At 36.1% G+C, this 72,089-nt stretch overlaps 1 protein-coding gene and 2 long non-coding RNA genes across 7 annotated transcripts in view; 1 reads left to right on the forward strand and 2 right to left on the reverse strand.

Moving 5' to 3' along the window:
- The window catches only part of LOC129942452 (uncharacterized), a 2,293-nt gene extending 2,083 nt beyond the window's left edge, over positions 1–210 (reverse strand). The window contains exon 1 of the mRNA XM_056051384.1: positions 1–210. This exon is cut by the window's left edge and continues 27 nt beyond it. Coding sequence (XP_055907359.1) covers positions 1–210 — 210 coding nt within the window.
- A 47,013-nt stretch (positions 211–47,223) lies between these two features.
- On the forward strand, positions 47,224–48,661 carry LOC129940542 (uncharacterized). 5 transcript variants are annotated; one of them, XR_008780710.1, is made up of 5 exons: positions 47,224–47,599; positions 47,654–47,749; positions 47,804–47,967; positions 48,024–48,383; positions 48,453–48,661. It is a non-coding gene; the product is annotated as an uncharacterized LOC129940542 (long non-coding RNA). The 5 variants fall into 5 exon arrangements; XR_008780707.1 differs by having other exon boundaries at positions 47,224–47,595; XR_008780709.1 differs by having other exon boundaries at positions 47,224–47,365; positions 47,426–47,595; positions 47,654–47,967.
- Positions 48,662–49,689: 1,028 nt separating this feature from the next.
- Positions 49,690–51,016, reverse strand: LOC129940491 (uncharacterized). Its single transcript, XR_008780689.1, has 4 exons — positions 50,837–51,016; positions 50,212–50,774; positions 49,985–50,151; positions 49,690–49,919 (listed from the first exon to the last, which is right to left on the reverse strand). It is a non-coding gene; the product is annotated as an uncharacterized LOC129940491 (long non-coding RNA).
- Between the last annotated feature and the right edge of the window lie 21,073 nt (positions 51,017–72,089).

Genomic DNA, 72,089 nt, shown 5'->3' on the forward strand with positions numbered 1-72,089 from the left:
AATTATGCTCCACTCTCTTTTTTTGATGTCGTTAGTTGCGCCATTAGTCTCTTTGTTCAGAATTATTTTTTGACCAAATTTTACCAACAAATTACACAGCAAGTTCGTGTCCTCTTGAGTCCAGTTGTCGCCTCTGTGTTTTTTGCTGGCGGGCAAATCACCATCATTACCGCTTTCTCGTTTTCTTCCTTTCGTATTGTCCTTGTTCATATTATCTAAGAATATTATTGATAAATGCACTTAACAAATTCACCATAATATGCATAAAAATAGGCATACATACCAGAAAAGAAAATAGGCGCAACAGAAATATTTATTTGTATTTTGAATTGAAGAATATAAAAACGGAAACGTCTGTCAAAATATTCTGCCGGGTGATTCAAAAGTTTCAAAAACATTTTAAAACTAGGTTCTAAAAATAACAAGTTCTAAGCGCTTAGAACTTGATGATGATTTTAGATCAAGTTCTAGAGAAGTGAAGAAATGCCCGAGTTCCAAATATTTTAAAAACTAAGTTTTATCGTTAAACTGAGATTCACTAGATCGAGTTCTAAAGGGAATTTAGAACTTTGTGAAGAAATTGGCGTTATACCTTTATTTTCTAAGCACTGCCACCAAAGAGGCTTAGTAAACTTTCTTTTTAGTTAGTTGAATAATATCAAACACTTTCAACGTTGTCAAAATCATGAGTTTTTCCTACTTCGATATTTCCTTAGAATCCGTGTTTACTTTTCACTAAAGTTTTATAATAGAGAGCTAGATGATACAAATTTTAGGAATAAAATGCTGACTGTATCCCATTTGTGAGTAACCTACTTACCCATTCAACATAACATGTATTCACGTTTGTCGTTTTCTTCTCTGATTTTAACTGTACCTCAAAGCTTTTTCTGTGATATTAGCCGTTTTTTATTATCACCATGATCTGGTCTGGATCATGGATTTATAGGCTTTTCACACCAAACCCAAAACCCGGTTTTCTTTGAAATTTTGTTCAAAACAATTCAAACAATCAAAACAATTTGGCCGTGGTAAGTAATATTATTTATCCAATTTATCCTTACAAAATAAGAATTATTGCTTTTTGTTTTTTTTTTTTTATTTACGGAATATGGAAGAAACAAAACATAAAAACAGAAAACTTTGGGGGAGCCAGTATGAGGAGTACCTGCTGGAAGTCTGGAACGAAAAGGAGTCTGAGCTGCGGGGCAATCGGAAAAATTGCCACGTATTTAAAGAAATACGTCCACTACACTTCCGAGGAGATTAGAACAAAAATCCATAATCTCAGAACGAAATATAGGTAAGTAGACAATAGTCTACATTTATGCACTATTTATTATTTTGCCTTTTATTCTTGTTTTTTTTTTATAGGAAAGAAAAAAAAACATCGGCCCTTCCGGTTCTCCATCAGAATGGGCTCTATTCAATAAAGTCCACACAATTGTTGGTGGACATTCAATTAACAATTTCGTTGTTGAGGACAGCCGCCCCTCAGGTAAAGTATTAATAAATAAATGAACAACGCAATGAAGTTTTACTATGTACATATTTATTTTAAATTTCAGAAGAGACATCATTTGATGCATTTGCGGCTTCTGGTGACTCTAGGAGGTACTCCTCATCCCAGTACGAAGAAGATGTAGAAACTCCTTCGGTCGAGTCTACATCGTGTTCATCGCGGGCTACTCCGTCAAGGCCCCGGGCTGCAAAAAAAGGAAGTTTGATGAGGAGAACGCTTTCAATAAAATCGAAGAAAAAATAGAGCTCTTCATGAATGAGTGCAAGGAAAATGATCAAAAAGCTTTAGACATGGGAAAACCAAAAAATCGCTATATTGAAGGATTTGGTCGATGAGACAAAAAGCTGTAACGCAAATTTTTTTAAATTGTTTGAAAAATAAAAAATGTTTAAAATAAATGATTTTTTAGTATTGAAAATGTTTTATGTATGTATATGTATGTATGTACATACAAGAAGTATTTTGCTCGATGGGAGAAGACGGTGGAGTGTGAGCTATACAAAAGCACCACTTCACCATGCGTCGCGACGCACAGTGGAACGAAAACATGAAAAAGTGGTCATCGGGCTGTAACTTTTGAAATAATTGATGGATTTTGAAACGGTTTTCACTATTTTGTTCTTGACAAATTATAGTTTCATAATTTATTTCAAAAAATCTCAAAAGATAAGCAATTTCCAAAAAAATAAAATGAGGGACATATCCAAGAGTTTTCAAATTCTTTTTAAGTAAATAAAAGTAATCTTATAATAGAAAATTAATAAATATTTATTGTTCTTAATATATTACAATTTGTTTAGTATACAAACAAAAATTTAAAGTAAAAAAAATTCATTTCAGAAATTTTGCAAAAAAAAAATGTATTTTTCAACAATAAAAAAATCATGTATGTATATTCAACAATAAAAAAATAAAAATATGATGTATTTGTTAAAAAAAAAATAAATGTATTTTATATTTCCTTACAGGAATAGACATTTCGGAAACAACAAATGCTATCCTGATAGCATATGCCGACGATATTGCTGTCTTCGCTCAGTCTGAGCTTCATTTAAGAAAAACTCTGAAATCACTTGAAAAATATTTTACAGCAAAAGATATGACATTAAATACTGAAAAATCGAAGATAGTAAACTTTGCAAAAAGAAAAATATCATCATGCCCGGAAAGATTTGCATATAAAGAAGACTCAATTGAAGTTGTAGATAGCTTTGAATATCTGGGAATAACCTTGAGTCGAACTGGATCTTGGAATGAAACCATGAATGTCTTCAAAACCAAGGCAAGAGCAGCAGCAGCAGTAACCGAAAAAACTATGAGGAGCCCTTACATGGAAAACTGGGAAGGAAGAATCAAAGTATATAATTCAACAATTAAATCGACTTTACTATACTGTGCGGAAATATGGGGTCTGGAAGCTGGAGACAAAATTGAAGTTATTCAAACTTCAGTTTTAAAGAAGTTGCTTGGTCTAGCTAAAAACACACAAAGCAATGTGGTTCGCTGAGAAACTGGTACACTTCCATTAGATTACGAGATAGCGAAAAGAGCTTTGCATTTCTGGGAAAAACTGTTGAATGCCTCTGATGAGCGCCTAATTAAAAAGTGTTACAACGAAATCTTGAGAACCCATAACAACTCCCAACGACCAAACTGGGCAACAAAATTTAAGGCCGCCTTAATGAGTAATTTTATGGATATATGGGAACAGCAAAACTTATTACCTGTTCGTCAATACTTTGTAAGCAACCTTGAAGACAAGAAGAGAAGCATTATAAATTAAGATTTCAGGAAGGCATCTAACTCAACTTCTTGCTGCTATTATGCTCCTTATTTAGCCAACATACAAGAACCAGAATATAAACCGGCTCCGTACCTGAATTCATCCTGCAAACCATACGTGCATAAAGTCTTAGCGCAAATTAGGTGCGCGAACAGATATGCCCACAGAATAGTTTTACACGGTGATAGACATATATTTGACCCAATGAACATTTGCACATTGTGTAATACATATGAAGATGATACAATTGAACACTTCCTTTTAGGATGCCCAATTTTTAATGCAGTTAGAATGCAGTAGGAATCCCCTATGAACTTAACTGACATGAATATTATAATGAAAGTTGAAGATCAAAACGTTGCACTGAATATATATAAATATGTTAGAAACTCGCTTAACTTAAGAGCTTTTATCCTTAACGAATGATAAATCCAGGTTTCAGGTTAAGTAATAAAAGTAATTATTTTTTTATTTCCTTTATCATTGTTGCTTCATATCTTACCTTATTGTTCTGTTAGATGAATTAAAATTATATTGCACTTACCTTATGAAATAATGTAATATTTACATAATTGCCAATCAATTTGTAAAAGCTAAGCTTATAAACAAATAAATATATCTATCTATCTATCTATCAGTAAAAAAATCATATATATTAAATAATTTAAAAAAAAATAAAAATATAATGTATTTGTAAAAAAAAATAAAATGTATTTTTTCAACAATAAAAAAAATCATGTACATATATTCAATAATTAAAAAAAAATAAAAATATGATGTATTTGTTAAAAAAAATAAAATGTATTTTTTCAACAATAGAAAAAAAGTCATATTACTTTGCTTGTTTGCGGTACTTTAATTAATTAAAACGCTTCTTCCGGAATTTCACGTTTTTTATAATTAACCAGTGAAGGTGATAAAAATGTTAAATAGGGATCGGAAAATATTAACAAAATGGTTAACACGTCTTCATTTGTTACCAACCTGTTCATTTTCCTCGTCGAACTTTCGCGAATTTTTCTAAATTCTTTGTGCCTGGCTTCGGAAGCTTCTTCAGACAGCTTTCCTATGGGTATTAGAGCATTTCTTATAATATCAGCCCCATGAAAAAGGATCTTATGGATCGTTGGTGGCATAAAATACCAAGAACAGGTTGAAACATAAATTTGAGCAGTCTCGTATGCGTAGCTTTGAAATTCATCTGCATATATTTCTTCACCTGAAGCCATAGTTATTAATAAAATATTTGTTCTCTTGATAAGGTTTATATCTAAGCCAGTGACTTCTGAAACTATCTCAGCATTAGCGGTGTTCCCGTCATTTGTTGTACCTCTTCCTCAACATCTATAAGTAACCCAAGTTTTGACCTTAATTGTTCTTGTATGTTTTTGTTTCGTTTAGCTTTTAAAGCTTTATGTTCTTCACTTTTTGCGCTCCATTTCTTAAAATCTAAGTTATATGACACATGCAAAAGCCACCCCATGCACCTTATCCATGCATGTAAGGGCGAAATTCCAAACCTATAAAATTCTTCATTATTTGTTTTGTTACATGCAATATTCAAATCATTCATTTCAAATATAACAGCGCATAGGTGATGGATTATTGGCAATACTATTGCAAATTTTTCCATCAATCATGGTGAGTAACATAACATGCTTTATTTTAAATGTGTCAATATTAGTTGGAAGAAGATTATCAATCTAAAGTTGCATTTCATCATGCTCTTTTTTTATCAAACTGTCATTTTCTTTAGCAAATTTAAACCTTACAGGTCGATAATAGCGAGTTGAAGAGGGTTTTGGGTTTTCCCATAGTGTTATTTTGTCCGTTTCGTTATACAATTTCATGGGCACCAAACTAGTAACAAACACTGATGAGTCATCTGAGTTTTCCGAAGAAAATTTTTGTTTATAGCAACTTTGACTCGATGCTCCATTAAAGCCCCATTTGGATATTAAACAAAGATCATTGTTTTTTATATTTGAATTGTCAAGACATTTTAAGATACTTTTTGTTGTCTGGTTCAACAAAGCCTGAAGGTCTATTAAAGTACTTGTTTCGTCAATCAAAATGCTTGACTTTGGAGGCAAGTAATCTTTTTTGAAGCTGAAAATATGACGGAAATAAATCAACACCATGGTCCACCACTAATTTTTTTTCTCTCTATACTGCGCTTTGAGTAGTACCCGTGGCATGATGGTTAGTGCGTTGGACTGTCATGCAAGGGGTCTAGGGTTCAATCCCTGCCTGTGCCACCTTAATTTAAAAAAACAAAAATTAATTTTCGCGGGTACTGCCTCTTGCGAGGAATTGACAAATCCTTCAAGAGTAATTCTTGTCATGAAAAAGTGCTTTCTCAAAAACTAGCCGTTCGGATTCGGCCTAAAATTGTAGGTCCCTTCCATTCCTGACAACAGTACTCGCACACAGGAATGGTTGAGAGTTGTAAGTCACTAGGCCCTGGTTCACAACGGACTGTTGCGCCACCCCATTTGATTTGATACTGTGCTTTGCTAAGACCTAATGTTGAATGCAGTGCTAAGGCTTTTTCATTTGAAATAATAGAAACTGAATGTTTTTTTTCGTCAACACAAAATTTATATATTTCTTTTGATTTTTCAGGGTATTTTATTAAGAAATCAATAACTTTTGAAGCATCAAGCTTACCTTCACTTTTCAGCTTCATTTTTGCTGCAAAAATAAGCGTAGTACTTCCTGCACTTTGACGCATAGTTTGGGTTTTACGCCTTTTTTGTCGCTCACTTAAGTTTATAAAGAGTTCTCTCGAGTTATTCGCGGTTGATGGGGATTGTTCACTTGAGTTGTTAGCGGTTGAGGAGGATGGTTCACTTGAGTTGTTAGCGGTTGAAGGGGGTGGTTCTTTTAAAAAAGTAAGTGTGTTGAATTCCGTTTCAAGCCACGTTTTATACCGTTTTAACATTCGCACTTTATTGTAGCTGCACTCAACAAATCTATTCTTTAGTTTCACACAAAACTTTCGAAAAAATTCAAACAAGTCCAATTTTTTCCCTTGAATTTATTGTCGTTGTTTGGATAACAATACATATTTAACTAAGTACTTATAGTCACTTAAATCACGCCCGTTAGCCTTTAAAACGTTGAAAAAAATCTTCGTAGGTAAACACACCCATTTTAACTTAGAAGAAGGCTTCAAAATTATCTGTCCACTAAACCGACCGCTTAGTTAAAGTAACTAAACAAAAATGGCATCCATAAATAAAACATCACATGATTATTTTTTGTTAAATAAAGAGAGAAAATATAACCGTTAGCATGAGAGCCATACTTTTTTTTGCCATCTAGTCTAATATAAATAATGATAGCATATACAAAAAATCTCTAACCAGAGCAAATAAGATTTAATTGAAAAAAAGGAGAATAATACCCCCCCCCCCCCTCCTCCTTCTTTCATTTATGCATGTTAGTGTTTCATAATTTTTTATGTCTTTATGTTAGTTATAATTATTTTTAATGCAAAAATACCCCTATCCCCTTCTCCAATCAAAAAACTTATTTTATTTAAGAGTTCTTATATAGCTCTAAGGGAGACTTTTAAAAGCCCTCCAGAAAGCGGGGTCGGATGCGGTCGGATCCAATTTTTTGAAAATATGACTCTAAATAAGTACAAAATTCATTTAAGACTACCCAAAACCCGAGCATGTTTGAGCATTTTTTTAAAAACATCTTCAAACAAGAAATTAAGATTTTTTTTAAATAGTCACAAAAAGTGATTTTTTAATTGAAAACAATTTTTTTTCTAGAATTTTCGTTATGTTTAAGCTTAAGTAAACCAATATCATACCTACAAAATTTATTTCGAAAATAAAACATAAAAAGCGCCTGAGAAAAACAAATTACAAGTCGTTTGTTACTTTGGAAATTACTTTTGAGTCGTTGTTATTTGAAAATTAAAAAGTGTACATAAAAAAACTGTCTTATATATAAAAGAGGCGACAATTTTCTATGATTAACAAACAAAAAATATTTAAAAGAATGAAAAAAAAATTTTCACCCAATGTCCGGAATTTTGTACTAGACGTTCCACTGTGCGACGTTGCGTTCGTTGATATGTTGCGTTATGTAGATATGTAGTGTGTATATACTTAAGTATGTGCAGTATGTGTACATTTGTTGTAGGTATAGGTATTTTGTGATCTTACCTAATTGCATTTTGATGGCATTTCGCATGCTTTAATATTAATAATCAAGATGCTGTTATCGATTCGGTTATCAAGACCCTTTCCGATTCTCCTAAATCTTGCTTTAAGGTGCCCGAAACAGTTTTCAACAACTCTTCCAAAGAGCGTAGTTGACGTTCTTTTCTTCTTCGGAAGCTGTGGTATTGAAAAGAAATGGTTTCATCAAAGATTCGGAAAACCTAAAAGCGGAATCCCCAATTAGGACTACAGGAACATCCACATCGCATATTTTTTTGACATTTCTTTCAAAATTGGTTGCCGATGCTGTTGTCTCACATATGAATCTTCGTATATAATTGCAACGCCCTGGACTTCCTACGTTTATATAAAGAAATCTATAACTGTACACATAAAAGAATTAGTTAATTTTTAAAGATAAGTTTCCGATTTGAATTTCGATTATTACCGATAATCAACCACAGCTAGTAGTACAGTACAGTAGAGTACCATCCCTTATAATTATAATAATCAACAGCATCCTGAGCAGGGGGTTGGATCTCAATATGGCAACCACCTTTAGTGAAATTGAAAATATTATTTGAGACAACTTTTAAGAACATTCATTAATTATACTCATACCCATAGCTCCAAAACATTGAGGGAAACCAAGTTTTTCGAAACCATTCACATTTTCCCTAATAATTTGTTCAGGAAGTGGATATGCACACAAGTATTTTTTTTGTAGAACACTGTGTAGCATATTGTGGATATTCCTACCCCAAAGATAGCTGAAACTGTGCTGTATTCAGCGGATGATCCCAGTGTATATATTGCAATGGCTATTCTTTTTTGTAATGGTATACACTTCCTAAAGTTTATATCTTCCATTTCAAGATTCTTTAGTTCATTGCAGAGTATATCGAAAGTTCTGCGGCTCATTCTGAAATGTTGTTTGCAATACTCATCATCGTTTACTAACATTTCATGTTCCCAAAAATTGCTGGTGCGTACCTGCATAAAATATTTAGATATATACATATGTATGTACATAGCTTCCTATTAATTGAATTGTTATAACAAGCTTAGGTACTTTTGTCCACAAACTTCTTTGGCGATCACGTTTTTCAATTGCATCAATTAAAACATTTCTTTTCCTTAGAAGTTCCAGGATTTGCAAAAGAAAACGACGTTCTTTTTATGATAGATGCTTGAGGTGATGAAAAAAAGTTTAACAAAATCTTCATATTTTGTTCATCTTTCTTTTCATATATTAAAAATAATTTCAATTGGTCAGAATTCATTTTTTCACAAATAATTTGAGTGTTCTTAAATTACAAAACTTTTTACTCACACATTTTTTAAAACAAATTTAAACGTCAAATGAAAACGTGTAAATGTTCGGTGTGAACGATTTTCGTGTTTTCGCAAACTTTTTGCCTAAAAACCCGGTTTTGGATTTGGTGTGCTTTGTGATAAGATCTCAATTTGGGGTCCAAAATTTAATTCTTTAATTTACGCAAGGAAGGCTTTATCACATGTTAATGTTGGTACCATTGCAAAAAAAAATTCAATAGAACCTGCCATATAAACATTTCCATCTGACTGAAATAAAATATTTTTGAAATAGAAAGCGAGAACCTTTTAATTTATTTATTTTGTTCCTATACAATCCATGAAATAATGAGATATTTTAACAAAACTAGACATAAAGTGGTGAAATTAAAATAATTAAGTTCAAAAAATGTATATTTGACATAATTCATGGGCACTGTTTTTCCAAAAAAAAATAATCAAAAAAAAAAATAACCATTGAGCGAAATGTTTTTCAGGCAACTCTGCTTTAAATGTCAAAAAATATAATTAAAATTAAAACCGAGAAACCTGCAGCACAAATGAGAGAAAATACAAATAAATTGGAAGTAATCTCCAAATTAAATTATTTTAATGTCACATCTATCAAGTTCAATTTTATCAATAAGTCAAAACGAATCTGGGCTACGGATGAGACAAAAGCGTTCCTGGATGCTTACGCGAAGAGGCGTTTTGAGTTTGAGAGTACCAGACTCAAAAAGTTGACACTAGGAAATATCTTTAAATTTGATGTTACTTGTTAGTTAAATGTAAATATTCATTTCTAATGTTTTTCGCAGACTCAAACAACAACCAAAGAAATGCTGAAAACGAAATTAAAAAACCTCTTGAGGGCCTCCAAATCTAGCATAGACGACAACAAGAGAACTGGAGAATCTTTTATCAAAGCTCCTTTTGCAGAACAAATGGAATACATTTTTGGTTCGCAGCCTATTATAAAAAACAGAGATGCCATATATGTATGTGGCCAGGCAATCGAAGAGTTGGCAATTGAAACAAATAGTTTTCCACGACCAGGTAGCAACTTTAAACATATTGAATATAATATATTACGTGTGTAATCAAATGCTGTTTTTCTTTTATAGAATCAATTACAACAACATCAGCCGGGTTGGTTTCAGCTTCCAACTCACAAATTAAAAATCAAATTGAACAGAAAACAGATTGACTTCAAAAGAAAGGCATTATATCTGTGGTATTAAGTTAAAGGAGCTTATGTTGACATAAGTGAAAATCGCCGTTTTGTGCCCATCGTGTTAACTTTTTTGTCAGCTATTTTTTAGTCCGGGTCTCAATACTCTACGCAAAATAATAAGCCGTTAAAATTTAAAAATCATAGAAGCTTATGTTTTTTTGAACAAAAATTGCATTTGTATAACGGCTTATGTCTGTATTAAAAAAGCTATTATTTTTTTAAAGTAGCTTAAGTCGGCAATAAGCTATTGTGACAACTGACATTCAGTGAAGTACAACGCTTATATCAACATAAGCTATTTTTAACTTATGTTCAATCGAATAATCCTTGTGCTTATATTAACCTTAGCCATTTAAAAAAAAATAATATTGAACAAACTCAATTTTACAACACAGCTTAAGTAACATAAGCTGTTTTACTCAATGAATTTGCGACAAAGTTGTGTTCTAAAGTCAAAGTAAGCTATTTTTTCAAATGTAACTGTCGTTTTAAACGTGAGTTAAGTGAACACAAAATAAATATATTTGTAAAACTTGCGTTGTGTAGGTAAGTACTTCTTATGATTTATTTAACCAAATATTTTTTTAAATTAATTATTTCTTTTGTTCAGTATCAATACTTACGAAACTTGCTGTGGAAATTAAATTAAAATGAACAGATCACGAAAAATACTGGCCTTAGCCTTAAACAAAATTTCTAAAAATTTAGAAAGCGAGCGGAGCGAGTCCAACGTTAGTAGTTGTGTTATAGAAGGTAATTTTTTTAGTTACAAAGATAGTAGTTACTAAAATCATATTTATGAGTAATATTATTTATTGAAAATAATGTACCTATTGTTTTTATTTCTCACAGCAGATATTCTAAGGAAAAGAAATACATCTGAAGACACCGGTATTGTTGAGAGTCCAGTTTTGAATGAAACGGCGTCATCTTTCAACTTCGGAGTTAATTTTGATGTTGAGCATTTCGAGTAGTTTTTTGCTTTTTGACTTCGATGAAGATGATAACAACATTAAAGATCCTGACTTTTTTCCGAGTTCCGAGTTTAGCTTTAGTGGAGAAAGTGATGTCAGCGAAGATACTAGTCAAGCTGCAGTTCTTTTGGAAATTAATTATTCTGACCATCTGGAGCAAATGGTAAGTAACACTGAAATTGAAGTGATTAACCCTGAAGACTGTTCTGAAGAAACAAAACAAAACCAATCTACAAGAAAAGCATACAGAAACACCGGAAAAGCCTATAAAACACGCACCGGAAAATTGATAAAAGCCAGGAAATTCAAACCGTTGGTAGAGTGCCGAAAAAAGTGTATGACAAAGTTATCTGAAGAGGACCAGACAAATATTTTCGAAAAGTATTGGGCACTTGGAGATTATAATTTACGACAAGCTTACGTGTGTGGACTCATCATTGTTGAAGAAACAAAATCAAAAAGGACTTCAAAACATGGCACAAATCCAAGAAATAGAAATTTTTCAAATTATTATTTCTTAGAAGTCCATGGAAAAAGAATTTCCGTTTGCCAAAAATGTTTTCGATCAACTGGAGTCAAATGGAACAAAAACACAACCAGACTAACGAGGAAGAGGATTATCCAACAAGATTGAAACTGGAATGGAAAAAGAAATCCGGGATCATATCAACTGTTTTCCTTCTTATGAGTCACACTACACCCGAAGAGACACTGCCCAAAAATATTATAGCAGCCTGACACTTTCTACTATGTATGTATAAATTATACTGTGAAAAATACGAATCAGTGGCATCAATTTCTACTTACTCAAAAATATTTAAAACTGTGAATATCAAATTCAAAAAACCTAAGCTTGATACTTGCCATAAATGTGAGATTTTAAAAACTAGAATTGAAGTGGAACCAGACGAAGAAGAAAGACTTTTATTACAAGCTGAGCAGGAAGATCATCATAAGGCTGCTGACCTGGCGTACGAAAGTAAGGCCAAGGACAAGGAGCATGCTAGAAACAGTGGTTCTTTCGATCTTCAACAGTGCCTTACCACACCATTCCTTAGAACTAATGTATCTTTCTATAAGCGACAACTGTGGACTTATAACTTGACCATTCATGACTGCGTTGTTAACCAAGCTTTTTGTTATATGTGGGATGAGTCAACAGCCAACCGTGGTGGTAATGAGATTGCTTCTTCTGTTTTCCAGCATCTTCAAACGATTCCATCTAACGTAAGACACCTAATTTTTTACAGTGATTGTTGTGCGGGTCAGAATAAAAAGGGATATGTTGCCACCATGTTTGAGATTTTTTGCAATAATTCGCACATTGATGTTATCGACCATAAATTTTTAGTGCCTGGCCATACTCACATGGAGTGTGATGTTGATCATGCAGCAATTGAGAGGAAAAAGAAAGCATCAACTATTAAGATCCATCATCCAAGGGATTGGTACCAGTTGGTTAGATCTGTTGGGAAAAAACCATTCATTGTTCATGAAATGATCCGGACGGACTTTCTTGACTTTGCAAAAAATTCAAAAGAAAAGTTTGTTTGGCGTAAAATTGCTGACCATAAAAGTAAATTTCTCTGGAAAAATATTAAATGGTTGCGATTCACCAAAGAATTCGGAATTGTTCAATTCAAAACAACTCTAGATGAAAATGAGACATTCAAAGACTTGAACATAAGAAAACGAGGCAAGAATTTTTTTGATATAGTTGAAGTTCCATACTGTTACACTGGACCCAATACCATCCGCAAGGAAAAAAAGAAAGATTTATTAGAATTACTGCCAGTGATCGAAAAGTCATATCACGACTTTTATTTAAATCTTCAATCGGATGATATTATTAATTCTCATCCTGATTTGACAGATGATGAAAATGAAGAAGAAAATAAAGAATAAAAACAGTTGCAAATGAAAAATCTTAATAATATTATTTTCTTATTTTCTTGTATTCGAAGCCTTAAATTAAAATGATTTAAAAAACATGATAATTTTATATTGTTTTTGTATCGTATGATTTATATATTTTTTGTTTGTGACTAAAAAGTTAAAAAAGAGATCTGTAAAAACTTATTTTATAAACTTTGTTCTTCGTGGAGTTTTTCTAAAATAAAAGATTATTTAAAAAAACATTTTTTTTTCTTAAATCAAACAATGTTTTCGTTCTTAGCTTATGTAGCTTATGTAGGATTTTAAGGTTTATTTTTCATTTTTTAAAACAGCTTATGTCAACTTAAGTCCGAAAAATATAAAAAAGTGATTTGATATAACATTTTATGTCACTTAAGCTAATATATTTATTGGAAAAGCATTTTATTAAATAGGCTTATGTTTCTAAAATAGTGTTTTGACAACTCTGCTATAAGTTTTTTGCAAAACAAAAGAAGAGGTTACCTAGGTACTGTCAACACCTGTTTTGCGTATTAATTTCATCTACTTGGTTAAAGAACTTTTTTCTTTATAAATAAAATTGTGTTTTAGAAAAATATGAAAAACTTATTTTCTTCGTATTGAAAAATGAGAAAAATAGACTTAAGCTACTTCAACTTATTACCACAGATATAATGAAGGAAAAAAAAAACTGCCGAGAAAATTAAAGAAAATAGATGAGGCAGAAGCCAGAACGAGCAAAGTAAGATCGTATAGATAGAAAAGAAAAGTTGCTAAGGGAATTATTTAATAAACCATAAACTTTATATGCGTTTGCACTATGCCTTAGTTTATTAAATAATTCTCCTAGCCACTTTAATTTTGAAATGTATCTACATATATACAGTTGTGTTCATAATAATAGTAGTACTTAAAAGAATTCCACTTCAAGCGGTTTTTTTTTTTAGATGCGTTTGTCTCTAAAGTTTAAACCAGATTATTTTCGCTTAAAGGTACTTTATAAGTCTCTGCTCACAAGGTAAAGTGGCTTAAGTCGACTTAAGCCAAAAATGATTTTTTTTAACATTTAAATAAAATGAAAAATTATCTACATTTCTGTGTCTTCAGATTGTTTCTATTCCATCTAGAAGTCACTTTCAGGATTGTAAAAACGGCTTAATTCCAGCATATTTAAAAATTTACTTTTGGTAAAGCGTCTTTAGTACATATTCTTTTTTCATCTAATTTTGTTTTGGCTTATGTGTAACTAAGCCGTTTTAAAAAAAACTTAAAATTTGATAAGGAAGACAATTTTAAGTACAATTAAGCCACTTTTCAAAAACAAAATCTTATTTGAAGTTAAATTTTATGTATACTTAAGCCGGTTTTCCATTTTCAGTTTTTAATGTAAATGACATAATCCTTTTTACCTAAATGAAATCTATGATTTTGTTTGAACTATGAGAACATTAGCCACTTTTCCAAACGAAAGTAAAAAAAAATAAAAAACTTTTTCGTTTGGAACAACGGTTTAACGGACGTAAGTCACTTTACCCGGAACATTTTTTAAATAAAAGCTGTTTTAAATTCAAATAAGCCATTTTACTCCGATCAAAGTATGCTGGATTTAAAAAGAATTTAAAAGGGGAAACTGATTTATGTACTTATAGTTATAAGCCATTCTAATTTGAGTTTTGAAAGCGTAAATACGGTCGTTTGATAAAAGTGAAATAAGTATATATATTATTAAATCATTGTAAGAGTATTTAAGTGAAAGAATTTTGTATAACATATGTAAGAGTCTGGAAAAGAAAACATTTTAAAGAAAAAAAAAAGAAGCTTTAAACAAAAACAAAAAAAAAAACATTCGCAATAATTGTGTTCTATTTATTATCATAAACAAAAAGTTTTTTAACATCAAAATGAATAGAGCAATGCAAATGATTCTTCTTGCACGTTTGAAAAGCGTTAAGAATAAGAATCCTGAAACTAAAGGTATGTTTGTTCTCCTCTGTCTTTGTAGTTTAAGTGTCATATAACTATATGTACATTATGTGATTGGTCGTGTTTTATTTTTTAATTTTCATTTTATACAAAATACATATAAATAAACTACATACATTATATTAAGGGTATTCATGTTAACACTAAGGCCCAGTTTTTCAGTAGTGAGTTAAGCCAGGATTAGTTAACTCAAGAAAAACATTTGTCTATATTTACGTCAAGAATCAGTTTTTAAGTGAAGGATGAATGCAAAAAGGCTTACAAAACAAGGAAGATAGAATATCAAAAGAATTGTGTGTGTTAATCCAGAATTCACTCACCAAATTTGGTGAGTTAACTCGAGTTTAACTCTAAAGCCTAGTACATACTTGTGAACCATCTCGTGAACCCATACAAATTTCAGTTTTTGGTTCACCCGTGAACTTGCTCGTGAAGCTGAGTGGAGAACAAAGTGGAGAGTTTTCGTTCACGGGCAATTCACGTGCAAAATGTACGGGAACTGTTGGTGAAGCTGAAGTCAAATGTTCACAACGTGTACTCACAAATGTGTACCAGTGAGCAATGTCAAAAGTTCACTTTCTCCACTGGCGAACGTTCACTTCACGAGGAAGTATGTACTAGGCTTAACCCTGCACTGAAAAACTGGCCCTAAAATAAGGATTTAGCTTCGGAAAATTATTAATAAAATTTCTTTGATAAACTTAACCAAACGTTGTGACTATTAAATTATACATCAACAATCACTCCTTTTTTCGGAATAGTTATTAAATTTTTAAATCATTAAAACCAAGTTAAAGATAAAATTGAATTAATTTAAGTATTTTGTAAAAGCTTATACCTATTATATTTGACATTCAATGCACAGAGATTCAATTTTTATACTTGGATGAATTGAATACCCTTATTATTATTGTTATACCAGTATTAAATTCTAAGAAAACAAAGATATTTTTTAAATAATAATAAAAAGCAGATCATTCACGTTGAAAAGAAATATTATTTTCGATTTAAAGTTATATAAATGTAGTATCTTATGAGTTCGTTTTCCATAAAGATGAAATGGGTTTAATTCCAAGCTGCTCTGTGGAGAACCTAAGAACTTCAACTCGTCCTAGGGAGTTTGATGGTAAAATCTTATAGATATTTTATCTAGGCGAATGAATCTAAGTCAACTTTCGCTTTATTTAATATAGAAACCGAGATATTTGTGCCAGTTGTGGCTAATGAAACAGCTACAACCAGTGTCAATGCCCTGACAGATACAATCATCACAGATTTGAAATCTACATTCGCCACGGATATGATGTCAGATGAAGACGAAGATGATGATGATAGCGTTAAAGATCCAGACTTTCTTTTGCCAGAAAAATCACCACAAAGTTTCTTTTCGGGCTCAGACATTGATGACATGGCCACCCAATTAGAACAAAATTTAGGTTCAGAAGATCATATCCCAGAAAATAGTAATTTAAGCCCTGAGAATGCATCAACAAAAGAATCACGAAAGGGAAAACGTCAAAAACGAAATTTAGATCAGAACTACTTAACTAGTACTGGAAAAAACGTTCCTGCAAAAAGGATGAGACTGTTGACAGATTGCAAAAGAAAATGTATGCATAAAATTTCACCATCAGAACAAAAAATGATTTTTAAACAATATTGGAGTCTGGGCAACTATGATCTTAAGTTGGCGTTTGTGTCTGGACTGATTTCAATCGAAGAAAAAAAAACAATCCGTTCAAAGAAGAGCGGCAAACCTCGAAATCGTAAGTATACGTACTCATATTTGAATCTGAATCTGAAAGGCATCAAAAACTCAAGTCTGTCAAAAATGCTTCAAAACCGTTTTGGATGAAACTGACCGCTTTTTTAAAACAGTTATTGCAAAAAAAATCGATTCTCCAGGTACGGTGGTAATAAAGGACATGCGAGGAAAGGGAGTTCCGACTAATAAAATCTCAGATGCGAAAAAAAATGAAGTCCTGAAACATATTATGAGTATTCCTGCATACGAGAGCCATTATACTCGAAAACAGTCCAGTCAAAAGTATTTTGACACAAATCTCAATCTTTCAAAGCTGTACAATCTTTACACAGATATTACTGATAGCCCAGTTTCTTTAACAAAATATGCAGAGATTTTTAAGACTCTCAATATAAAATTCAAGAAGCCAAAAGCAGATACCTGCACAAAATGTGACTTGTTGGCTATACAAAAATCGTCAGTCACAGGAGGTGGCCTAACATCGGTTGAACTGGAGCTAAAGCAACACCATGAAGACGCAGATTCTGCATATGAATCGAAAAAAAGGACATCGAGTCTGCAAAAAATCACCGAGGTAAGGAAGTTTTTACCTTCGATCTTCAGCAGTGCCTTCCCACTCCATTGTTACAATCTTAGGTAACTTTTTATAAACGTCAGTTAAATACATTTAATTTGACTGTACACGACTGCGTAAAAGGAACTCCCAACTGTTACATGTGGCATGAAGCTGTTGCCAATAGAGGTGGCAATGAGATAGCTTCATGCCTATTTGAACATATAAATTCGCCCTCTGCCCTACCACCAGACACCGAGCATGTCACTTTTTACAGTGACAACTGTTTCGGGCAAAATAAAAATAAGATGGTCGCAATAATAATGTTGATGTGCGTTTGTAATGAAACCAACAATTTAAAGTATATTGATCACAAATTTTTGATTCCGGGTCACACACACATGGAATGTGACATAGACCACTCCATTATAGAAAGAAAGAAAAAAAGAACTAACTACAAAATTCACCACCCAAGAGATTGGTACCAGTTTGTACGGGGAGTCGGAACCAAAACAAAATTTGATGTAATTGAGATGTCTCGATCCAAATTTTACAACTTTGGGTCGATTGTTAAAAATAAATGCATTTTTCGCAAAGTTAATGACAATAACAACAAAATAGATTGGAGGAACATTAGATGGCTTCGTTTCACATCAGATGCTCCATTCAACATTTGTTATAAGAATTCTCTAAGCGAGCAAGAACCATTTCAAATACTCAATATTAAAAAACGAGGATGTAATGAACTAAGCACAGGCCCTCTTAAAATGATGTACGATGGACCAAACAAAATCAACGAAGCAAAAAAACAAGATCTTATGGAGCTGCTCCCTTTGATTGATGAGCAGTTTCATTATTTTTATAAGACTCTCTGCACTGAAGCAAAACCAGACTTTCATCCGGATCTTACAGAAGAAGTCGAGGATGGTACTTTTGACTAGGTGGTATTAAGCTATCTTCTTTTATTACAGTCTAATTTTTGTATTAACTTATTTCTATGTTTTGTTTTCCTATAATAACTTTTATTTCAATAAAACTAAACAAAAATTTCCTAAGAGAAAAAAGTCTTAAGTAAAAATGAAGTTAAATTTAAAAAAAGGAAAAAACGGCTTATGTATAAGTAAGCTCACCAAAGAATTGAAACGAAATTCGGAAAACCGGCTTAAGTAACATAAGCCAATTTAATATACAAATTAGAAACAGGTAAAAGGGCTTAAGTGACAAATTTTGCTTATAAAAACTTTAATTAAACTTGTTTTGTTAGTCCTTCGATGTAAAGATAAAGAGACGAACATTATAATGTTTGTGTCCAATTTTCATGTTTCTACTCAAAACGGTTCTCCTTATATATTTTTTTAAAGTTTAAATTCGTTCTCCTGAAAAATGTTAAAAAACGACTTAAGCCACTTTACCTTGTGAGCAGAGAAGTGACGAATGGAATTATTTTATTTTAAACGAAATTAGTAAAATGGGTAGAGGAAAACATTGCTCGGAAGAAGAAAGGAATTTAATCAAAAAATTACGATCAGAGGGGTTCTCGTATCAAAAAATTCAAAATTTATTGAGTTGTTCAGCGAAAATAATAAATAATGCTCTGAAATGGAAGAAAAAGCCTTAAAAAAGCGGTCTAAAAAGAAAGACGGGGGAGCGAACAGACCACAAAATAGTTCAGATCGTTAAACAGTGCCTGAAATGAGCTCTTTTAAAATAAAAGAGAAGCTCCAACTTTCAATAAGCGCTTAAACGATAAGAAGGCGTTAGCTTGAAGCCAAGTTGCCAGACAGAAGTCCCCGCAAAGTACCAATGTTGACCAAAAAATACCTTAAAAAAAGATTACATTTTGCTTAAGAGCACCAACATTGGCCAAGCGAGAAGTGGAGAAATATTTCATGGAGCAACGAAACCAAAATTGTCCTTTTCGGGTCGAAGGGACGTCGAGAATATGACAGAAGACCTCCAAATTCAGCAAATAACCCGAGGTACACAACAAAGACCGTAAAGCATGGAGGTGCTAAATTAATGATTTGGGCATGCTTTTCCTACCACGGTGTTGGTACATCCCATCCAAGGAATTATGAATGCCAAAGAATATGTCAAAATTTTGGATGAGGTAATGTTGTTATATGCAGAGGAGGAAATGCCACTACTTTGGGTCTACCAACAGGATAACGACCCAAGTACACCTCGAAATTGGCATAGTAGTGTCCGCGAGGCGAATCCCAAAAACGCCAATGAATTGTGGGCAGTTGTGAAGGAGTCGTGGAATGCTATACCCCCAAAGAGGTGCCAAACGTTGGTTGACTCCATGCCAAGGAGATGCCATGCGGTTATTAAAAATAAACGTTTTGCTACCAAGTACTAATTGTAAGCATTAATTTTTAATAGATTTTCTATGTGATTTTTCAAGGTTTTAAACATTTTTCCTTACAGAAATTATGCAATGGTTAGCACTGCTATTTTCGTGAACAAGGTGGAAAATTATAATTTAAAATTTTACCGTTAAAATTAATTATTATTTTTTTTTACTACTTTTAAATAAATAATCAATGAAGTACTTTAAGATGTTATGTATTGTTTCGAAAAATAAATTTTAAGTTTGAAAATATTAACTGATTTGCGTTTTTTTTATTGCACTGCTATTATTATTAACACAACTGTATGTGTTCTGGATTGGATTTATTATTGTTATAATTTATTATGTCAACAATTTATTTTGATATCATTTATTTTGTATTCATTTATTTTTTCTAATTTTTGTTTTATTAATTTTTAATTTGTAAATTCTTTTGTTTAATTTGCCAAACATTTCCAATAATACCCTATGTTTGTGTTGTAATCAGTTATAATGATCATAATCCTTTTGTTTGTTTCAACATTGTGATAAGTTAATCCATGGAATTTCTTAATATTGTACCTAGATGATTTCAATGTACATTTGCATAAATTCGATCTCTTCTGCAAGCAACCACCATCGAGATCACATCGATTTTGCATAGTCCGCATTTTGTCTTGGTCAATGTACAAAAGGAAAAAATAAAATTGTAATTGTGTTTTGAAGTTTTGATTTTTGAACAATTTTGTATATTAAACTATACTCAAAACAATTAGACGAACAAATCTTCAAAACTATGGTGAAGCAATATTATCAATTTGTATGGTTGAAGACCAGGAATTCAAGAAATTTGTTCAAATGCTAAATCCAAGTTACCAGCTTCCCACAAGAAAAACCGTTAGTAATTCTTTAATACCTAGGCTCTATAAAGAGACGAAAGTAAAGGTACAAGACAAGACGCATTAGCTACAGTTTCAGCTGTTAGTGTCACAACAGACGCTTGGACATATAATACGCAGCAAAGTTATATCGGAATTACGGTCCACTATATTCAAGAGTAGCAAGACACTTTATCCCTGGAGTCACGTCTCCTAGGATGCATTCCTTATAACGAAAGCCACACCATCATTAACTTGGGAAACATGCTCAGCTCGAAATTGAATAAATGGAACCTAGAAGAAAAAGTGTGTTGTGTTGTGACAGACAATGCTTCCAATGCTTCCGTGTTTTGCACATAGCCTTATTTTGATTGTTGGCCAAGAACTTCCTATTATCGAGTCGAAAATAGTGAAGCTAAAAAATATTGTTGCATTCAAAAAAAGCTCAAAAGCAACAGTCAAATTTACAAGCATGGAAAGAGAGCTCAATTTGAAAGAACTTAAGCTTAAGCAATCCAGCATAACGCGGTAGAATTCTACCTGCGAAATGCCCAACAGAATTCTAACTGTTAAATCCGCAGTGCTTGCAGTTCTGGAAATTGAAAATCCTAACCTAAATTGCTTGTCGGCCAGCGACTGGACGGGGGGACTATTATAACCCCCGTGTCTGGGAAAAATACAAAATGGAATAAGAATTTTGGCTCAAACTAAAGGCAATTCATTACTGCTCCATTTGATTTCACAAAATACTTATTCCACTGAGAAGTTTTCCTAAATACGGGGGTTATAATAGACATTTTTTTTATGAATACGAGTGTTTATATTTTTCAATTTTTTGGCTGAATAATTTAATACAGGGGCTCAATAACCAACTATTATTAAGTTAACTGATTTTTATTTTTAACTTCTCATAGGAAGTTATTGTAATGGGTCCGATTTGTCAAATAGAAAATTTTTACATTTCTCGACGTTTCAAGGTCCCTAGAGTGGAAATAAAAGATTTTTAGAAAGATGTCTGTGCGTGCGTGTGTACGTACGTTCGTACGTACGTGACGTTTTTTTTGTCTTCCATAGCTCAAGAACCAGAAGAGATATCGATTTCAAATAAATTTTGTTATACGGATATTAAGGCAGAAAGATGCAGAAAGGGCTCTCAAGAAAATTACGTGGGTGGTTTTTTTACCATAGCAGTTTGAAAAAAGGGTGAACATTTTAGTTAACCCTAAATATCTTACGAACCAAAAACGCTAGAGATTTGAATTAAATTTTATATAATATATTGTAACGTGATATCAAAGAAGTATATTTTTTGAAAAAAAATCCATTTAACGGTTTTTTTTAAATCAAAAAAAATGAAACAAAAAAAATGTGACACCTCCAAAATTTTACGACTTAAATATGATTTCATCTCTAAAACAATTTTGTGCAACGAAGAATAATGTTTTTGACATCTAATAAAATTTCGAGAAAAATCTAATTGACAGTTTTTTTTACAAAAAATAAAAATCTAAAAAAAACATTACTTAAAGTTCGTAAAAATTGAATATCGATTCAAATATCTTTTCGAAAACTTGAAATTTGAGCTTCAATCTTATTTTATCTTATAAGAAATATTGTTTTTAACATTCTGAAAACTGTTGAGAAAAATCGAATTGACAGTTTTTTTTTACAAAAAATAAAAAACCTAAAAAAAAATTATAAAAGTTGGTAAAAATTGATTTCGACTCAAATATCTTTTCAAAACTTTGAGATATTGGCTTTAATTTACTTTTGTCTTTCAAAAAATATTGTTGTCAACATTCAGTTACAGTTTGAAAAAAATTGAACTGACAGTTTTTTTTATAAAAATTAAAAACCAAAAAAAAAATAACAAAAGTTGGTAAAAAATGATTTTCGACTCAAATATCTTTTAAAAACTTTGAGATAATAGCTTGTAATTAATTTTTTCTTATAAGAAATATTGTTTTCAACATTAGGACAAATTTTGAGAAAAATCGAGTTGACACTTTTTTACAAAAAATAAAAATAAAAAAAAAATGTATAAAAGTTGGTAAAAATTGATTTTAGACTCAAATATCTCTTTAAAAATTTTAAATATTGGCTTCAAACTAATTTTATCTTATAAGAAATATTGTTTTCAATATTTAGTAATATATTTTAAAAATTCGAATTGGCAGTTTTTTTACAAAATATAAAACTCTAAAAAAAAAACAATACTAAAACTTGGTAAAAATTTACTTACGACTCAAAAAGCTTTTCAAAAATTAAAAATATTGGCTTCAAACTTATTTTATTTCACAGAAAATATTGTTTATATTCGATATTCAGTAATTTTTATATAAAAATCCAACAGTCCTTTTTTTCATAAAAAATAAAATCTACAAAAAATATTACGCAAATTTGGAAAAAATTGGTACGAGAACATATGGAGAAACTTTAAAGCAAGACAAATCGACAGACGGGATGGGAAGTTATCAGTGTTGGTCGCATCCCAGCCTCTTTTTTATTTCTAGCATGTGGTGCGCAATAGGCCTACTGGGGATACCGAACACCAAGAAAGAAATCTCTCAAGTCTCTCGTTCGACCTTTCCAATAATTGTACGCTGCCTGTTCAATGCGGATCTTTTGGACATAAAAGAAATCTTGTCTTGTCTTAAAGGAAACGTGATATCAACATCTAATATACGCATTTTCTAACATAGTCAGGCCGGTATCAAATCTCTGGACTTTGTCTCTACAAGCTCTTAAACAGTCCTTAGCTCTCGATAATCTCTAATGGAGTTTAATATTCTGAATGCCGGGCCATAGAAACATTCCACGAAATTGTAAGGTCAATCTTATGATTCCTATAAGCTATAGGTTCAACGCTTATAACGCCAACTTCAAACGCAGATCTCCCGAATTGCACATTCAACGACGCTTTAATAACGCATATAAGCTCGATAATCGGTGTCATAACCGAGCACTGTCTAAAAGGCGAGAAGTATTCTCAAATTATCAGAAGCTCTATGACTATGGCTGAGGAAGAGGAGGTACCAGTTCTTCACCTCCTCTGTAAATGCTCTGCTCTAGCTCAAAAACGCAAGAAATACCTAGGAGATTTTCTTGATAACGATCTAAATCATATTAGCATAATCAGCCTCTCACGTTTCGTCATAATCATCATCAGGCCCTCTAACCCCTTACGGGGAATAAGGCGTCAACAAAACGTCTCCATCCTTCTCGATCTGCAGCTATATACCTTAACTGTGGCCAGGTCTATCTCTAGGAGTTAGCTTCCGGTAGCACTGTAGATTTCCATGTTGTTCTTGGTCTTCCAACCTGCCGCCGCCGTGGCCCCTGAGGATTCCATTCCTCCTTAGTTTCCTTAGTGTGTGACCAATCTATTGCCATTTGCGCTTTCTGATATCGATGTCCAAGTGCCTCTGAATCGTTACGCCTAAGGATGTGACGCAGACAGCGGTTCACAAAAGCCTGCGATTTTCTCAAGATGGTGGCCGAGACTTTCCATGTTTCACAAGCATATAATAGCATGGATTTCACAATGAATTCGAAGAATCTCAGTTTAGTGCGTAGGAGACTTGACTGGATTTCCAAATTTGGGACAGAGCATCAAAAACAACACGAGCTTTATTTATTCTGCTTTTTACGTCCAAATCCGTACCACCATTTTCTGATACAATACTTCCGAGGTAATTAAATTGTACGAACTCTTCAACAAGGCGTGTCATGCAGAATAAAACGTTGTTGTGGTGGGGGTCTGTTAGCATTATTTTTGTCTTTTTGCTATTTATTTTAAGACCGCACGATTCTCCTTTCACCCGTAAAGTTTGACACATCTCGTTCAGCCCACTGATGTTATTTGCCATGAGACATATATCGTCAGCATAGTCTAAATGGCTAAGCCTTTCAAACGTTCTCCATTGAATACCTTCCCTCTCAGTTGTACCGAAGCTGGCCGCCAGAACATCATTTATCGCCGGTAGAAAAAGAATTGGCGATAAAACATCCCCTTATCTCACACCCTGACGCACTTCGAAAGAGTCGGATAGCTTCCCATTCTGCAACACGAAACACCTTGCATTGTTGTAGGACTCCTTTATAATGGCAACAATTTTTTGCGGAATTCCTCTCCCGAGAAGTGATCTCCATATACATTTTCGGTTAACTCGTTCAAAGACCTTCTCCAAATCTACAAACATGAGGTTTAGCGGTGTTTGTAATTCTGCAGACTGCTAAAGAACAATGCGTAAGGTGTTGATATGGTCAACCGACCGACCGCTGCGGAAGCCAGAATGATTCCTTTTGAGTGTAGTCTTAATTCTAGCCTTTATCCGTTCGAGGATTAAAGTTGCCATTAGCTTTGGGAAAACGGACAAAACGGTAATACCACGCCAATTGTTGTTGTTCTTGAGATCACGGTGTTTTGGGCACCTTAACAAGCACTCCATCCTTCCATTCCCTGGGATAGGTTTTGTTTTCCCAAACAGTTTGTATAAGCGGATGCCAGATACTAGCCGCTGTGGCCGGATCAGTTTTCAGGAATTACGCTGGTCCTCCGTCAAGCCCGGCTGCTTTGTTATTTTTGAGGAGATTAGTCTCTGTTTCAATTTCCGCTACTCAATACCCCTGCAGGATCTGCGCATCTCGTTAAGTTGGGGTACTTCATCACTGGGTCCTCATTTAACAGGTCACAAAAGTGATCCTTCCCCCTGCGAAGTTGATCTTCAATTGATACCAATAGTGTCGCATCCACATCCATTACAGGATGATTGTTGTTGCTTTTTTTACCGACAACTTTTTTGGCTATTTGGTACAATTCTGTGATATTTCCTCTTCTTGCTGCGTTTTCAGCATTATTAGCGAGTCCATCTATCCTCAGCCCGCCTGTCACGTCTCACACAACGATAGACCATCTTGTGTGCAGTCCGATATTCGTTTCGCAATTCAGCCTTTCGTAGAGCGTCTGTCTCAGCGTTTATTTGTAGCTTCAACGATTTACGAAGCTCGATTTTTTCCCAGGTGTCTTGGGATATCCAAGAGTCACTAACTCGTACTCCTAGGTACAATCTCGGATCCAACCTCCATATAAAAACTTTTAATTTCACCCTGCATCTCGTCAACATCTGAATCAACACTCACATTTAATGACGAAGCTCCTTAATTAAGGGTGTTGATATAGCTACGACTTATTTTGGGATCACTTAAAGCATTCGTATTGAATTTTGGATTTCTTGCTGCATTCTGCGATTTTCTCAATACAGCCGCGGTTTTTAATTTGAGACTCATGACAACCAAATGGTGGTCGTTTAACACATCGGCATTTCTTATATTTCGGACATCACGCATGTACTTCCTCCATCGCTGCTAAATCGTGATGTGATCAATTTGATTTTCGGTATGACCATCTGGGTGCACTCATGCACTTTGTTGCAAGTCTTATGTTTAAATACAGTCCCACCAATTACACGACGATTTGCGTTACAAAAGTCGACAAGCATGTCACCATTTTCATTACGTGACCCCAAGCCATTTTTTCCCATAACTCGTTCCAGACCGAAATTGTCTGCACCAACTTCGTATCGGCTCTCGGAACACTGCTGTAAACCGAGTTAAGATGAGTGTAGAACGCGGTTTTGTCTTCTTCGGTAGCTTCATTTGTGGGGGCATAACACTGAACGATTGTGATGTTGTGAATTTTTGAGCGGAAATTTGCAGTCATTATTCTTTCAGATATTGGCGCCCAGGAAATAAGACTGCGTCTAGCTACTTCGTTCAATATAATTCCGACACCATGCAGCATTTGGCCACCCTCTCTTTCATCCTCTCCGGAATACAGCATTCACGTTTGTCCAGTGTCAGATCTGTATTCAGCTCTTCCTCTCCACTTTGTTACACTAATGCCCAGGATACTGATTTTTAGACGAAGCATTTCGCACTCTATCTGTTCGTATCTTCCTTCGCCATACAAGGATGGAACGTTCCAAGCTCTGATTTGTGTACGTATACTATAGCCAAAAGTATCCATTGCATTTCTTGAAAGACTTCTACTAATTGTTGACGATTTATTTATTATTATGGCGACTGGATTGACGCTGTGGCATGAAAGATAGAACGCACCCCCAAATCCGATGTGCTTTTTACTGCAGCCGAAGCTGTAGAAGGATTCTCCATAAAAAGGTTACTTCTTGGGGACTCGTTCCAGTTGTTGTCATATTTCATGTATCAGCATATACCCTTCCACCATGGTGTTTTCCGAGATAAGATTAATAACATACATAAGCTCAGATTGGACAGGCACACCCGCCCTCCGATTGAGGCCGCCCACTATGGGAAAGCAGACGCCTTTTATAGCCGCCCACTCTGGAATACAGACGCTACTTGCTGCTACCGTTGGCCTTCTTAAAAAGCTTATTCGCCACCAGACTTCCATGCCGTTGACCGCAAACTGCAGTTCTTCCGCCTTTAGGGAGATTTTCTTCAACCCAGGGACAAGTCAGTGCCCCGTCCAGCAAACCTGGGTTGGCTGATTATTTCGGCAGTTGTTCGGTCCCCTTGTGTGTTAGCGTCTCATAGGGAATAGGTGCATATAGGGATTTTCCTTTTATTGAGCCTAGGGCCACAGAAGTAGCGTTACCTAGAGCTCTCCAGTAGTTTAGAGAACAAACGTTTCGTAAAGGACTCAAACTGGTTTCATTGAGCTTAGAAGAAAGCCTCGAAAATCATGTGGAATCACAATAGGTCAAGTGTGTCCTATTTCATCACGGACAGCCACTTTAACCCAACCTAACCTAACCTCCATTTCAAAATGCAGCACTTCGTGTTTTAGAGACTGTATAGAAGTAAAGCCTGATGATTTGTGTGTTGTTTCATCAATTGTTCGATTAGGAGAACTAAGTCTCGATGCAACTAATCTTGAGGCGTAAAAGCTCTTATTTGTCAATGTTATGATTCCTATATTTATATTTTTATAATAAGCGCACACTCAAGGTTATATATTACCCTTATTATGTAGACACAGTGTGAGCACTAGGAAAGGGAGAGAGGGGTTGAAAGGAGATGTCGGTGCACATTGGTTTTGAATTCCTGAATATTGCAATGACTAGGAAAGACAGAGTGTGGTAAGGAATTCCACATTCGCAAAGTACGGATAAAGAACGAATCTCTGTACCTGACAGTACGACCGAAGATGGGCTCGATGGTATACTGATGAGCATTCCTAGAAGCGCGAGTATTACGGTTGAACTGTTTAAGGGGAGGAATGCAGCTGCCTATTTCACTAGAGCATAGGCTGTTAAAATAACGGTAAAAATGGGCCAGACAAGAGACCTTACGACGATGTTCAAGCGAAGTAAATGAACTTATGATGATATTATCATCTATCAATTTAAATGCTCTACGTTCAATACTATCCAAGAAGCTTAAGTAGGTTGCAGGAGCACCAGCACAGAGATGGGAGTTATACTTAAGCTTTGGACGTATATAAGTCTTGTAAATAACAGCCAGATCAGAGGGGAAGAAAAAACTTCTTGCATCGCCTTAGAAAACCCAAACATCTTGCGGCATTTTTGGCGACATCGCGTATGTGATCGTTCCACAAAAGGTGGTTCGTGATGCACATACCAAGAATATCGAGATGTTCAGTTTCCTCGTTGCAAGTGCCATTTATGGATAATGGCAGGGGGGTATATTTCGCTTTAATGATACAAGACAGCATTGCGTTTTCGAAGCATTAAATTCCACGCGGTTTGTTATTCCCCATTGTACAATGCTGTTTAGGTCGGAATTTAATGAGCTTATCATATTTTGTCGTTGCAGTTCCACATCCGAAGAAGAGGGGTGTGAATCTGAAAACGAATATGAAAAGCTAAGAGTACTATCGTCAGCGAAACAATGTATTGGATAAGATGTTGCAGACAGGAGATCATTAATAAAAATGAGAAAGAGTGTAGGAGATAAAACAGAGCCCTGGGGCACACCAGCATTTATTTTGTGGTTTTCAGACTTGAATCCATCCAATACAACTTGTATTAAACGATTCGAAAGGTAATTACTAATCCAATGAAGGAGGGATTCATTCAAACCGAAAGCACACATTTTCGATAAGAGAGCCTAATGCCATACCCTATCAAATGCTTTTGAAATATCTAGTGCAATAATCTTACTTTCTCCAAAACTATGTAAAGATTTGTTCCACTGTTCGGTGAGATGAACCATGAGATCACCAGTGGACCTATTGCTACGAAAGCCATACTGTCGGTCATTAAAAAGCTTCCGTTCTTCAAGATATTTCTTGAGCTGATAATTAATCAGCGTTTCCATGACCTTGGAAAGAAGGGACGTAAGTGCAATCGGTCGATAATTAGTCGGTGAGGAAGATTCGCTTTTTTTGGGAATAGGCTGGACAAATGCGGTTTTCCATCCGCTCGGAACGAGACCTGAGGAGTAGGTCAGATGAAAAAGCTTACGCAGTGGTTTTGCCAGCGATGAAGAACACCTCTTCAGAACAATAGCGGGGATACCATCCGGACCAGCAGATTTGTGTATGTTAAGATCTTTTAGGACTCTCGCTACAGTACGAGTGCGAAAAAAGATTTGCCCCTCGCTCAAGTACAGGCGGAGTCATAACACTCACTGGCAGAGTTGAATTGGCGGCGAACTGCCTAGCAAAGAGATTTGCTTTCTCTAAAGAGCTAACAAATGGAGTGTCATTCACAACGAGCGTAGAAACCGAGGAAGAGGAAGAATTCCTCATATTATTTACAAATGACCAAAAATTTGTACTGCCTTTGGGACATTGCAGTATTTTTTGCCGTAATTGTTGGTCATGTAAAAATTTGGTCCGTCGAATATGGGCGTTGCAGGCCTTCCTGGCTTGCTTGAACTTATTCCGGTTTTCCTCAGTTGGATTGGCTTTAAAACAACGGAAACTTACCTTATTAACCCTAATAACCTCTCTACAGCTCGCATCGAACCATGCGTTTTCCTTAGCTCTGATGCTTTTAACCCTATTCGGGATAAAAGTTCTCATTCCCAGGAGAATCAAACTTGTGATCATATCAGCGCTGGCGTCAACGTCACTATCGAGGAAGCATAGTGACCAGTTAAAGATCCTGAAGTAATTGTTGAGACCGTCCCAGTTGGCTTTCTCGTATGGCCAAACGGTTCTCATAGGAGCTCTTTCTTTAACTGGAGAGTTTTTACACGAGAAATTTGCGGATATGACACAATGGTCAGATGTGCCTAGAGGAGATAGAACACTTACAGTGTACTTACCAGGGTCAGAGGTAAGAAACAAGTCAAGAGTGTTTTCTGCTCGACCTACCACGTCCGATATTCGAGTGGGCTCGTTGACCAGCTGAGTTAGGTGGTTTAAGCCAGTGAAGATCTCAGCACACACTTCTTCTGGTGTTGACTGGCCCGAATGTTGAAGCCATGAAGAATTGTGTACATTGAAATCGCCCGTAACAACGATTTCAGTGCGAGGATAGGACGAAACAATTCTTTGGATGGAATCAGACAAAGCATCAAATTCACGAGAAGTTTCACTTAGTGCCAATACAGCTGGCCTGTTTAAAGCAGTATGGGAGTACACAGAAAGAAAATTCGAAAAATATGCTATAAGTTCAACACCAACTTCAAACCTTAGTAAACGCTGATCTCCCGGATTGAACATTCAACGACGCTTCAATATCTTTAACCTAGAGTAATATGCTGATGATTGGATACCGCAAACAATATTGCTTATATATTATATCCTTAATTCTTCTTGTTTCTAGGAATTAGTGCAGTAATTTGATTCTATTTCGTATATAAAATAATATCTGTGGCTTTCTTTTGTTGATTACATCCTTTTCTTGACTTATTTTTTTTTGAAGATATCTACTTAACATAAGTTCAATTACTTCATCCCCTGAGGCTATAGGGTGACTGCTTTCCTATACCACCTAGCTGTATCTAAAAATAAAATGGTCCTAATGGAGAATTACTTCGCACGTGTAAGGTATTAAGTTGCCTTTCGGTGTTCTCATATTCACACAATCAGCGCATTAGAGCAAAACTACACAATGTATCTCTAAATCCGTATATCCGTAAGATGTATGCTTTAAGCTTTGTGGTTGGCAAGAGTATACATATATATCTAAATGAATGGTCTCATTTTGTACATGGCCGTCTACATCACCCATCCATCGCCCCCTCTCTAAATATATTTGTTAATAAGTGCTCATTAAGTAAAGTCCCTTGATTAACACTTAATTTATTTCACCCATAAGCTTCCGTTACATGTTGGTGATTCGGTTTTAATTTATCGCCAATATACTCGGTTTAATGTCACCATTATCACAAAGGATCCTGAATCCTGTACAGAGACATACATATAAGGTGGGTATCGTATAACCTCTGCACTAAAATATTGGTCGACAAAACCTAATATAAACAGCTTGCCGTCTATATTCACAGAACTATATAAACAACAACAAACTATTTAAGACGTTATAATATAGTCTAAAGGGAGGGAGATGAATTAGAGAAAAAAAGGACAAAAGCGACAGACTTGGACTTCATCTCATCATCATGGCCGACCAGACATGATGACATTAACAAGGCGTTCTTCACAATCAGCTTAGAGTCCATTACTTAGCCTTATTTGTTTTGCAGTCAAGTTTCTTTGTTTCCTCTGTTCATACTTCCATTGTTTTTGTTATTGTTTTATTCACCCTTAACTGTTGTGTCGCCAGTGTGTCGCACTTTTTGCTCCCCATAGATCATCAGTCACATGCCACCCACCATCCCCATCCCCATATTCCTCCCTATCAGCAGAATTATTTTCTCAACGCATATAAAAGGACACTTATTCCACCCTCACCCTTAGACTTGATGTCTTCAAAAAGATACTGGCAAGGCAGTTGAGCCCTATAGCTTAGACAAGAACAAAAATTTGAGATTAGAGGGATGTTAAAAGAAATAACAAAAAATTCGCTAAAATTTCGATATAATTTGTCAAATTTGACGTTTTTAATGGTGATTTGGTTGTGTAACGTTATATGCGTCTTGCTATTGTCATTGTCAGGCCAGCCGTCAGACATTGTGCGTAACTTTTTTGTTTTATTAATGTCACTCCGATGGATTGGATGGCGAGAAGTTGATTAAATGATTTTTAAAGAAGGTTCCAACATACAAATAAAATTAAAAAACAGCGTTGTGACGTGTGAGTTGAAGGCATGGAGTTTGGTGGCAATGCTCTGGGGGATGTTGTGTTTTCTATTTTGCTTGTTTCCAGTCAAGTTTGACTTGATTTGATAGGCTTTTTATGAAAATAATACAGAAATACAAGCAAGAAACTGTTTTTTGTCTAAAGTTAATCATCTTTATATTTAAAATTGCTATGAACATGCGATGGTTGATCCAGGGGGGGAATATGAACCCTCCTGGGTGAGTATTTTTTGTATCACATACTTACTTTAGGTGGCGCTACAGTCCTGTGTGAACTAGGGCCTCATCCAACAAAATTCCCCATCTAGATTGGTCCCTAGCTAGATATCTCGAGTTTCACGCTCCCAGTTGGGTGAGGTCAGATTCCACTTGTGCGCACCACTTGATCCGGGGTCTTCCTCCACTGCGCTTTCCTGTGAGTGTGGATTCGAAGACTTTCCGGGTCAGAGTATTCAATTCCCTACATTCTACGTGACCCCGCCATCTTAGTTTTTGGACTTTTACTCTTCTGGCTAAGTCTACGTCGCATTACATCCCGTACAGCTCATCGTTTCATCTTCTTCTCCATTTCCCTTCTATGTATACGGGACTGAAGATCACGCGAAGAACTTTTCTCTCGAAACGATCCAAGGTGCTTTCATCGACTTTTATCATAGACCATGCTTCTGTAGGACGGGGATGATAAGGAACTTATCAGCGATACTTTGGTAGCTCGAGTGAGGGCTTTGTTCCATTGCTTCTTAGCTCAAAGAAACAGCGGTTAGCAAAAGTTATTCTTCGCTTGATCTTTGTGGAGTTAGACAAAGTCTTTAACTACCTAAAATTAACGTCTGTCGGTGTTGACGTATTGACCAAGACGTCGGTGTTGTAAGTCTTTGATGACAGTATATACTTTATTTTGCCCTTATTAACCGTTAAACCGCCTCTGCTTCAATACTGACAAAAGCCTCATTGACATCACGGAGAGTTCTTATATATCAATGTCAACGCATATATGCTAGTAATTGGACAGACTTTTGAAAGATAGTGTCTCAAGTGCTGACGTGGGAGCTCTGCACTATTCCTTCAAGAACTTTGACATCCAAAGGTTCTATTAAGTTGTTTCCAACCTTTATGGAGCAGCGCGAATTCTCCATGGTCATCCTGCACAAACGGACGAGTTTGGCAGGGATGTCAAAACTAGACATGGTTCTATACAGCTCGTCCCTATGGATGCTGTCATATGCGGCCTTGAATTCGATGAAAAGATGGTGGGTGTCGATTTGATTTTCTTGGGTTTTTTTCCAGGATCTGCGGTAATGTGAATATCTGATCGACAGTGAACTTTCCTGGTCTGAAATCATACTGATAAAGACCTATCAGGTTGTTAACGATGGGCTTTTGACACAGAGAAGATTTTGTAAGCGATGTTTAGTAGACTGATTCCTTTATAGTTGGTACAGTTAAGAGGGTTTCCTTTTTTCAGGATCGGGGAAACAATACTGAGGTTCCATTTATCGGGTATGATTTCTTCCGACTATATCTTTTAAATAAGTTGGTGCATAGGTAAGGTTAGGTTATAGTGGCTGTCCAAGATAGAAACACACTTACGAAAGTTTAATGGCCATTGTGATACCACATGAATCTTGAGGCTTCCTCCTAAGCTCAATGGAACCAGCTTGAGTCCCTTACGAAACGTGAGAGGCTGATTATAAAAAAATATTATTTTAACCGTTAAAGAAAAATTCGCCTAGGTAATTCTTCCGTTTTCAAGCCAGAGCAGGGCATGTGCAGAGAACAGATGAAGAACCGTTTCTTCCTCTTCCTCGTCCATACAGCTTCTGCAAAAGTCATTTGAGCATACGCCTAGTTTGTGGTGTCCGGTTATGACACCTATTATCGAGCTTATATGCGATCTGCTTAGAGAGAGCAAGCACCTTGAACGTTTTAAATCCAGTGTTGGCCAGATGTTTTTTGTGACTTGACACGTGGTGATGTTGTTCCACCTGGTACCTGCCCAGTTACCTGGAATGTCTCTATGGCCCGGCACCCAGCAAAGGTGAATATAAAACTGTTGCGCCATCTCCATTACAGATGATCGACAGTTATGGACTGTTATAGAGTTTGTAGAGACAGAGTACAGAGATTTGACAGCGGCCCGGCTCTCAGAGAAAATACGGATATCAGATGTTGATATCACGTTTTCTTTGAGCCAGGACAATACTTCCTTTATCGCCAAAAGTTCCTCCTGGAACACGCTACAATGATTGGAAATTCGGAAAAGTTGGTTCATGCTCCTATCCAACTTATCTCCAACTGTTTTAAAAAGTTCGGCATTCAAGTCATCCGCTCCGTCGGCATTGTAAGACTTCAACTTAGATATGGCAATCTTTACTTCATCTTAGTCGGGAAGACGGGATTGTTGGCTTTCGTCGTCTATGTTGAATGATTCATCCTGCCTGGCAGTGGAATTCGGTTTGTTGTCGCCGTTATAAAGTCTGCAGAAATTTTTCCACTATGATGTTCCCAATTTCGTCCTTGCAGCCTTTGGTTCTTGGTTTATGTACTTGTGAATTTCGTTTCATCTGTTCATAAAACTTTTGAACTTCATTCCTGCTTTTAAACCTCTCAACATCTTCGACCTTATGCTTCTCATGCTTTTTCTTTTTCCTTCTGAAAAGTCGGTGTTCCTCTCGCCTCTTCTGCTCATAGGGCTTATGAGCCTACCTCCTCGGAAAGTTCGGACATAATGCTGGAAGCGTGTCTGACGTCGATCGCAATATGGTCAATCTGGTTGACGGTAGGTTGATCTGGAGATCTCTAAGTTCCTTTTTAGATGTTGAGGTGTGGAAACCGCGTACTAGCTACCATGACGTTTCGCCCTGCAGTAAAATCTATGAGCCTGAATCCGTTGTCGGAAGTGTTGTCGTGCAGGCGTTCTTCCCGATTATTCCACCAAAGATGTCCTCCTTTCCTAGCTTGGCATTAAAATTGCCCAGGACAATTTTAATATCGTAGCTAGGACACTGCTCATATGTTTTATCTAAGAGCCTGAAGAACATATTTTTGGTGTTGTCATCTTTCTCTTCTGTGGGGTCGTGCGCACATATCAGACTAATGTTGCCGAATTCAGCCTTAATGCGTATGGTCATGAGGCGCTCATTGATGCACCTATAGCTCAAGACTTCTTGCCAAAGTCTGGCTCCAATGACAAAGCCGCATCCAAGTAAGCCCCGTTCGTTTTCGCGGTAGCTGTCACCATAGTAAAAATCGCAGTTTTTCATCGTGTTTTTGCCCGTTTCATAGAATTTCCTGGATGGCGGTATATCTGCTTTATATCATTCTAGGGCTTCAGCTAATTGTTCGGCTGCACGTTGTCTGTTAAAGGACCTAACATTCCACGTGCATATCCGAAGTTAGTTGTCCTTAATTCGTTTGCGTCCGTCCGTATCAGAGGCTTGTTGGTGCTTCGTAAGTCCTTGGCAAGTCACTCCGACGGCACAACCCACAACCTGGAGGGCCAGATCCTTAGTATAACTCCAAGGACGGAAAGCCGGATACACACCATTGCTTATAGGCCTGGGCTCCGAATAAGGTGTTCACTAAGTAGTTCAGCCTTACTGGAACTTAAGAGCCACCGTTGATTCCATCTCGGGAATTCCTCCGCTGCTGGATATTTTTCAGTCCAGCTTTCTTTATAAAGACCAAGAATCGTGAAGCTTTAAGGCCATACAAGCTCCTTAATTGGCATACTCGCCCAATTTCATCTTAAAGAATCCTCAATCAATTGGAATAAAAGTTGTTGAATTTTCAGTCTTTCGGTTGCAGTTAGATCATAGTTTGCATGACGTTTGCTATAACTGCAACCGAAAGACTGAAATTTCGTAACGGGCTACATTACTAAGCTCCCGCGTTCGATTTTCTTATAGGTATGATAACTCATCTTCCATTGGTGCGCACTTTCTGCTGACATCAAGGCTTCGGAGTATAACCTCTGTTCTTGACTTGAATCAACTTCTCCTGCAAACATTTAGGGAAAGTGAATTCCAGCCGAGAGGTCCAATTATAGAACACTTTTTGCAGCAATTTCAATTGCACGATTCTGAAAACGTTGTTCAGAAGTAAGTCTATTCAGTATGAAATAGCAAACCAATCTCAGCATAAATCAAGTGTCAGCTGTCAAAAAGACCAAGGAATGTATTGAAAGTCTAAGTCTAAGAAATTACATTTTACTTAGGGTGTTTATTCAGCATTAAGAAAAGTGACACCGGCAGTGCTCTCAAAACAAAACAATGTAATTGGTAAACATAAATTCAAACAACAAGGTAATCAATCTACTACAAACAATCTAGTACAAAGAACAATATCAATTAAGAAGTTTAATTATCTTTGAATTTTAGTAACGTATAAAGACACCATTGTTAAATATTTTGTGATGACACAAAAGATAACACATAATCTTTTAACAAAAGCTACAAATTTGTGAATTGAAATTGGTAACGTCCTCACGTAATGGCTTTGATATCTTACACTCAACTGGTTAAGTAGATCGCATTAAACTCAGATCGTTCCATTAACGACATATCAGTATTAAAAATATACGATGGACAAAATGTAGATTTCAAGGAGGATACTAACTATAAAGTATGATGCGTGAAAAGAAATCCTTAAAAGCAAACCATTTTGTTGTCGACGACAACGCCACCGCGTTAAACGGCATAACCACGTAGGTATACTTCTACGTCTTATGTTGAGATATTATATGTATATAGCAACAAAGTACCGTTATTGTGAGTCATAAACACAAAGCAAAGAATTTTGTTTTTTGTTTTCTGCGAAATAATATACGAGCACTCAAAAACTTTGCCCAACGACCGATAATAATGAATGAGCACTTAAAGGACATCCAAATGGCTGCTAAATGACCATCAGCGAAAATGCTGCTGCACAATAAGGCGGCTAAAGCATGCGGCCATTGTCCATTGTGTCAAAGGCAAAAAAGACACCATATGTGATTCCCATATTAGCCCTTAAATGAATCCGGCACTCTCCTATAATATTTAATGCACTTTTCGATTGTTTCGTCACCAAAGAATCAGTTCATTCTTTGCTGTAGTCGTATAAGGCTTGGAAGAACAATGGTGTTGTTATACTTGACGACGACGTCGGCGTTAGAATTGGAGAATGGCAATGGCAATGGCCACACCAACGATGAGACAAAGACGCGACGCACCGGCCGGCCCACGAGAGCGAAGAAGCGAGACAATGCTGGTGTGTCCTATTTCCTACATAAAGCCATCAGGTCGTGATGCCTTGTGAAGGTTGTTAATCCTTACTGGAGATGGACAAACGATTAAATTTTATTGCGAACACTTTGGTAAGATGTTCGCAGTTTTGACAGCTTTATTTTCTGTTTTGTGATGTTCTTCCCACCAAGCCAAAGCCAAAGCGAGGCGAATCCTGCTGCTGTTGATGACGGCTTGGCTAACATGGATGCCATAGCCATTAGAAGTAATTGTGGTGCACATTGCGGTTTACGGTATATATGTATTTGAAGTGATGGAGCATCACCAAATGGACTTGGAATTATATGGCTTTCAACCTAACATATCACACTAAGAGGTTGTTCCAGTTGTTCAGTAGCTTTTTGTTATGAGGTGGGTGCGTTTATTGGTAGCGCTATATTCTCATGTTAAGATAATTGAGACAAGCAGGCATATAAATGCGTATCTAGCAAATATGTCACATACGTTCTTGTTAGAAATCCAAATTGAAAGACTAATTAAGCCAACATCTACTAAGATATGATTATAACAATGGTTATGTCTGGGGAACAGAAAAGTAGGCATAGTAATAAAAATGAATTGACTCGAAATCCTTAATGAATAATAAAGGTTTAATTATGGTGACACAGCTCCAGCTCAATCTAAAGTTTAACCATAGCTGTCGCCAGCCTTATCCACAATGTTAGCTTTAGCCAAGTTCAACCGTGCATTAAGTCTATCTGAAAGTTTCTATATTCAGGTTCTTACTCCTTCTTCAACCTTTAGGTTGCTTATATGATTTCAAATGGTCAACTGTATAATGTTCTGTTCAGGAAGTTGGCTTAATGCGATTTCTTTGACAATTCTGATGTATGGCTGTGAGTAAGACTTTAGATAGATGTGCTTGATAGATTTAACGTTATTAACTTTATCAAAGCGACTCGAAAGAAGTTGATAGACTACCACTTCTTCAAGAAAAAAAATTCTCATCAAATCCAGGTACGAGCCAAAACAGCGAGTTTCCTTTATCGCAGCGACCTCATGTCATTCTTTTTACTTCCTTGTATCTTTAGAATTTGCATCAAATTGGAATTCAATTTCTCATTCTGGGAAAGAGCTTGAAGCATTTTTGACCGGACTTTGGCACCTTAAAAACACCGCCGTTATATGTTGATTTTGTTTAATATGCGTGTGCTTTGCTTTGTCTTGATGGCCTTAGCTTCACCTTCCGGCCAATTATTCGGATATAGGTAAAAATCTTTGCTACAAAACTTAATGGACTTGAAGTAGGAATTTCAAGGCAAATATCAAGCTATATTTTTCTATTTTACATAGTGCGGAAAAAAAATAATTTTGTTTTCTTTTTACCTCCTCTAGTTGCAACTTTTACTCGTAAAAAGCTTATTTGAAAGAAAAAGGATTAAAAAAGGAAAGGTTGCATTTCGATTTAAGCTTATGAATGTTGTTGAATCACTTGAAATCCTTAAAGAGGGCTTTCCATTGGGAACTTGACAAGTTTGAGTTTAATTTGTGAACGGAACCTTTCACTAATCATCGAACAGTCATTGTCAATTTATTTAGTTAACTCAGCATTTCTACGAAAAATCGAAGTCAGTGACCGGAACTCTAGTTTTTGGTCGTAATTCCCGCTTTATCTCAGTGGATTTGTCAAGGAGCAAGATACTCGTATGCGGTATTATTATATATATTTTTTTTTATAATAAACACACACTCAAGGGGATATTACCACCCTTATAATTCAGAGGCACAGTGCGAACACTAGGAAGAGGAGAGAGGGTTTAAAAGAAGATGTTGGTGCACATTGGTTGTGAATTCCTGAATTTTGCAATGACTATAGGAAAGACAGAGTGTGGTAAGGCATTCCACATTCGCGTAGTACGGCTAAAGAACGAATCTCTGTGTTTGACAGTACGTCCGAAGTTGGGCTAGAGGGTATACTGATAAGCATTCCTAGAAGCGCGAGTATTACGGTTGAACGGTTTAAGGGGAGGAATGCAATTGGCTATTTCACTAGAGCATAAGCCGTTAAAATAATGGTAAACAAGGGTAAGACAAGAGACCTTACGACGTTGTTCAAGCAAAGTAAATGAGCTTATGATGATATTATCATCATCTATCAATTTAAATGCTCTTCGTTTAATACTATCCAAGAGGCTTAAGTAGATTGCAGGAGCACCAGCCCAGAGATGGGAGTTATACTTAAGCTTTGCACGTATATAAGTCTTGTAGATAACAGCCAGATCAGAAGAGTTGAAATAATTCTTGCATCGCCTAAGGAAACCCAAACACCTGGCGGCATTTTTGGCGAAATCGCGTATGTGATGATTCTACTAGAGGTGGTTGGTGACACACATACCGAGAATATCGAGGTGTTCAGTCTCATTGATGCAAGTGCCATCAATGGATAATGACAAAGGGGGTATATCTCGCTTTAACGATACAAGACAGCATTGGGTTTTCGAAGTACGCGTTTTTTGAATCCCCATTGAACAATGCTGTTAAAATCGGAATTTAATGAGCTTATAATATTTTGTAGTTGCAGTTCCACATCCGAAGAAGAGGGATGTGAATCTGAAAACGAATATGAAAACCTAAGGGTACTATCGTCAGCGAAACAATGTATTGGAATAGATGTTGCAGACAGGAGATCATCACTAAAAATGAGAAAGAGTGTTGGATATAAAACAGAGCCCTGGGGCACACCACAATATTTTATGGTTTTCAGACTTGAATCTCTCCAATACTACTTGTATTGAAGGATCCGAAAGGTAATTATTAATCCAATAAAGCAGGGATTCATGAAAACCGAAAGCACGCATTTTCGATAAGAGAGCCTGATGCCAAACCCTATTAAATGCTTTTAAAATATGTAGTGCAATAATCGTACTTTCTCCAAAACTATGTAAAGATTTGTTCCACTGTTCGGTGAGATGAACCATGTGGACCTATTGCTACGAAAGCCGTAATGCCGGTCATTAACAAGCTTTCGATCGTCAAAGTATTTCTTGAGCTGATAATTAATCAGCGTTTCCATTACCTTGAAAAAAGGGACGTAATTGCAATCGGCCGTTAATAAGAGGGTGAGGAAGATTCGCCTTTTTTGGGAATAGGCTGGACAAATGCGGTTTTCCATCCGCTCGGAACGAGACCTGAGGAGTAGGACAGATGAAAAATCTTACGCAGTGGTTTTGCCAGCGTTGAAAAACACCTCTTCAGAACAATAGCGGGGATACTATCCGGACCAGCGGATTTATGTGTGTTTGCATCTCTTAGGACTCTTGCCACAGTACGAGTGCAAAAAAAGATTGGTCTCATAGAATCACTAACTCGCCCAAGTACAGGCGGAGTCATAACACTCACTGGCAGCGTAGAATTGGCGGCAAACTGTCGAGCAAAGAGATTAGCTTTCTCTAAAAAGCTATCAAAAGGAGTGTCATTGACAACGAGCGTAGGAACTGAAGAAGAGGAAGAATTTTTCATGTTTTTTACAAATGACCAACAATTTGTACTACCTTTGGGACATTGCAGTATTTTTAGCCGTAACTTTTGGTCATGTAAAAATTTGGTCCGTCAAATATAGGCTTTGCAGGCCTTCTTGGCTTGTTTGAACTTTTTCCGGCTTTCCTCACTACGGTTGGCTTTATAGCCACGGAAACTTACCTCTGTGGCCCTAATAACCTCTTTACAGCTCGCATCGAACCTTAAAGATCCTGAAGTAATTATTGAGACCGTCCCAGTTGGCTTTCTCGTATTGCCAAACGGTTCTCATAGGAGCTCTTTCTTTAACTGAACAGTTTTGACACGAGAAATTTGCTGATATAACACAATGGTCAGATGTGCCTAGAGGAGATAGAACACTAACAGTGTACTTATCAGGGTCAGAGGTAAGAAACAAGTAAAGAGTGTTTTCTGCTCGACCCTTAACGTCCGATATTCGGTTATGCTCGTTGACTAGCTGAGTAAGGTGGTTCAACTCAGCGAAGATTTCTGCATACACTCCATCGGGTGTTGTCTGGCCTGAATGTTGAAGCCATGAAGAATTGTGTACATTGAAATCGCCCGTAACAACGATTTCAGATGGAGTCAGACAAAGCATCAAATTCGCGAGAAGTTGATATTCTGTCTAAATTTGGGCTTCGATAAAGGAAGCAGTGGTGAATGATTTGCTTATTTACGGGGAATTTAAACCACATATAATTAAAAAAGGAATTGGGGCAAAGGCCATATTGTGGTAAGGGCTGATAAGCAACATCATTCCTAATGTGTGTGGTGAGGCCATGGTGGGAAAAGAATAAAGGCATCAAGGTATACCCATGAATAAACAATTCAGCAGGATCGGAATCCTCACCTACTTGGGTTTCACTTAGTGCCAAAACAGCTGGCCTGTATGAAACAGTATGGCAGTATGCCAACAAAAAATTTGCCCTTAGCCCATGAATATTACAATAATCTACTCTGAATTGTCCAGTCATTGCAAAATAAAAAAAATGTCTAAAACCAATACAGGTAGAGATGAGAAAATAAATTCATTGAATTGAAACACAGAATAAAAATCAATACCTTTCACTGCTAGTGTTATGCCTTAGCAGTGACGAGAACCGATCCGACCCTGTGATGCAAAACAGAAAATTCAATTCAAATAATCTGCTGAAACACAGATTAGCATATGCACCAATTCCAATTGTAATTTTTTTTGGAACCACTTGTAATATTAATGTGTGATTTCTTTGTTATGATTAATTATTGTTAATTTTGTTTGTTTATTGAACTGTTTGTGCAAATTTAGTATAATTTAGTAATTGAGTTGACGATACAAAAAAAAATAAACTGCTCCACGACACTATTAAAAAAAATAAAAAAGAACGAGCACAGACAGAACGGAGACGCACAACACAAGGGCAACCTTCCCCAATAAAGGTTCACTGACAGATGCTTTTAAAAATCCATAATTTTGCTTCATATATAACGATTTCGACATATGTATTTTTCGTCAACGATAGCGATTGTCACGTTACTGTGGATAACTCTATGACTGATTGTTTTTGAACCGCATTGGAAGATATGGAGTATGGACCTGGACTATGATTACGAGCCACACAGCACACGTGACAATCGTTTTTTTTTGGAAAGAAAGTTTGATTCAACTATTTTCTTTAACCCTAGAAAGATAACCATATTTCATAGGCCATAAGAGATACACATGATTTGTACGTCCAATAGACGTAGGTTATCTTTCTAGGGTTAAGGTTAAGTTATGCCATTGGCTTATGCCAACAATCAGACCGACTTTGCTCTACGGTGAGGCAGTATGGTGGATTGCTTTAAACAAAATACATATATAAACCGGGCAAACTAAATAAAGTAGTACCCGTGGTATGATTGTTATTGCTTTGGACGGTCAAGCCCGAGGTCTTGGGCTCAAACCCTGCATGTGCCATCTAAAGTTTTCTTACGAGTGAGGGATTGACAAATCAATGATTGGATTCGACTTAGAATGTAGGCCAACTCCATCCCTGACAGCATTACTAGCACACATGAATGGTTGAGAGTTGTAAGTCACTAGGCCCAAACTCTCATTGAATTGTTGCGCCACCTTATTTATTTTTATTTAAACCAAACTAGAAAACCTCGTTTCGCCACCAGATGGCTTCGTTTTTTTTTTAACATTTCGTTTGGGGAGTAAAGATGAAGAAAAATTATTTTTTTGTTTTATATTTGAAACTCAGCGACGCAGATCAACAATTCCGCCTACCCGACCTTGACGAAGTGAAGATTGCTATTTCTTAAAATCTGCAAAATATGGTCGGAAGAAAGCATGCCCGATGAGTGGAATCTCAGCATAGTGTGCTCGATAAATAAGAAAGGGGACCCTATAAACTGCCCCGACTACAGAGGCATCAGTTTCCTTAACATTGCATTTAAGATCCTCTCTGCCGTATTATGTGAACGTCTGAAGCCGTTCGTCAACAACCTGATAGGTCCTTATCAGTGTGCCTTCAGACCAGGAAAGTCCACTATCGACCAAAATTATCACACTACGGCAGATCTTGGAAAAAACCAAGGAGTTTCAAATCGATACCCACCATCTTTTTATCGATTTTAAAGCCGCGTATGATAGAATGCATAGGGAAGAGCTCTACAGAGCAATGTCTAGTTTTGGGCATCCCTTTCAAACTTATCCGTTTGTGCAGAATGACCATGGAGAATGCACGCTGCTCTATCAACGTCGAAAAAGATCTCACCGATGCATTTGATGTCAAAATAGGTTTTAGACAAGGGGATGCACTGTCATGAAACTTCTTCAACAGCGTTCTGGAAAGAATCGTGCAAAACTCAACCGTCAACACTAGAGGCACAATCTTCCAAATGTCCATCCAATTACTTGGATACGCAGATGATATTGACATAATTGGAAGATCAAAGCGTGTTGTCAGTGGAGCGTTTTTGAGCATTGCGACGGAAGCGAAGAAGATGGGTTTAGTGGTCAATGAGGGCAAGACCAAGTATATGCTGTCATCAAAAAAGGACACTGAACGACAACGTCTTGGACAAAACGTCACCATGGACAGCTTTAACTTTGTGGTAGTTAAGGACTTTGTCTACCTAGGCTGAAATCGAACGAAGAATAACTCTTGCAAATCACTGCTTCTTTGGATTTAAAAGGCAATTGAGAAGTAAAGTAAAGTCCTCTCTCGAGCATCTGAAATCAAAATCTATAAGACACTCATCATCCCGGTTCTCATTTATGGCGCTGAGTCCTGGACCTTGTCAAAGAAAGATCGGAGCGTCTTAGGAAGCTTCGATAGAAAAATTCTTTGGGTTATTTTTGGTCCCGTACGCATAGATGGAGAATGGAGGAGAAGATATAACGACGAACTGTACGGGCTGTACAGCGACAATGACCTAGTTAGCAAAATTAAATTAGAGTCCAACGGCTTAGATGGCTGGGTCATGCAGAGCAATTGGACATCAACGCTCCAGGAAGGTCTTCGAATGCAATCTCGAGGGACAGCGCAGTTGGGGAAGACCGCGACTAAGGTGGCGCACGCAGGTGGGTGAAGACCTAAACTTAGTGTGCGAAACTGGAGACAGATAGCTAGGGACCGAGCTGTCTGGAGACGCATAGTGGTTGAGGCCCAGGTCCGCCCTGGACTGTTTATTTGAAAAAAAAAAATTGGGTGGCGCAACAATCCGTTTGAGAACTAGGGCCTAGTGACCATTCCTGTGTGCGAGTACTATTGTCAGAGATGGAAGAGACCTACAATTTTTAAGCCGAATCCAAACGAAAAGTTTGAGAAAGCACTTTTCATGACAAAAATTTCTCTTGGAGAATTTGTCAATTCTTCGCAAGAGGAAGTACCCGTGAAAAAACTTTAGGAAGCATAGGCAGGGATCGAACCCAAAACTTCTCGCATGACAGTCCATCGCACTAGCCATCATGCTACGGGTACTACTATATTTGAAAAGGAAACATTTTATTTCATTCCACAACAGTAATGAATTCATTTTGATTACAAAAATTAAGTGTAATTTAGTTGATCTTCTCTAAGTAAAAAATGAAAGTGAATCTAAAGTAAATACAGAATCGAAGCGCAAAACCCAAGCGATTGGCCTTGCGACTTGTTAATTGTCATTGCGAACGCAAGGCGAATCGCAAATTGCAGTCGTTTGAAGTCAAACGGAAGATTAGTCGGAATCATTGGTATTAGAGGAATACATACATTTTCATCGGCGTACTTTCCGTTAATATTGGTTGCCTCAATAAAATTCAGAATAAGTCTTTTCACCGCACGTCGAGTACCGTTGCAAAGTCCCGTTAGATTCAATATCATAATAACTGAACCAACTTTGAGCTTCAAGTTATGTGGTAGAAATCCTGGTAACTCCAGAGAGTTTAAAAACTCCGTTGGATAATTTATTACATCATATCATCGGGATTAGTTATGGAATTGACGGATTTGGGGTTAACCAAATTTTTAACTTTTTTCTAAGATTGCTCTATGATAAAAAAAACACCCACTACATTTTTTTAAAAGTCGCTTTTGCATTTTTTTCTTATTATCTTTAAAACAAACGTTATTTGAAGTCGATATCTCTGACGATTCTAAAAATAAGGTTGACTAAAAAAGGTTAAGACATATATAGCTCCATTTTACGGTTTCACGTTTTTAAATTTTAATTTAACTTGATTTGCACATGAATTTCAACGGCAATGAGAGTTTGGTCCGGACATAGTTTAAGGATTCATTGAAATTCTAAGTTAAGTAACTTAGTAAAAGCATTAAACTCTATTTACCTTGTTTTTATTTATTTTGTGAGTCTTCTCCTGTATTATTAGTTCTTTGGGAGAAAAATTCCACTAGTACCTATTCATCTTCAATTTGGAATTTCTAAACTCCTTTAACATACATTTCTGTCCATATCTACTCTTTCTGTTGCCGTACTTCTGCATTATGAACAGTTTTCCTCGAAAATACTGGTACAACATCCTCATACAACTTCTCAGAAGTAGAGAAGAAGCTATTATGAAACAACACAGCTGCTGCCCTACCATAACTTCAAAAAATGGTTGACTAACTTGATTTATGCCATAATAAAACTGTCATCAGATGGCAAGAATTTTAATAGTCTATGTTTATATTCTCAGTTTTTTTTTTGTTCCCAAAAGTATTTCAATTCCATTGAATAACTTGTTTCTCATTTCTAGATCCACATGGACCATTTTACGAGCATTCTTCTAAGAAAACTCTATAAACTACAACCTAACTTTTATCCATTTTCTTGCTACTTCTAAACATGAGAAAAATATTCTCGAATCCTTATGTCAATATAAACCCTCTTGCATTTCATTTGAATTGCAATCATTATTCTCATAAATGTCGACAATTCAAAAAGGATATAAAGGACGAGACAGACAAATTTGTGTTTCACACAGATCCAGATGGAAGAATTCATCCATTCTCAGAACGTTGGTTGGCAGGCAAAAAAGCTTTCTAATGGGCAAAAACGATTTAATCACAGCTGGCAATTACATCACTGTCTTTTGTTGTAAATGACGATACCCAAACCCAAGCCCAAATGAACCCAACTCAACCCAAAACCCAGCTATGGCAACGGTAACGAGGAATCGATTATTATCAATCGTTTGTACGTCGAGATATCCCTTTCCAAAATACTGCTCTGGAATCAACTCATCGAGTGTTTCCAAATAATGACTAGCAAGCTTTCATATTAGCCCCAGTCCCAGCAGGTGTATGTTTCTCTCCAAAAAAAGGATTGGTATTGGTGAAGATAGGTAAGGTACGTAGGTTCGGCTTTTTACCCCCAAAAGACCAGAGTGTGACATGCTTTGAGCTTGAGGACGAACGACTGAGTATCGTGTCGCTCTGGCTGGGAACAAGAACAACGCAAATGAATGTCAAATCATGCAAACGAGGATCAATTTAGCTGGATGGCGTTGTGTAAACTCACAACTGTCATTTGGATTTATTCCAATTGCTAATTAATGCTTTTAACAAGTCAATTGCAGACGAAAAAAGATATAAATTTCAAACGAATAATCAAACGATGTGGGTTGGGAAATGGGGAAAACAGAAATAATACGATATCGAGTATTTATAAATTTATTGATGTTTTTGTGTACAAACTGCTGTCAGTTGTGATGTTGGTGCGATGGCAGGAAATTTGATTTTACAAATTGATTTCAGTTATACAGGTCAATTATTTTGTGGTATCAAAGGTAAATTTTTAATAAAACGCACTTTTACGGGGTGATTAAAAACCAATTAGGTTAAGTTTCTTTAAAATCTGTCAGGTTGTTAGACCTATCAAAATAATGTTTAGCACCCATCTTTTCAGCCTTGGTTAGGTTAGGTTAACGTGGCTGCGGATTTAAAATCCACACACTTAGGCCAAAAGACAAGACCCATTGTGATACCACATGAATCTAGAGAATTACGTCTTACCGCATAGAGGAAATATATTATCTAGAGTCCCGACCGGTACCCGTCCTACCTGAAACACCCTCAAATTTTATTCGAGGTGAACTCTCCCAAATTCGAGGTGAACTCTCACAAATTCTCTATCGGTGAACACATGTGAGTGGAGAAAAAAAAGCAAAATGGGGGATTGGGCTAAAAAGAAACTTATGGAATTTTTGTGACCTGTCAAAAATGACAATCAATTTTGCAAAACAAAACAATGGGTTTCGGATTTTTAGAGTAAGTTTTTGTTAATTGTTTTGATTTTTAATATAATTTGATATTTTTCAGACCAAAATTCTTTATAACGAAGAGGGTATATACAAGTTCACTTCATTGAATAAAAAATTAAGTCAAATTGCAGTGAAGGAGGTGCAACAATAATGGATTTATTTTATATTCTTTCTTTTCATTTTAGATAGTGCCAAAATGCAGGAAGCAATTTCCTTTAAGTAATTTGGAAAGCAAACCAAACAAGGCGCTGATTTGCAGGTAAGTTTTTTGTATATTATATTTCTCTCAACAAAATAATATCAATGTTTTTAACTACAGATACTGCCCATTGTTTTTATATGTACTTCTCAACTGCAATAGCTGCCGCAGGTGTTGACGGCGGAGGTGTCACCATCAAAACCATTAGAAACAACACGACCAAGTCAATGATGCAAGTGGAAGTTTTGCCATGTAATAGTCGACCGCTGACGCCCTTCTCCATCAATTGTGTAAGTACGTATCGAAACATTCATATCGTAGTCAACTAGCTTAATCTTCATCTTTTAGGTGTAAAGAGTACTACCAGTCTGCAGTTCTGCAAGAGACGCAAACAAAACAAGAATACAATCGCAGGAAGACTCCAAAAAATGTCCAACCCTGACTGTAAGTGAGTTCAAATTTTAAATCTACAACGAATCCATTCTTTTTGCTCCTAAGGATCGCACTGGCTTAACGGTGTCAATCATTCGGAGGCAAATGAGCTGGCCCGACAAGAATCCCCCAAGAAGCCAAACAGATTCAGATCAGTCTCTCGGCAGCTACTGACAATGTCGGCGAATTAAATCCATCGATTTTCACACAGAAAATTAACATCAAAAAAAGTAAGTCAACTTCCATTTCAGATTTCCTTATATAATGAAAATTAATTTCTTTATAGTCACGACAATTCAGCAGCGTCATGGTCAACCTGCCGATCAACCATTCACAGTGAACAACCTCTATTCGTAGCAGAAGCGATCTCTGCGTTGTCGACAATGCGAACACAATGTCATCAAGCCGGAGTACCATCCAGGATCGATCAAGTATCGCATTCAATTGTTTGCTAACTACCATGTGCCAGACGTTCTGCTTGTGCGTTGTGAAAAGCCACTGAAGCCTGGCACGTCCACTGAATTGATCCTCAAGCTAACTAACCCAACGATGTACCATATGACCACAACCATTATGAAACTGCTAACCAAGGAAGAAGAACGGCGAATGATCGACTTCGAATAAAAGTTCAACGAAAGGAACCAAAGTAAAAAACAAAAAAAATCGAATTGGAAATTCTTATTCTATGTTGTTTTTCTTATTTTTTTTTTTATAGATTCACCACTTGGAGAAAGTCCAATAACGTAACAATTAAATTGAACTTCACACCTGAAGAAGGATTGAAACCAGGCGATGATGTTACCCTTAGTTTCTTGATGAAATATACTTTTGTGAATACATACACACGCCCGAAAAGAAAGAACGTCAAAAACACGCATTATCATCGAAAGTTTTTGTAAAAGTTGGTCAAATTGAAGCCTAGATTTATTTCTATGTATTCTAGAAAATAATCTTTTTTGCAAAAAACTTGTTTATTTATTTTGAGCTATACTGTAATTTTGTATATATTGTATATTCTATTGTTTCTTTGCTGACTAGGATCATTTTTATTCAAAATTATTTATGATTTACTTTACTTTAATAATAAAGGAATTTGTTTTGAATTCAAAGTATAAAGTATATTTTTCTTTATTGAGGCATTACAAATTTAACATTTGTAATACTTATTCTTCTTATGTTTTGGTTCATCACGTTCGTGTGAATTCTTTCGCGATTCCATGTGGTTAACAGACTCATGAGTTTCATTTGATTCTACCTAAAGATTTGAATTGTAATACTTTTATGGTTTTAAAAAGTTCGTGAGTTTATTGTTGATGCTGATTACGAATACGAACTTCGATTTTAGCTAAAAAAAACTATTTTTCAACATTATTTTTGTCAATTTTCAATTTACTACAGGAACTTGATGTTTTATCCTAAGACTACAAATTCGTAATAAAAAGTACGAAACAAATTTAAACTAAATACTGAGGAAAAATATTGTAGGTTTGAAACAACATACATAACTTATTTTTTTGTTTTAAAAAAAGCTATTTCATGAATTTAGATTAAAAATTCTACATGATTTAAATAATTCTTTATCACAGAAAAGAATACAATATTATTGTTAAGGACTTTTAACTAATGTGAATTTTAATTGTATAATCTAAACAAATTGTTTTTATTCATATACTCTTCCTTGCCAACAAAAATGGAACATTAACCATTTTGAACGGATCGATTCAAAATCGAAAACTATGAACAAAAGAAAACATAAGAAATTAACAACTTGAAAATCCAAAAAGCCAGAAGTTAAGCTGCAACAAAGCGTTAACAGCACCAACAGTAAATAAATGAACGCTCATAGAATGAACTATGCCTTCAACGAACCATTAACTCGAAGTGTTAGAGAAATTAATAACTTATCAAATAATATTGACTTTAATTTTCATATTAATAGAAATACCTTCAAATATATGTATGCTTAGTTTATTTTTTTTAACTTTACATTCTTAGTTTATAATATAATATTTTAAATAAAACTTGTCATATTCATTAGTCTATTTGAGTATACTCTTAACTCTAATTGATGTAATAAATAAATAAAATACAAAACATATGAAAATGGGAACGGAACACATAAACTACATTTACTTTTGATTGATATAGAACCCTCCAGTTGTGATGATTCTGTTTGCATCAGCTGAAAGAAGAATTTTAATTTTAAAATAAATTACCTGAAGCAAAAACTTAACACTTTTCACTTACTCTCAGTTGTAAAACATTTAGCTTTTAGTGCCAGATCAAGAATGGATAGTCCAGGCTCTGAAAAAATCTCAACGATCGGATTTCGTTGTAATTCAGTTCACCTAGTCCTTCAACATTTCCCTTATAGAGCGCCGCTGTGACTTTTTCGTCTTGTTTTAGACATACCTCTGGAACGAGAAAAACTTAAATAGCTAAAAGAAGTGATTTATTTGTTTATTAAAAATCACCTCCATAGACTTGAAGCGTCACATCTTCTTTGTGATTTTCTCTTCTCTGGTAATTTTTTGTGTTCTTCAATGAGAAATGCAATTTCTTCTTTGTGGGATAAAAGTGAACAACTTGAGAAGCTTCTCGACTTCAGAATCTGGCATTTTCAAAAAGAACTGATAAAGAACAAATGGCGACTTTTTTCTTCGTCCAGCCAAATACCATTGCCAGCAGATTTTCCAAACTTGTCTTCTCCTTCGTTGATCACTATTGGAAGTGCCAATCCAAATACTGATTTCTTTTTTTCCACTCTGCTGATAGTTCGTGGCCAGTCATTAAGTTACCCATTTGTTCACTGCCTCCCATTTGAAAGCGACAATTGTATTTCTGAAGCAAATGCAACAAGTCATAACCCTGGAAAATTTGTTATGTGAATTCGGTAAAGCTCATTCTAGCTGCACTATTAAGTCGCGACTGGACTGACGATATTGAGAGCAGTAATCCCATTCGAAAGTGTCTTCCCATATTGGCAACAAAGTCCTCTACATTCAGATTTTCTTACCATGATGCATTGTTGACGACTCTGAAAAAAGATTATCAAAACGATTGAGTTTTTAAAGCGCATTAGGTTTCTATTATAGTTACCTAATTTGTCTCAATGACCGACAACCCTAGTTTATTTCGTTTTGTTTTGCCACTAGGATTACCGATAAGACCCGTATTCCAACTAACGCAATTGGATTGTGTCTTTCTCGATGCCATGCAGAAGTCCAATTATTACCAGGAGATTGCCAACGTTAGACTATCGGCAGCTTGATCAAAGCCGGCGTACATTGATTGTTGTTTACCTGTGAAAAGTTTTGCCATTTCCGGACTACCGTTTTAAGAAGAACAGAATATAATTCATTACAATATACAACTTACCCAGCGGTGTCTTGAAAGAGATCCTAAAAGAATCCTCTATCAGCTAGAGCCAAGTTACGTAGGGAAATACTTCTTCGGATATGATGAAGTCACTTTTTAGATCGATGAATTAGTTGACTCTGGATCATTTTGTATAAAATTATTTATATAATATAGATACAACAGTTAATCAGCAGTACTATTAACAACTTTGTTTTATTAATTTTCACTTTTGTTTTGATTTATTTGTTTTGATTTATTTAATTTAATTTTCGCTGTCAAAATACTTACCTCGCTTTTGATCTGTCAAAACTGGGTACAACTCAAATTGCGCCACGTTCGCATTGCAGTTCTAGGGTGCGCCTATACTTTCGGCATGATTTATTCTGTTTTTAGCTAAACTTTTCATAAAAATGATAGAATTTGTTTGCCAAAAGCAGTTAAATATTATTTTTAGCACTGTTTTCACTAAAAAGGAGTTGCAAAATTAATTTTTCTTAAAATATTGCATTTATTTTTCAATTTTTGAATTCAACGGATCTCTTTTTTGAACGGCTGAGTTCACCTCATAGTTTTTTCCCCCGCGGTCGAGCAATGTGGGCACAAATTCCATAACAACTACATTCATAATGGCTTGGTCCCATAAGAAATGCACGGGACCACTAACACATGCTTATCCTTATGGACAAAATCCTCCCAATTTAGCTTGTAGGCCGAAAGAGAACAAACCCATTAAGTCGGGACTCTAGATAATATATTTCCTCTATGTCTTACCGGTCGAACCATTTTGAGCTTTTTAAAAAGCGAAGAAGATATTTAATATCCTTTTTAGCTAGTTCAATGGGATTATCAAAAGAGTAGTCTCCCAGATGAAGTTTGCATCTTAGTGAAAGAGCAGGGCAAGTGCAGAGGAGGTGAGAGATTGTTTCCTCTTCTTCTTCGTCCATACAGCTCCTGCACAAGTCATTTGAGGCTACACCAAGTCGTATTGCGTGCCTGCCTATAAGACAGTTTCCCGTAAGGACACCTAATAGCTAGGAGCTAATATGAAGTCTGCTTTGAGAAAACAAGTCTTTAGAACGCTTTAGGTTCATTGAAGGCCATATGAGTTTTGTGGCTGCGCATGTTGGTAAGTTGTGCCACCTAGAGTTTGCTATCGCAAAAGCTGTTTCTTTTAGCACCTTTCAGGTGAAATAGGTATTACGGTTCCATTTTTAGCGAGTTCAATTTCCTGTGATGTCTCTGTAGCCCGGCACCCAATAGAGGTGAATGTTAAATTGCTGCGCCATCTCCATGACAGACGATCGACAATCAAGGGCCGTTTGAGACACCGTCAAGAGATTTATTAGCAGCCTGACTTGCAGAGAAGATGCGGATATCAGAAGTTGATATCACGATTTTTCTTAGATATGAGAGAACCTCTTTGATCGCTAGAATTTCCGCTTGAAAGACGCTACAATGATTAGAGAGGTGGAAAGACATGCTTAGATTAAGCTTTTCTGAGTACACACCACTACCAACTCCTTCATTTGTCTTTTATCCATCTGTATAAAAATGAATACTTTTGTTATCCAGGAGTTGTTTGTCTTCCCATTCATCTCTGGATGGAATGGATACCTGGAAGTATTTCCCAAATAGGGGTTTAGGAATAGTGTAGTCTACGTACTTTGGTATAGAACCAAAGAGGTTCAAAATGAAGGAGTGCCCCACATTGTTGTTGGTCTATTGAGATGAGGCGTCGAGTCTTATAGCTGTACTCGCTGCCACTGAAGAGTTCGAGGGGTGTCAGATGAAGGAGAGTGTCTAAAGCTGCTGAGGTTGTGGTTCTCAATGCCTCGCTTATGCAAAGACATGCAGTGCGTTGGACTGTGCTGGGTTCGTCGTAATATGTGACTTTCTCCCCTGCATTCCACCATACTGCAGCCCCGTACATAAGTATTGGTCGGATGACCGATGGTATAGCCAGTAGGTTATGCGAGGTTGTAAACCCCATTTGCTTCCTATGGCTTTCTTGCAAAGGAAAAGAGCTGCTGTAGCTTTTTTAACTCTTTCCTGTATATTAGATTTCGAACTTAATTTTTTGTCTAATATCAGACCAAGATATTTGGCTTCATTGGGGTCTTGTCTGTTTTTTGAGGATTCGAAAATGGCAGCATATGGAATGCATTTTGGAGGAGGTCTCTCAGTGTATTAGGATGCTCCCCTGTGACGGCGATAGCAACATCATTTGATTATGCAACCATTCTGTAGCCTTCCCTCCCAAGGGATATTAGTAGTTCGTTAAGCTATATGTTCCACAGGAGAGGGGACAGAATACCACATTGAGGAGTGCCTCTACTGACAGACCTTTTTGTGCAAAAGTCCCCTAACTAAGAGTTGATGATCCTGCTTTTTAGCATTAGATTAATCAACTCACAGATTGAGTATTCGACGTTATAGCAGAAGTGAAAGTGGATGTGTCAACGTTGTTGAAAGCACCCTCAATATCCAGGAAGACCACTTTAGTATACTCCTTTTGCTCAAGGCTGTTTCTACCGATTTCCCTTTGCAGTAAGCATGCTGAAACATTGATTGTCTCTTCTCAATGTTGTTACGTATGTGGATATCGAACAATCGTTCCAGAGTTTTGAGAATGAAAGATGATAGGCTAATAGGTCTTAGGTCTTTAGGGTTGACATGCGAGCATTTGCCAGCCTTGATAATGAAAACTACATTTACATCTCTCCATCGCTGAGGTGTATAGAAGAGATTTATATAACTTTTGAAGATCATCTCAATGATGGGAAAAGTTATGCCAATGGTGAGTTGTAGCTCAACTGGTACGATTTGATCTGGACCTGGAGATTTATAAGGTTTGAAACTATTCAGTGTATATGTCAATTTTTCTTTTGTAATCAGACCTTGAGGAAAAATTAAGTTAATACCCGACCCAGGACTGTTTGTTGTATTAACGGATTGGAAGCTATCCGGGAAATGGGTGTCTAGTAGCAGGTTTAGAGTTTCTTCTCAAGAGTTATTCCATGTACCATCTGAGTTTTTAAGACAACTAGGCATTGTTGGATTTGTCGAGAGAACCTGCCTTATCCTTTATGCCTCCGAGGATTCTTCTATCGAGTTACAGAAGGATCTCCATGAGGATCCTTTGGCTATTCTCAATTCTAGTTTATACTTGTTGAGGGATTCTTTATAGGAGTCCCAATCTTGGGGATGTCTAGTCTTTTTTGCTCGATTGAAAAGCCTTCTACAACTTTTCCTGAGTGTATCTAGTTCAGCAGCCCACCAGTATTGTTTCTTCTTTCCCCGCACTGTAGTGAGGGGGCATGCAGTTTCCATGCTTTATTCAGGGCTGCTGTAAGCTCATCGAGTTCAAGAGCGCACAAGGGCGGATCCGATAGTTCTGGTTTAATCAAATTTTTCAGAGTCGCCCTAATTTTTGCCAATCTGTTTTCCTATAATTCCGGAATCGGATCCCTTCAATAAGTGTGAATTGGATGTATCTATAATCGGACAACGAGTTCTCCTTTGACACTCTCCAATTCAATATTTTATTTGAGAGATTTAACGAGACAAGGGTCAAATCTAAAACTTCTTGTCGATTTTTTGTGACGAAGGTTGGTTCACTTACTTACTACCAGATTACTTGTTAGATTATAATCAGAAAGAGACTCACCTCTGTTATTTATATCGGTAATACCCCATGTAGTATGGTGCGCATTGGCGTCAAAACCGATAATAATATATGTTTTCTGTCTTGTTGATTCAGCGAAGTCTTCTCCAGAATGGTACCAGGCAGTGGGCCCTGGTGGTCGTGACCCAAATACGCTGATACCAGCCCGTAGGTTTGGTTGTCTATTACCATACTGGCTGTGGTGACGTCTTTATCACTGGAATTAGGGAGTAAAAATACATTTAGATTACGTTTTACTAGTATGCAGGACCTTGGGTTACCTTTTCCTGTCGCATATTCAGCCTTCCTGAATACTATTAAAAAATACTACATTTTGACTCCAAGCCATCAACGAGACTTATTGAAATATGTATGTGTTTTGAGTTGAATGAAAAAAGTAAGTTTAATTTGGAATTATAATTTTAAAATGGAAAAAATGAAAAATTGGATATAATGAAACACATTCTTTGAACGTTATAATAGAAGTAAGTATTCTTTTATTTGTGACCTTTTGTCACCTTCAAATTCTTAACAATTTTATAACACATATACAAGCAATTCAACTACATAAAATATTCAACGAAAGACGACATCGGGTAGCGTTCTGAGCTAGTTTTTATTTGTGACCTTTTGTCACCTTCAAATTCTTAACAATTTTATAACACATATACAAGCAATTCAACTACATAAAATATTCAACGAAAGACGACATCGGGTAGCGTTCTGAGCTAGTTTTGGCGGCAGCATCCAACAGTATGCGACCCACACTAAAAACTTCCCATCCAGTCTGCCGATGTGTGATGCTAAAAAAGTTCTTAGTGGAATTATGCTAAAAAAAATTTTGATTTCAAAACCTATTTTTGTTAACGAGATTTTTAGTTGAAAACCATTTTTTACCAATTATAGTTGCATTTCTTGAAAGTTTCTAATTTCTAATGTAAACAAATACATTATAAGTACTTTGCTTTTTACTTGTTTGTAATCTAAAAAACCTAAGAACACCTTTTTATAGAAATTATTATTTTGATGTTTTTAATTATTATTCTTGAGCTGAGTGTAAACAGACTTTGTTATTTAATTATTATTTCAATAAAGAAGCCTTTACAACAAAAGAAGCCTTTACAACATCAGAAGTGGGATTTGTTGCAGTTATAAAATAAAAACCAATACCATTTTCTGGATATGTCAAGAATGAATAAAAGCGATCTTTCAGCATGGTGTGAAGCCAAGAATGTGGAAGTTCCGTTAAGGGCAACCATAGGTCAGCTGCGAGACCTTTATACTGAGCTTACAAAAACTGATGGGATAAATTCCGAAAATTCGTGGTTCCTGAGCTGTCAACAACATCCGAACAGGGTGAGTGTCGTATCAGCTTAACACTAGCCCTTATAAACTTGCATTTACTTAGTAGGCTGGCAGCACTTCATTTTTTGTAAGAAAGACTATCACAAAATAAAAAGAGCATTCACTTGAATAAAGACTAACCTTACAATACGTTGCTTTTTATTAAACCTATAAAATATCACATGGCTCAGCCGGTAAATTTTTAAGTTTTAAGCTACGTTTAGTTACGAAAAAATATTTGAACAAGTTGATATGGACTTTCACTAACCCCAACAACTGTGTCTGAATGGAAATTTGCGAGAAAATTGGAAGAAATTGAAGACTCATTTCAAGATCTTTGCTACAGCTACAAAAACGGACAAAGAAGAAGAATCTATTCAAATAGCAAGATTTCTAAGTTGTGCTGGGAGAGAGGCAATTGAGCTCTACAATACGTTCGCGTTTAATGAAGATGTATAATATGAGGCAGTTCTTGCAAGATTCGAGGAATACTGCAACCCTAAAACGACAAACATCGTGTACGAACGTTTTTTACTTTACTCAAGGAATCAAAAAGAAGGGGAACCTTTGGGCACTTCCTTAAGGATATATTGGCACTGGTGGATAATTGTACGTTTGGTACAGAGAAGGAGTCCATGTAAAGAGACCGCATCGTGCTTGGAATTGGTGATGTAGCAGTGCAGTCTCAGCTTCTAAAACAAAGTGACCTTACCCTGGCAAAGGCAGTTGACATTTGTCGGGTCGCTGAGATAACTGAGAATCAAATAAAAGCCTTGCAGGCAGAAGGAACAAATCAGCACAAGCAACAGGAGATGGTACATGCAGTCAACAAAAACGAGGGCAGTAATCATGTCAATAAAAGTTCTGAAAAAAAAAACATTTTAAATAAAAGTAGACATTCTAACTTTAATTCTAGATTTGTAAAAGCACATGCAAGTTCATCTGGGTATAGCCGAAACACAAATGATCAACTTGATAGGAAGCTTTGTGCGTACTGTAATCTGAATCACTTAAAAGGAAGATGCCCTGCTTACGGGAAAAATGTGCTGTTTGCGGACTGTGAAAGTGATGATGTTCTATTTGTGGATTCTCTCAATAATTTTGATAACAGTTGTTCATCTTGGACAAAAAAATTGTTAGTGGAAAATAATTTTGTTGAATTTAAACTTGATACCGGTTCCCAGGTTAACATTTTACCTAAACATTTTTTATGTAGCTTAAAGTCGAAACCGAACCGAAGATAAGTGCATGTCAAGTTAGACTAGAAGCATACGGAGGATTTAATTTCCATGTTTTAAGAAGTATTTCACTGAATGTATGTCATAAACATAAAATATATCCAATGATTTTTATAGTAGTTAACGCAAAGTCTTAAGCATTACTGGGTCTTAAAGCATTTGTAGAGTTAGGGCTTCTCGAGAGAATAGATTCTGTTGATCAAAACGATGCGTCCAAATTTATAGCAAAAAATATAGAGGTATTTTCAGGCTATGGGAGATTTCCCGATAAATGCACAATAGATCTTAAAAATGATGCTAAGCCAGTGAGCAAACCGCCAAGAAGGTTGCCTATAAGTATCATAAACAAAGTTCAGAGTACTTTAAATCAAATGTTGAGTAGGTGCATTATATCAAAGGTTAATGTTCCCTCATAATGGGCGCACAATACGGTAGTAATTGAGAAAAAAGATAAGTCATTGAGAATATGTTTGGATCCCAAGGAACTAAATAATTGTATTAACGACAAACATTTCATAATACCCAAGTTTGAAGATTTCAGAACGGCAATGGGAGGAAATGGTAGCGAAGTTGGTATTAGACCTAACAATCAACATTTAAGGGCCATAAAGAATCTTAAATTCCCCTCTAATGTTCCTGAATTACAAAAATGTCTTGGATTGTTTTCATATTTCCGTCGATTCAATAAAGCTTTTTCCAGTTTCCTATCCTTTAAGACTGCTGATTAAACCAAGTATAACATTTAACTTTGATGAAACATGTAAACGAGTTTTTACATCTCCGTGTAAACAATTAGTAAATCGAATTCTTTAATATCCGCTATTTATATTGACGACATTGATTTTCAGCTACAAGTCACACAAAATCGTGACGAGCACATTGCTCAATTAAAAGAAAAGTTAGAATTGGAATTAATTCCTGACTTTGTTCTAAAACAAAATGGACTAGTCTATAAAAAAGATCATAACGGTCGTTTATTATTCTATGTTCCTCCTGAAATTAAAAGTAGTTTTATAAGGGCTGCTCACGAAAAATGTTCAAATGGTAGACATGTGCATTGTGCATTCAAGAGGACACAAGCGTCCAAAGGTTTTTCCCGAACCAACCTCTGTCTATCAACTCCTACTCTCACCTCCCCGTGGTGAACATCGGGTGCCTAGTACCTCAACTGGAGATTGGGTTCCAACCCCAGTGGAAAGTTGTTGGGGGCAGCAAACGAGAGAGGTGGGGAGAGATGTATCCACTAAGGCACCTCTCCTTATCCAGACGAAAGCGGATAAATTATCGAGATGGAATCAACAGTGGCGTCTACAGTTCCAGTAAGGTTGAACTACTTAGTGAACACCTTATAGGGCTTCTTCGACTTACTCGAAGCCCAGGCCTGTAAGGAGCGGTTTTATCCGGCTCCCCATCCTTTGAGTTATACTTAGGATCTGGCCCTCCATGTTGGAGGTTGTGCGTCGGGGTGACTTCCTGGCCACGTAAAAGCTTTCATAGTTGCGAAGCACCAACAAGCCTCGGATACGGACGGATTTACTGTTGACAACCAACGCAAACGAATAAAGGACAACGAACTTCGGATATGCACGTGGAATGTCAGGTCCCTTAACAGACCACGTGCGGCCGAAGAATTAGCGGAGGCCCTAGAACGATATAAAGCAGATATCACCGCCATCCAGGAAATACGATGGGATGGGCCGGGCAAAAAGAGGATGAAAAACTGCGATATCTACTTTGGTGACTGCTACCACGAAAACCAACAGCGCTTACTTGGATGCGGATTCGTCATCGGAGCCAGACTTAGGCAAGAAGTCTTGAGCTATAGGTGCATTAATGAGCACCTCATGACCATACGCATCAAGGCTAAATTCAGCAACATTAGCCTGATATGTGCGCTCGCCCCCACAGAAGAGAAAGACGACAACACCAAAGATATGTTCTTCGAGCTCTTAGACAAAACATATGAGCAGTGCCCTAGCTACGATATTAAAATAGTCCTAGGCGATTTTAATGCCAAGCTAGGAAGGGAAGACATCTTTGGTGGAATAATCGGGAAGAACAGCCTGCACGACAACACTTCTGACAATGGATTCAGGCTCATAGATTTTGCTGCGGGGCGAAACGTAATGGTAGCCAGTATGCGTTTTCCACACCTCAACATCCACAAAGGAACTTGGACTTCTCCAGATCAATCTACCGTCAACCAGATTGACCATATTGCGATCGACACCAGACACGCTTCCAGCATCATGGATGTCCGACATCCATGATGCTGGATGATCGACTCGGACCACTACCTCGTTGTAGACTAAGTAGCACTTTGGTTTCCAGACCCAAGGCAAAACAGGGAGTTGCTGATAGAAGGTACAACGTCAAACGGCTACAATCGCCAGAGATCGCCAAATCCTTTTCCGAACGAGTTACAAGTTACCTCTCTCGAAGTTCTCTGCCGCCAACACAATGTATCGAAAACCAGTGGCAACATTGCCAAGATGCAATCAGAGAAGCCGCCTCTGATGTGCTGGGTTTCAAACAGCCACCAACAAGGAACCCCTGGTTTGATGAGGAATGTCGGCAGGCAAATGCAGCCAAACAACAGGCACGCAAAGCGGCGCTGCATAAAAGGACGAGAGCTGCTCGTGAGCTCTATGAGCAGAAGAGGCGAGAGGAACGCCGACTTTTCAGAAGGAAAAAGAGAGGGCATGAGAAGCGTGCGGTAGAAGATGTTGAGAGGTATAAAAGCAGGCATGAGGTTCGAAAGTTTTATGAACAGGTGAAACGAAATTCACAGGGACATAAACCTAGATCCGAAGGCTGCAAAGATGAAGGTGGAAACATCATAGTGGAACGGCAGTCAATGCTAAGCATATGAAAGGACCACTGCTGCAGACTGTATAATGGCGACGACGAACTGGATTAAGCTGTCAGGCAGGATGATGAATTCAACATAGCAGACAAAAGCCAGCAATCCCTTCCTCCAAACTTAGATAAAGTAAAGATTTCTGTATCTAAGCTGAAGCCCATAGCTTGAATGCCGAGCTCTTTAAAGCAGCTGGAGATAAGTTGGTTAGGAGCATGCACCAACTTATCTGTAAAATATAGTCCGATGAACGGAACCTCTGTATTGTTTTGCCCGATCTTGAAAAAAGGAGACACTCTAAACTGCACCAACTATAGAGGAAAAAATCTTCTCTGCCGTAATATGTGAACGTCTAAAATTCATCGGCAACAAACTGATAGGTCCTTATCGGTGTGGTGTTAGAATTTGAAAGTCCACAGTAAATGAAATCTTCACATTACGGTAGATCATCAAATCGACACCTATCATCTTTTTATCGAGTTCAAGGCCGCATATGACAGGATCTATCAGGATGAGCTGTATACAGCTATGTCTAGTTTAGTTATCCTTGCCAAACTCGTCCGTTTGTGCAGGATGACCATGGAGAATTCACTCTGCTCCATAAAGTTTCTAAACAACTTAACAGAACTTTTCGATGTTGAAAAAGTTTTCGACAAGGTCAAGCGACCTAAAAAAAAAACAACACCAGCGCTGAGATCAAACGAAGAATAGCTCTTGCTAACCGCCGTTTCTTTGGGCTAAAAAAGCAATTGAGTAGTAAAGCCCTTGCTCGAGGGACCAAAGTGTCGCTATATAAGACCCTTATCATCCGCGTAATACCCGTGGCATGATAGTTAGTGCGAAATAGACTTAGCCAGAAGGGTAAAAGTCCAACGACTAAGATGGCCGGGCCACGTAGAGCGCATAAAAACTAAATCTGCGGCCCGAAAAGTCTTCGAATTAACACCCACATGACTGTAGCGCCACCTTAAGTAGGTAACTATGACGCATTGCTGGAATTGCGGCGCACATAAAAATCGAGTTATAAAAAAGAGGAAATTGAAATTGAACCTATATTGGAACTTTATTTTTGAAATGGTAAAACTAAGCATCAAATAAAAAACTCGTGTTATAACGGTTATCTGTTTTTCGGTTTTAAAAGTATAGGGTTGTAATTCAACATCTGCCAAATTAAGTTCTTTAACCAATTTTGTGTTTTCAGTTCAAATTTGGCATTTACGAAAATGATATAATAAGCTTAACTATATCGAATAATGCATAGAAATTGTTAAAACCTACTACAAAAATGGTGATTCTAAACCTTTAAGATCAGCGAATTTATAAATGTTGAGATATTTTTATACTCTCGCCAGAGCTCGAGTAGGAAAAATGAAATGAAAAAAGCTCAGGGACCGAGGAAGAGGAAGAATTCCTCATGCTTTTTACTTACTTACTTACTTAAGGTGGCGCTACAGTCCTGTGTGAACTAGGGCCTTACCCAAAAAACTTCTCCATCTAGCTCGGTCCCTAGCTAGATGTCTCCAGTTTAGCGCTCCAAGTTCGGTGAGGTCACCTTCCACTTGTGCTCGCCACCTGATCCGCGGTCTTTCTCTCCTGCGCTGTCCTGTGGGTGTGGATTCGAAGACTTTCCGGGCCAGCGGCGCATTGGTTTCCATGCGTTCTACGTGACCCAGCCATCTTAGTCGTTGGACTTTTACCCTTCTGGCTACGTCTAAGTACAGTTCGTCGTTCCTTCTTCTCCTCACTCCCCTTCGATGCATACGGGACCGTAGATCACACGAGGAACTTTTCTCTCGAAGCGACCCAAGGTGCTTTCATCCGCTTTTGTCATGGTCAATGCTTCTGCACCGTATAGCAGGACGGGGATGATAAGGGTCTTATATAGCAGCACTTTGGTCCCTCGAGAGAGGACTTTACCACTCAATTGCTTTCTTAGTCCAAAGAAACAGCGGTTAGCAAGAGTTATTCTGCGTTTGTTCTCAGCGCTGGTGTTGTTTTCTGCGTTTACAGCGGAGCCTAGGTAGACGAAGTCCTTGACTACCTCAAAGTTACGTCTGTCGATTGTGACGTTTTGACCAAAATGTCGGTGTTGTATGTCCTTTCTAGACGACAGCATGTACTTTGTTTTGCCCTCATTAACCGTTAAACCCAATTTTGCCGCCTCTGCCTCAATACTCACAAAAGCTACTTCACATCACGCTGAGTTCTTCCGATTATGTCAATGTCATCAGCATATGCCAGTAATTGGACAGACTTTTGAAAGATAGTGCTTCTAGTGTTGACGTGTGAGCTTTGCACTATTCTTTCAAGCACGATGTTAAAAAAATCGCATGACAGCGGATCACCTTGTCTAAAACCTTTTTTGACATCGAAAGGTTCTGTTAAGTTGTTTTCAACCTTTATGGAGCAGCATGCTTTTTACGAATGAATAAAAACCATTACTGCCCTTGAAACATTGCAGTATATCTTACCGTTATTTTTGGTAATGTAAAAATTTGGTCAGTCGTATATGGTTGTTGCGGGCCCTAATGGGCTGCCTAAACTTTTTCCGGTTTTCCTAAGTTGGTTTGGCTCTAAAACTCCTGAACCGCACATCTTTCTCTTTGATAACCTCTTTTCAGCAGGTTTTATACTTTTAACCCTATTCGGGATAAAGTTTTCCATTTCCACTGAAACGCACTGCACGTCATTACCGGGGTAGCATAGCGATCAGTTAAAGATCCTGAAAAAAATTAGGAACGTTCCAGTTGGAGGTGATCCATCTTTATAAAATAGAAGGTAGAACAAATATGTCTAACTCCAGACCTATTTCTCTTCTTCCCACCTTCTAAAAAAAATTTGAAAAATTAATGACATAGTAATTACTTCTTTCTTAGATGAAAATTTCTTTTTTAACGAAATTCAATTTTGATTTCAGTCTGGAAAGTCAACCGAATATGCAATTCTTCGACTATGGCCCTTTTTATTGATATGACTAATGCCTTTGACATGGTTGATCATGATTTACTGCTAGGTAAATTATATAATCCTGGATTTGGAGTAGTTATTTTTCAATGGCTGAAACCATATTTAAAAGAAAGAGTTCAAAAAGTAGTAGTTAATTGTGTAATGAGTGAAGCTCGATATTTAAAATCTGGAGTACCTTAGGGCTCCGTACTCGACCCCTTGTTTTTTCTGTTTTATATTAACTCTCTCTTTATGTTGCAGTTGAATAGCCTTGCTACGGTTTTTGCGGCCTACCAGTCAAACTCAGAACATAATTGTAACATTCAAATTGAAGAAAATCTCGAAATTCGAAGAACTTGGATCTCGTTTCATAAGTTAATCCTTACTGAATAAACTAAAATAATGTCATTCAAAATTTCTAGTCATCAGCTTTGCAATTACAATTTTATATTTCATGGGTCGAATTGTAAATAATTCACCTTTCCTTTACATAGTTGTGGTAAACCTAATTTTCAAGCAGCAGATTCTTGTTCCGGTTCTTGTTTCAAAATTAATTCAGTGTGCGGTTTTAAATATCTAGGAGTTACAAGTGATTTTAATATTAACTGGAAAGATCATATTTTCAATTTGATGCTTATCTAGCTGGGCTGGTAGAATATGAAACCTTATGACTTGACAAGCATTACAATTGACTTTTCCGCAGGATGGAATCTCCACTCATAAGCAATTCCACTTAATCCCAAAAAGTGAATCAATCCCACAACGAAAAATTTGACCTAATTACAAGTAACTACATACAAACTTCACTACTTTTGCTTAGGAAACACAATCTATATATTTTGTGAGAACATATCAGCTTTATTAAATTGAACCATAGAGTACTTCGTATAATGTTCATTAATGTATTATTTTCATCTACCACCACACCATAACTCCTCCTTGTGAAAATAGGTAATCTCCCAGCATTAACGAATTTAAATGTCTTGACAGATAAGATTTATTGAGGCTTCTCTGTGTGAGCTGGAAGCTGCTGATTACATCTTTAATGATTTTTTTGTTCTCATTATTTTTATCTCGGGATTATTTAAGATATTCATATACCACATTACATACCCAAAAATAGAGTACTATGTACTATAAAAGTTGTGTCTAGGCTATGTAGTTCCATATCAAATGTTAACATCGCAAGTTCTAAGTTGGGTAGTAAAGATACAAAAAAGTTTTTAGCTATTGTGGGTGTAATAAATCTAACAATCATTTTTCTCCAACACACCCAGGGCCGCATTTAACAACTGAAGATTTTAAGCAAACATCGTGGGTATACAAGCAGAAGGCACTAAGTCAAAAAACATAGTTTTGAGTAAATTGATTTTTAATGTTTGTTTGGTCGTGAAAATTCAATACCGTTTTTAATTTTTCATCTGATTACCTGAAAAGCTTTATTGACATTATGACTTAAGTTTCTAATCAAAAATTTTAGTTTTTGGCAAACCAATTCGAAAATATTGCATTAAAAGTACAAAATATGCTGACTTAGTGCTTTTTAGCAGAACAGATAATGCAATTGTAACTAAAAATACAAATTAAAAAACAAGTTTTTCAATGTAATATTTAAAAGTTTTATTTATATTTTAAGAGCAAGTAGGAATATTATACAGTTAAATGATATGGTAAGTTATAATTATAAAATTAATAAAAGTAAGTTATAAAAATTAAGAATAATTTAACAAAAAATAAGTGAAAAGGTTGGGACTATTCATCATCATCGCTTTCTTCTGATGTGTAAGGTTCTGGCAAGTTGTTTTTGGAATTTGATTGTGAGGGCAAAGATTCAAACCAAGAATGGAAAACTTCAGGAACCACTCCTTTTTGACACAATTGTATTAAGTCTTTTTTTTGGCTGCACTTATTTTAAGAGGTTTTTGATACAATTTAGGCCATTGTGTTAGAGAAAGATACTTTGGAACAGCGTTTCTTCCTCTTTGTAAGGTTTTTATTACGTTCGTTGTTCTAAAGTTGTCCGCGAAATTGTATTTGAACTGAAGGATTCCTGGTTTACTTTTTTCATACCGGAACCATTTAATTTTTAGCCAGTTCATTTTTTGGCCATCGGTATCCACTGTCTTATTTTTAATTAGTTTTTCTGCTAATATTTTTAAATTAAAAAAATCATTAAATTTCATTTCAACAGCTTCATAAGGCGACTTATTTTGGACCCTAACTCTTGCAGCCCTGAATATATTAAGCCAATTATTAACGCAATAAATTGGAAAGAACTTCTTTTGTTTTTCGATTGCGCTATGCATTGAGTCGACTTCCATGTACGAGTGGCCACTTTCCAAAAATTTTTGATCAATTATTTCTAAATTAGTGGTCTGCACTATGTTTAAAAAAAATGCCACAATGTTTGCATTTCGGTTCTGACCAGCGCAAGTATCTGAAAATATTGAAATTTCTACGATATTTTCAGGTTATTGCTGCATATATTTTAAAATGCACGATCCCACCTCACAGCTCCCCCCTTTACCGCTTATCTCTGTCCAGGCATAACAAAAAGCATTATTTGGTAAATCAGCTTCATAAATTGTGAAGTTATGAAGTATAAGCTTCCTTTTATAATAAGTCAAAGAAACATCAGTTGAAGGTATTTGAAGAACACTTTGCATGTCCATGGAAATTGATTTAAAATTTGCTTCCAAATTTGATCTTTCTTTGTCCTTTTGTTTTTCTTCAAATGCTTCTTTTTTCCGATGTAAGTGATTTTCGTATTCAACTTGAAGATCAAGTTTTGCCTCAGAAGATGCGATTTTATATTTATTACAAATAAGACACTGATCTTTTTTTGGCACAAAAAAAGAAAGATTATAGTCATTACAAAATATTCTTCTATACATTATTTCCGACACAGGATGGATATTCATTTCAGAACACTGTATTTTATACAATTCGTACATTTTTCTTATGGAAAGATTACTTTCTAAATACTTTCTTTTGCTGTCCTTGCGACAGTAATGACTTTCCATGCATGGAAAGCTTTCTATGTGTTTTTTAACATTTAAAATTGCTTCAGGCTTTGTTTTATTTGGCGGTGTATGTTTGCCTCTCTTATCTTCCGCTGAAAAATGATCACCAATCTCTTCCTTTCCTAAAAACGCATTAATAACACTTCGGTTGGAAATATTCAACGTATTTAAAAAAAAATTTTGACAGACTCTTGTTTTATTGTCATCCTGAGTAAAAAAATACTTTTTAACGGTTTGTCTTTGATTTCCATTTTCATTTCTTGGTCTTCGATATTTTGGGGGGTTGCTTTCAACATTTTGAAGAATAAAGCTTTTCTGTTGCTTGTAATTCAAAGACCAAAAATTTTCACATAATTTCAGTCGGCAGCTTTCGTTAATGTTCAAACAATTGAACTTGCATTTATGATTTAATATTTTTTTTGGATTTTTTGGGCGTTTTAAATTACCTTTGTAATATTTATAAGGGAGGCACTTAGACTTCTTTTCCTTGTTGATATTTCGCTTCCAATTTTTAGGGCATGATTTTTTCCATCTCCTGCCTTCTACACAAATTTCTGTAGCATTATCGTTATTTGTATCACTCGCAACGGGTTCTTCTTCGATGATGACGCCAGATAAACTTTCATTATCATAATAATAAGCAGTATCTTTTATGCTGCCTTTTCCAGAAGAATCTGAAGATTCTGCTGCTTGATCCATCCCATTTTGAATAGATCTCATAGATACATCTAAGACCATTGCAGTCGAACTTGTTTCTTCACCTAAGACTATTGAAAACCATTTTCAGTGTGCTTTAATATTTTGTTATTTTTTAAAATTTAAATAACCAACCAGTATTCATATCTCTTTCTAAGGCTTCATCCAAAATCATTTCCTGTAATGTGTCCTCAGAAGCTCTTTGTTTTGCGACTATAAATTATTATAACATGTACCATTTTCTAATCAAAATAGTTATATAAAATCACTTAAGGTACTTTACCTGCACTTTGAGTTTTAACCAGCCGAAGCATTTTCCAAGCACGAGAAGTTTTGTTCATATTTAAGCAGATTATTTACTATTACTAACCGAAACACTTTATTAACTATAACTTAGCTATTTATTATTACTAACCGAAACACTTTACAAAAATTACCTTTCTCCTTGACAAAAACTTTCAAATTGAAAAAACTATGTCCGATTTTCTCTCATGGGTAGACTACGAAACAGATAACTCATGGCCTACTTAATTCAAAAATATTAGTTTTGATGACAGCTAAAACGCACTAAGTCACTTTAATGCCTTCTTGCTGTGTTATTATAGCATATTGTATTTTTTTCTATGACAGCCAAAAGGCACTAAGTCAACATAGTGCCTTTTAGCAGTACAAAAAATGATTAAACTGACTTACTTCAAAACAAAACCTCAAATAATTCATGTTTAACGTTGAATAATCACTTAGGTGGTGATTGGAGTACAAAGATATCATCATTCTTGATCACTTTGCATTAAAATCTAAAAATCATAAAAAATTGACTTAGTGCCTTCTGCTTGTATACCCACGATACCTAATTCTGAAACTTAGAAAACAAGCATTTTTTGAATTTAAATTAAGTGAAATTTTAAGAGATAGATGTTAATGTTAGTTAGTAATCCAATAAAATGCTTTTAACATTTTATAAAATCTGTTTTTACTTTTCAAAAACGTCAAAAGATATTTATGGAAATAAAAATTGAACATCAAAATTTTCGATTGATTTTTAAAGGATGGGGCTTCACAGTTTACTTTTAAACCTAGCTTTCTGGAAAAAAAATCGTACATAAAAGCGTTGAAATAAAAAATAGACTACTTCACATTTTAAGGCCTACAATCTTTCAAATGCGCCCCAGTTATGTATGTGTATTAAACAAAAAAGTCATTTAATACGAATTCTTATATGAGATTTAGGCAAAAACGAAAAATGTGTTTAATCTTTCTATTACGTCAATGGTAAATATAAATCAGTAATAAGATAAAATCAAATATATTTCCCCTTAATAAGATGGAATTACTCGTACAAGGTTTTTGAACCTTTGTTGTATCGAAAAACAAGGTTACTGTGGCTTTGGAGCAGTTCTTTAAGATATTTAAGACAGCTTTTTACATATGTGGGTGTTCTTATGAATTTATGAATTTAAGTTCCTTGGGTGTTTATTGACTTTTGACGTATGCATCATTTTCTCACCCACTTACTGTGGATTAGTCGGTAAATCGGTAAAAATAAAAAGGAACTTATGACCCGTGTTGTGATGGTTATGTTTAAGGTGTTGGGTTTAATCTGCCTGTGCCACAAAACAAGGACAAGGTAGATCTGTCATCGATCTTTGCACTCTAACAAAGATTGGATTGACCGAATTCAACAAAGCAAAGCTTCATCAGAACTTCTATAAGTCCTCAATAATAAGTTTGCTGAATGTATACAAAATTAAACACTTAAGAAATCATTGTTACCCAGCTTAAAATTTTAGCAAAAATGATTTGACCATGATTGCTAAAAAACTCGGAGAAAATCGTTGATAAAAAAGTAATTAAACTAGTCCTTACTAAAACTTAAAGGATTTCTATAGAATTGCGATAGAAATTAACGGATCCAACTATAAAATAGGTGCTAGAATTTCCAACGAAACACTTGCCATTCACTTAAGCGTCTTCTCTCTAATGAATCTAGTTGAGGAACTTTTAGAATGGTTTAGCACCAGCACAGGAGTCAAACAAGGATGCCCACTAAGCGCTCTTTTGTTCTGGTTATTTATATATGGCGTTCCTGATGAACTTCCAGTGGGAATAACAATAGCTAGCTGCTATAACCTCATCATACTTTCTGAATCAACCGAAGGTTAACAATTGATAATCAATCGGTGTTCTACATACTGTTACATGTGAGGATCATCTAACAACACAACAAAATCTAAAGAAGCTAAAAACATCCATATTTGAAACTGAATCCAAATATAAGTTTCAAAAAGCCCAAAGCTTGATAAATTTAACAGGTAAAATTATCTTCAATAACAAACAAATTAATTTATCTACAATATATATAATTAAGTAATTAAATCAACTCTTGTATGCTGCTCAGGTTCAAGGATCAGAAGAAATCAATAAACTTTATAGGAATTTCATAAAGAAACTTTTCAATACTGAATACACCAAGTTATGCCATATATTTAGAAACAAGACTTCTAAAACTTCTGACAAGCACGCTAAAGTCTCAAGTCTCTTCAAAATCTTCATTAACCTTCAGAACACAAGATTTCTTAGAAACAGAAAATTGATTCAGAAAATTGTTCCACATTTTAGCTCAATCATCACAATTTCAAAAGATATGGGCAGTATTAGATAAAATTCCAGCCATCTTTTTTTTCGAAATTTTAACTTCTTATATTTTTTTCAGATAATCAATGTTTTTTTAATTCTTCAAAAAATATTTTGTCTCTACTTTTCCAGGAATCGAAAATATAAAAAAACGTTAGACGTAATCAGTTTAAACTCCCCATTTTAAGGTTTTTTCCAAGAAAAACTTTAGAAAGTATGCGAAACAAACCAAAAACAACTTAAAGAAATCGAAAATTAAAAAAGTACGCTTAAATTCGCATTATGGGAAAATAATTGAAAACCCTAAATAATATTTTTTAGGTTCTTTATTTTTCTATAGATCTATAAAATGTTGTTTAAAATCTCGGTTTAACTTCTTCAACTAAGGAACCTCATTCACTACTGTTTCATTCACTATTGTTTTCTTTATCGGAGCCCATACCTGGACAAAGCTTCGACTTCTCAGGAACTTGATGCCCTGTCTGAATCCATCCAAGGAATTGTCGCCCTGTATCCTCACACTGAAATCTTTATTACGGGCGATTTCAATGTTCACAATTCTTCAGGGACGGTCTCAAAAATTTCTTTAGGATCTTTAACTAGTCATTATGGTTTCTCGGAAGTGACGTAGACTCTAGTGCAAATATGATTACTAGTATGATTCATCTGGGAATGGAAACTTTTAACCTGAATAGGGTTAAAAGAATTAAAATTAAGACTAAATCATGGTTCGATTCGAGCTCCAAAGAGGTTATCAAGAAGAAAGAGTTGAGCTTTCGATGTTTTAGAGCCAACCCAACTGAGGAAAACCGGAAAAGGTTCGAACGAAGGACCAAATTTTTGCATGACCAAAAATTACGGCAAAAGATATTGCAATGTCCCAAAGGCAGTAAGAATTGTTGGTAATTTGTGAAAAACATGAGGAATTCTTCCTCTTCCTCGGTTCTTATTTAAGGCAGTTTGCCGAAAATTATATTTTACCATATAGTGTCAAGGCTCAGCCAGTTCTTGAACGCGATAATGGTTCTATGGGACCAACCTATTTTCGTACACGTATTGTGGCGAGAGTTCTTAAAGATCTCAACATTCATAGATCCACTGGTCCGAAGAGGTGTTCTTCCACACTAGCAAAATCGCTGCGTAATCTCGTCCTTCTATTCTATTCTTCTGGGCTCTTTGCGAGTTGTTGGAAAACTGCATTTGTTCAGCCAATCCCAAAAAAGGCGAATCTTCTTCCCCTGCAAATTATCGACATATAGCACTAACGTTCCTTCTTTCTAAGGTCATGGAAACGCTGATTAATTATCAGTTTAAGAAATATCTTCAGGAACGGAAGCTTCTTAATCACCAGGAATACGGCTTTCGTAGCAATAGATCCACTGGTAATCTCATGGTTCATCTCACAGAACAGTGGAACAAATCTTTACATCGATTTTGAGAAAGTAAGATTGTTGCACTTGGTATTTCAAAGGCATTTGACAAAGTCTGGCATCTTGGCGGATTCAATTGTGAAACCCATATAATAAATGCTGGTGTACCTACCGCAGGGCTCGGTTTTGTCTCCGACCCTATTGCTCATTTTTGTAAATGATATCCTATCTGCTACTTCTAATCCAATACATTGTTTCGCTGACGATAGCACTCTAAGCTTTTCATTTTCGTTTCCAGACTCACAACCCTCCTCTTCGGATGGGGAACTGCAGCGGCAAAATATGATTAGCTCAGCGTTGTACAATGGGGAAAAGAGTGTGGAATTTAATGCTTCGTAAACCCAATGGTGTCTTGTAACGTTAAAGCGAAATATACCCTCTTTGCCACTATCCATGAGTGGCACTTGCATCAACGAAACTGAAAATCTGTACATTCTCGGAAAGTGTATCAGCAATCTTTTGTGGAGCGATCACATACGCAACGTCACCAAAAATGCTGCAAGATGTCTAGATTTTTTAGACGTTGTCTCTCCTTCTGATCTACAATCTACAAAATCTATATTTACGTCCGAAACTTGATTATAACTCTCATCTCCGGGCTGGTGCTCCAGTAACTTATTTAAGCCTTTTGGACAGTACTGAAAAAAGAGCTTTTAAAATGATTGGTGACATTAACATTATCAACTCGATTACGTCAGTCGAACATCGGCGCAAGGTTTCTTGTCTCAACCTTTTTTACCGTTATTTTAACGGACTATGCTATATTGAAATAGGGAAATCCTTGCCACACTCTATCTTTCCCTTACATTGCAATGCTCAAGAATGCTCACACTGTGTCTTTGGCATATTAAAGGTACAAAATTACCCTCGAATTGCATTCATCCGTTACGTCTCTTGGTGTAGAAACAAAATTTCCGTTTTCGAACGTTAATGACATTCACAAACGCATTTCTATGTACCTACGGAAAATCCGGATTAGTCATTCCATAAGTACGAGATTTTTTATCCGCATTAGAAATAAAGAGTAAAGAAAAGCACGCATTTTCGATAAGAGAGTTTGGCATCAAGCCTTTTAGGAACAGGATTAAGAAATGATGTTTTCGAGCCACTCGAACAGAGACCTGTAGAGTTGTGGTTTTGCCAGGTTACAGAACATC

The sequence above is a fragment of the Eupeodes corollae genome, chromosome 1 (genome assembly GCF_945859685.1).
Source record: "Eupeodes corollae chromosome 1, idEupCoro1.1, whole genome shotgun sequence".
NCBI classification, from domain to species: domain Eukaryota; kingdom Metazoa; phylum Arthropoda; class Insecta; order Diptera; family Syrphidae; genus Eupeodes; species Eupeodes corollae.